This window comes from Ipomoea triloba, chromosome 10 (assembly GCF_003576645.1).
Source record: "Ipomoea triloba cultivar NCNSP0323 chromosome 10, ASM357664v1".
Classification (NCBI taxonomy): Eukaryota; Viridiplantae; Streptophyta; class Magnoliopsida; order Solanales; family Convolvulaceae; genus Ipomoea; species Ipomoea triloba.
This window is the reverse complement of record NC_044925.1, coordinates 22,136,299-22,206,016: the sequence shown is the minus strand read 5'-3', so window position 1 is coordinate 22,206,016 and position 69,718 is coordinate 22,136,299. Positions and strand designations below refer to the sequence as shown.

Genomic DNA, 69,718 nt, shown 5'->3' with positions numbered 1-69,718 from the left:
CCCCCCACCCCCCACCCTCTTCCAATGTTAACAGCGAAGCCTCAAAGCCAATTTTCCTCGTGTCATTCCTGTAGTTCAAAATTGGTATATGAGATTCTCATAAATGTAACAAAAAATGAAATAAAATTAAGTAGTTTAAGAATCATGCATCGTCGAAAGAGGCCTAGCATCTGCTTCTTGAACCACATAAGGATATATAACATTTCAGTGTTTACTATTTTATTGTGTATTACATTATGAGTTAATCAAATAAATACTACGAAGTATTATAACAAATCACATTAAAATTAAGAAAAAGTACATGTTTGACATCTCAATTGTTCCTAGATTATAAATGTAGTTTATGTTTTTTCAATTATTATAAAAATCTACTTTTTAAGTTGTTGGTCAAGTTGCAAATCTAATTCTTTAATTAGTGACCTAGTTACAAATTTAGTATTTTAAATGAAAGACTAGATTTGCAGCTAAGTTAATAATTGAAGGATTGAAAAATATATATAGATCAGGTTTGCAATTAAGTCAACAATTAAAGAACTTAATTTATAACAATTGAAATATATAGACTATAATTATAATTGAGAATAATTAAGAGATCAAAAGTATAATTTATCATAATTAAAAAAATGACAAGTTCCGGTAAGTAATATCATATAAAATAATTATTATTAAATAATATTTTTAATAATGGGAATATGGGATGTTGCATGATTATTGCCAAAATGCAAAGTGAAGCAATGACAATATGGCTACAAGAGAAAGTGACGAGGAATACATTAACATAATGGCCTAATGAGTGCCATTGTCAACATCATTACATCAATGCTTAACCTTATCCAAATCGGACATGAACATTGACCAAGTCCAAATGGGGGATTCCCAGCACTTTTTAATAGGGATCGACACTTCGGTTCGATTTTACCGAACCGAACCAAACCGAATCGAAAGAATTGAACGGTACTTGATATAGAGAAATCGAACGGTTCGGTTTTTTACCGAACCAAACCGAAAACCGTTCGGTTTTTTAAATATATATAATAAATAATAATAATTAATATTGATCCGTGATAAGGGGATGATGGATGAACAAGATATTACTTTACAATTTGGATTGCTATGTTAATTTTGTGTTTGAATTGTTTTGTTTTTATGTAATATTTATATTTTAGACTTTGGATTATGCGAATATGTATTGTTTGGCAGTGTGTTGTTTGGAAAATTAGTAAATGTTGAAAATTGAACATCCTAAACCGAACCGAAATAATTTCGAACCGAAACCGAACCGTTTCATACCGTACCGAAACCGAACCGAACTTTATTGTAAAACCAAATGGTATCATTTTTTGTAATACCGAAATACCGATACCCAAAAAAAACCGAACCGAATCCCGGAGTGTCCACCCCTACTTTTTAAGTTCTATAAAATTACTCTTAGGAAAATTCAAAATATAAAAAATAATTTAAAATATCAACGGGATCACAAGACAAAGGTTACCCAATGCATACCATCAGATAGTTAGTAAATTTTTCTCGTTATTAGAAAAAAATTAACATGTGTAAAATTTAATGTTAAATGATATATCAATTATTAATAATTATTATAATAGAGTGAGTAGTATTCAAAAAGTGAGTAATAATTTATATATCAAGATAGAATAATTAATTAAGTTTGTCGGAGTTATAATATTTGGGTTAAATTCAACGGTCCAAGTAAAAATAATCATTTATATAAGATGAGATGTGTAGATTATGTGGGCAAATTATGCTATGGACCCGGGTCCATATTCGCAATTTTAAAACTCTATGTTCACAATTTTAAAATTTTATGTTCGCAATTTTAAATTTCTATATTCATCTCAATATACAAAATTATATTACTCAATATTCACAATTTTTGAACTCTATATACACAATTTTCTTATATAGATTCAAAAATTGTGTTATACTATTAAATATAGAGTTATGAAATTGTGAATATAGAGTTTTGAAATTGTGAACATAGAGTTTTGGAATTGTGAATATAGAGTTCTGTAATTGTGCATATAGAGTTTTAAATTGTGAACATAGAGTCCAAAAATTATAAACATAGAGATTAACATAAAATTTTAAAATTGTGAACATAAACTTCGTATACAAATAAAATATGTCAATTAAGAGTATGTGTTAAACCACTAGAAAGTTCATGTGGCAGAAATTATGCTCTCAATATTGAAAACTAAAGTAGTGTCCAATCAAATTGTGCATACCAAATCGCTCTATCCTCTTCATTTCTATTGGCTACAAGTCTACAACTAGGATAGTAGACAAAATATTCAATTGTATAAACGTCCAATAGGTTTGCAGTTTTAATACAATAATGATAGTTACTCGTAATCAAATAGTACTAATCTCTAACACCTTTACAGGTCCAAAACTTAAGGGAATGCTTAATCAATTCATGAACATTAACCAAGTCAAAATGCGAGATTCCCAGAACGTAACATTATATTGTAAGCAGCGCATGCAGCTTAGTTCAAATATAATAAAATACGAGTATGGAAGAGATCAGAGTGACAAACTTGAAACATTAACACAAAGCTAGGAAGAGTAGATAACTCATGAGATCAATCCAAACTCTGCCATAAACCCATAATGTGCTTGCAAAAATTTCACCAAGAGAGTGAATGGAAAGAAAAACACAAAAGAATTCTTTTAGCCATAGCAAATATTGTGAATTATGCAAAACTCACAACATCAAATATATATCGACACAACTTTCGTCTAAAAATATGATTACAGACTTAGTAAATAGTAATTTGATCTTGTGAGTCGAGTATAACCAATAATTCTCCTTGAGCGGGTGTCAATGGCTTTGAAGCTGCGTTTTCAAAGGATTGCCTCTCGGTCTTCTCCATGTCTATATGTTGAAGATTTTCGATCATTTTCACAACTTGATGGATTTGAGGCCGTTGATCTGGCACCCTGACCACACAAGACAGAGCAATCTGCAACATCTCCACCATTTCCTCTTGAGCGTCTGGGAACTTCATAAGCTCCGAATCGAACACTTCCGCCGTCCACTCCTCCCGGACCACCGAGTGGACCCACCGGACTAAATGGACGATCTCGTCGCCGCCGCGCGTGGCGTGGAGAGGGGACTTCCCGGTGAGGAGCTCCAGTAAGACGACGCCGAAGCTGTACACGTCGGAGGGCTGCGCTGCTCGCCGGTTATCCATGGCCTCCGGTGCACAGTAGCCTGCTGAACGGGCAACCGGCAGAGTTAACGGGCTCATAATCGTCGAGATTCCCACGTCGGAGACACACCCGTATTGCCGCGAGTTTAGGAAGATGTTCGAGGATTTTATGTTGCCGTGAACCAGCTTCCCGCCGTTCTCTTCGTGGATTCTAGCAATCCCCCTTGCTGCTCCGATGGCTATTCTTAGCCGCGTTTTCCAGTCCAAATGCCTCTTGCTTTCTCCATTCCTGCCTGCAATTAATACTATCAGCTAGTCAAATCAGCTATGACTAGAGCAGTTAGTTATAAGCCATCAGCTAGGGCAAATTATACTTTGGATCATGATCATAACTAATACGGCAATTGTGTTGAAAAGATATTGTAGTTGTGTTGAAATGAAACTCCAATTGCATGGAACAGAAGTCATTCATCCGTTCAACATAACCGCAGTATCTTTTCAATACAACTGCAGTATCCATTCAATACAACTACAGTTCCAGATGGATGACACGATCTCTGTTCTGCGCAACTGCAGTTCCCTTTCAACATAACTGCAGTATCATTTCAACACAACTGTAATATCAGTTCAACACAATTGCAGTATCAACCATTACCCATAGTCCACATATAACGACTGATCAGCTAGACCAACCATCAATTATAAATTAATTGTCAAACACCTCCTTTATATATTAAGGTCATGCAAGTTAACTAGACCTAAAATGTACAGTATATAGCACATAAAGTTTATGGTAATTCAGAATAATGTTGAATATAGCATCTAATTAAAGAGGTAGGCATGCATATATACCGTGTAGCATTGCAGAGACGCTGCCATGAGTGAAATAGTCATAGACAATGAGCTTCTCCTCTTTGGAAAAGTAGTAAGCTCTAAGCTCAATAACATTCTCATGTTTTATACTTCCCACAACCTGCATTTGCTGCTCAAATCCCCTCTTCCCAACCCCCAATTCCTTCAATCTTTTCACCACCACAGTCGTCGTCGCCTCCTCGAGTATGACCTTATAGGCCATACCATATGTTCCTTTCCCCAGTACCTCAGCAGAAGCTCCAAGAAGATCTTCCAAATCAAATGCATAGTTAAAGCCTTCAAAGAACACCAATCTGTTGCTCATTGTCTCTTGGGTCTGCAGCGAAATCGCCTTCTCCTCGGGTGACATTTCTCCCTTCTCCATCTCCCCCTGGAAGGCCTCTTCCTGTTGTTTCCTTCTAAGACAACAGATAAGCAGAAGAACACCAAAACCAAATCCAAGAATCCCAATCACACTCACAGATAATATGATCCCAAGTAAAGCCCTTTCACTCAATTCCCCTGCCCCTGCAGAATTAGAAACAGAATAGTCCAAAAAGGACACATTATTGTTTCCGAAAAACACACTCCTAGGAAACCTTTGAAGTGACACAGGCAAGACACCACTAAGGTTATTGTCTGACAAGTTCAAGAACTGCAAACTAGGGAGATTCATGTCAGGGATTTCACCAGAGAATGAGTTGCTTGAAAGGTCTAAATGAGTGAGCCGAATTAGACCCGAAATCGAATCAGGAATGCTACCATTGAACCCATTGTTAGACAGGTTAACAATGGTGAGATTCTCCCAAACACCCAAATCCAAAGGCAAAGGCCCGGAGAAATGGTTGTTCTGGAAATACAGATAGGATAGGTTTTTCAGATTGCCAAAATCTGAAGGGAACTTCCCGGAAATGCCATTGGATCTGAGGCTCAAGACCTGCAATGCTGATAAACGGCTGAGGGTATTCTCTGGAATTGGGCCATGAAAACCTGCCCCAGGTAATCTCAGACCAATTACCCTGGAGCCATCTTCACTGCAGGTCACCCCACTCCAGTTCTTGCAAACTGAGAGCTTCTCATCCCAGTTTAGAGGCCTTGAATGAGGGACATTCTTTACAAACTCCATTAATGCTTGCTTATCATTCTCAACAAGACTCTTACTGGTTTCTGACAAGACAAAAATTCCCAAAACCATAGCTACCCAGAAACTGCTTACCCTAACCATTTCAAGAATATTCTTTCTTTAATATAAGCTCAGAAACAAAATGCTTCAAACTATCTGAGACACATACATTTATATGTTCTGATTTTAGTAATAGCAGTTCAAGGCAGGAAAACCACACTGACAAGTACCATATTTATATGTGTAATATATGGAGTATGGACCTGCGCGCGTGCCCTTGGGCGTGTGTTTTGACGCAAATTATATCATGGAAATTACTATACAGACTGTCAAGTTGTACTTTTACTTTTAAATTATTTATGTAGATACTTCTTTTGAGACTCATATTATGAAAATAGTTTATTACTACGTATTATTTACTGCATTTAAGAGTAAAAGTGAAGAAGTAGCATTTGGAGACCCATGTAATAGTAGAACTCAATTACTCAGTGCACCAGGTCCAGACCTAATCCAAAATAACATTTTATTTTATTTTAAAAATTCAAAGCTTAAACTTAAAGATTAAAGTTTAGAAAATAAACACTATATGTTCATAAACTCAAAGATTAATGTTCTAAAATTAGACATTATAACATTCATTGTGTTATCCTCAAATAATAATAATAATAATAACATTCATTGTGTTACATGTTTTTAACATGTCTTACATATGTTCAGAAACCCAAAACTTATTATTTAGAAACTAAATGTTATATATTTATAAACTTAAAATTTAATATTCATAAACTAGTCTATTCAAAACACAAAGTTTAAAGTTTTTTTTAGTACTATTGACTCTGTTACAATGTAGTATCTGTTCGACTGTTTATACATACTTTCTCACAAAAAGAGTCAATGTCTCACACTGAGATTCGAACTTGAGACCTCTTATTTGAGAAGCTACAGTTATGCCGCTCAACCCCAAGACCTTTGGATTAGAGTCCACCTTACCTGGTGGTCCTCGGTTCATAATATAACTATTGGTGTTTCACTGTTTTGACTGGAGAGATTGAAACAACTTAGAGTCAAAGTTGAAAAACCTTTTGTGTTTGTTGTTTGTACTGTGTGTTTTTACTCTGTAAGATTTTCACTTTTCAAATCATTGCCAAATCCAAGAACTCATCTTAGGTCAAAAGGTGAGAGAGATCGAAAATGAACTGCTGTCTTTTCTTCCAGGGTAACTGCGCCATGCCAATTTTTTTTACCTTTTTATTCTCTTTCGGACATGTATAGAAACAAGAGGACTATATATATATATATAATATAGGCATGTTATGTTACAAGCTGTTGTCCTCCTCTAGTAATTAAGAATCTTGGGTTAACGTAGTACTGTGTTCTTTTCCTCGTAGTGAAATATTCTGTCATCAAGATTCACACATAACCAAGATCATGCGGATATGCCGTGTCTGGGTTAAGGGCATCAAAGAAATATATGGAATAAGGTACAATCTTCAAGAAAGATGAAGCAGACAATCAGATGAATAAAAAAGTGAAAGGGGGTTTAAAATACAGACAGGCGCAAAGATGAAGAGGAGAAAGCAACAGTAAGAACAACTGATTTGAGAGTGTCATTTCAATGTAGTTATTAACAAATGTTTATTTACTGGATTACAGTGTTGTTATTGCTTTTTTTTTTTAGTAAGATATTAATTGTAATTTGATTTACGAGAAAAGTTGTAGTCATTATCGAATGTGCAGTGTATTTTTGGTGAAACTCATATTATAACTCTAGTTGACAATTAGATCATAAGTAAATCAACATAGATTTTGGCTCCCACTTAGAGTCAAATTCGGAACCTGATTATTAAATCAAGAGTTAATTCCTTTTTTGGTCCTAGAGTTATAGTGCATTGGACAATTTTAGTCCGGATTTATTATTTTGACCACATTTTGCCCTGACTTTGTTAAAGGTGGACAATTTTAGTCCAACGTTAGTCAAACCGTTTGTCAGCCGTGAATTTGAGGGGTGTTTCTGTCCTTTCAAATGCATAACTTAATCAGCCTTCTATTTGTAAAGCTTAGCACGGATGTTTTGCAGACCCACACCTTCAAATTGTTCAATGGGCAAGAAGCAGAGAGAGAAGAGTTTCTGCAATTGTTCTTGCGCTTACAAGAGATTAAGTTGTAGCGGCAGGGGAGTGAGGCCGCCAGTGTGCTGAAAAAGGTACGTGCCGGTGATGGTAGAGCCGTTGGAGGAAGAAGAAACGGAGTGGATAATGACCGCGATGAAGCTGATGATGCATCCTTGTATTGTTAATCTCCTCGAATCTGCGGCAGTCAAGCTCGGTTACGACCAGATCACAGATTCATCGCCGACCGACCAACCGAGCCATACCCGACCCTAGAAATTATGGCACATGCTCTGTTCCTTTCTCTCACTGTTATGTTCAGCTGGTACGACATCGTTTGCTGTCTTGGGTTCTTGTCGAGTAACAATCACGACGACACATTTCTCATCCTCCCACCGTCGCCGCCGCAGCAGAATGGTGGAGGTAATCGCAACGGTAACCAGCGAATCGCGACGACCCCTACCACCCATGATTCTCCTTCTCTTTCCACCCAAGGACTCATCTCCTCTAGCTTTTGATGCGAAGACCCACTCCCGTCGAAACCTCCAGAACAGCTTTCCCAATGCTCGCATAGGTTCCACGACGATCTTCTTTTGAACGGGTAAGAAATTTGCAGTGAAATTCATCTCTAGAACAACTTTCCCAATGTTCATCGCCATGATCCATTTTGGCATTGAATTAAGTTGAATTAAAATTAGCTTATGAAATTGATCCGGATTTTATTAAATTACTCAACATTTAAATTACTTCAAATTCCTTTAAAAAGAGTTTGCAGTGAAATTCAATTAAAATTAGCAGAATTTTCATTTTTTTTTTGAGTAATTGAATTTCACATTTAAATTGTTGTAATTGAGGTTAAATTTTGCGGTCATTTGCAATGAAATTCAATAATTTTGCAGTCAAATTGCAGTAATTTGCAAAGAAATTTAATAATTTTGCCAACTTGGACACATTTAAATTGATCGGGTAAGGAATTTACAGTGAAATTCAATTAAAATTAGCTTATGAATTAATCAGGATTGTTGTCATACAAAGCGGTTCGTAATGTGGGTCTGCAAATGGTGAAGAAGATCGTTGTTGAGCTTTACAATAGTGTTCTGATTAAGTTATAGACTTGAAAGGACGGAAATGCCCCTCAAATTCACGGCTAACAAACGGTTTGACTAACTTTGGACTAAAATTGTCCACTTTTAACAAAGTCATGGCAAAATGTGGTCAAATTAATAACTCCGGACCAAAATTGTCTAGTGCACAATAACTCTAGGACCAAAAAAGGAATTAACTCTTAAATCAACTATCAGATCAACTGAGATACAACATTAGATCACAAGTAAGCAAATCAACATAAGTTTTGACTCCCACACACAATCAAATTCAAAACATAATTATTAAGTCAACTATCAGATTAACAGGATTAGGGTTGTATTAGGAGCTAATTTTACTTGCTGGAGTATATTCTTGTCACGTGATAAATGATATACATCGATGGAGTGGAAAATAAAAAATATGACTTTCTATAATTGTGATTAATCAACACATAAGACTATAAGAGATAGAGAGTACAAATAATAGAAAAATGTGGTACAACGTTTTCACAAAAAAATGGTTTTCAATTTTATTTTTTTCACTATTACTGACTCTGTTATAGTGTAGTATTTGTTCATAATTATTTTATTAACCTACTGAAGCACAAAGAGTCAATACTGCCCTATTTGAACTCAAACACATGACCTCCTTATTTGGGGGAGCCATGTCGTTTATGTTCAATTTTCAACTTTAAAAATCATTTTTAAAAACACACCACTTTACTAGTTTCTTTATATTGGTTATTGGTGTCTAAAATATAGAAAAGGGTACCCACCTAGAGACAATCATTATACCATATGAACCATGATTCATTTTGTAAGACAGACCATTGATATAAAATTATTTTTAATATATTAAAAGTTTATTTTTAATATATTGAACGAAGCAACAACCAAGCTTTATGCCCACCTTACAAAAACACAACGAAGTACTGTTTTCTTGTTCAAATGATGCAAATTAAAAAATGATGGGCACAACTAACGTACGGAGGGGATGTGACAATGTGACAATGTCTGCCAACTTCCAGCTGCAAAGAAAAACAAATACAAGAGACAAGAAATATGGTTGCTACGAGAAAACAGGTTCCATAATTAACTAGTATATATATTATTGTACTTAGATTATACCATTGGATTAGATAGAATGAGTAATTCAAATAAGTCACGCAAAAGCACAAATTCACATTTCATCCATATCACATATATACACATACACCAACATGCATCATCGTATTATGTTCGATTGGAAATCATACTAGAAGAATTAATTTTATTTTTTATTTTAAATTTATATGTCATTTTTTTTCTTTTCCAGAAATTTTTTTGTTAGTTCTAATATTATTGTGATACGATCATTTTTGTATTTTGTCAAAAAACATGTTTAAATGACATTAAATACAAAAGCATATTGGTCTAAAAAAATATTTAGAACTGAATAAACTGAAATGTCCACATATTTAATGCAATTTAAATAGGTTTGTTGGCATAAGACAAAAATGGTTATGACATATGACTAATAGTTTCACTATGAGGTGAGGGAGATTAGCAACAAAACTGCTACTTCATTATGGGATGCTAGATCATGATTATACTAATATTTTCATTTCAAAATGTTAAATTAATTTTAATATGTAAACTAACCTATTTAAATTTTATGAAGATGTTTTTTTTAATCTTTTTACATTTATCAACTTATTAAAAAACTAATTTTATCAAATACTTTTAAGTATAATAACTAGTTTAATAACTCTTCAATTTTCAGCTTCTAACTTATAACTTTTCAACTTTCATCTTTCAAGTTACTTATGCCAAATATAGCCTACATGATACAAGCATATATGTTATACATAATAGTATCAACTATCAAGTATGATTGTCAATTTAGATTCTCAATGTGTAATTTTTTTATGAGTTAATTCCAGTAATAGTCCTCTGACTATAGCGATTTTTCAAATTTAGTCCTCGTCTTTTAATTTGGACAAATTAAACCCTTGACTATCAAAATCGTTCCACCATTAGTCCTTCGTGAACCAAGACGTTAAAAGCAGGGGCAAAAGTGTCCATTCATATGTTGGGTCTCTTCTTCTCAAGCCAAGAGTATCTGCAACACCCCTAGGACTGAGCTAAAGTCACGGATGAATAGAACTGGGATGTGAGACAGCTTCCAACTATTGCCCTGCTCTCCAGTACTCTTGCCTCAACACTGCTCTCAAACCCTCCGGTGAGGGACAAATCGGAGTCGAGAGTAGCAGTGGTCACCGCAGCACCGAGCTCACTAGCTTAGAGAGGTAGGAAATTCAAATGAGGGAAAGCAAAGCTCGTAAACATGTTTGATAAGGAACGCTAAAATTTTCAATGCTAATCATCTTCTTGTTTTAATCTGCTTAGCTCATTTTGCGTTGCCTAACACCCCCAATTTTTTAAATCAGAATATTTAATCATTCCATCATCATTCTTACCTCAACAACACCATCAAGTTCGCCGGAGAATCTACCTTGTTGCCATCTAGTTGGCCGTTGTCGATCTCCTGCTGTAAGCCACCGCCGTCAACTGTGTTGTCGCTGCTGTTCTGCTCAAGTTGTTGCTGTTCGTCGTATGCTGTTTTGCCGGAGTCCATGTAGGTTCCAATTGCCGAAGGTGGAGCAGAAACCGGAGCGGCAGGCGACGAGCATTGTATGGTGCCATCAACAAATTTTATCCTCTTAAAAAATGAACTACCTGGGTTCTCCAAAACAAGTAGGAAGAAGAGAATGCAAATCAATGCATTAGATAAAGCAGATGCAATGTTTTGCATGAGATCCAAATTGAAAGCATTCTGCAGAGAGAAAAATAACAGAGGCCGTATGAACAGGGAAGAAGATTACACCTAGCAATGGAAAAGACCCTTTTACCCCTGCACTTAACGTATGCCATGTTAACGGAAGGACCAATTTTGGAACAATTTTGAAAGTCAAGGATTTAATTCATCCAAATTAAAAGACGAGGACCAAATTTGGAAAATCAACATAGTCGGAGGACCATTACTGGAATTAACTCTTTTTTTATTGCTTTAATTTTTTACTTTAAATTAATTGAGAATAAAGTCAACTAATTCAAAACAAAAATAAGATTTTTAAATCTTATAGATAATGTGATAAGATAACTTTTGGTTTTCTTCTCAACAGGACAACTTGCATTGTGACTTTCTTCAAATTATTATTATGACTGCGTATTATTTTAAATCTGTTTAGCTTCTCAAGGTCTCATCAACCGATGCAAGTATGCAACCCATTTAAATAAATGAAAGAGAATTTATATTGTTGGAAAATGGGCTTTGCTCTAATAATAATAATAATAATAATAATAATAATAATAATAATAATGTTATTATATATATATATATATATATATATATATATATATAAATATAAATATAAATATAAAAGTAAACTCTTTATTAACTTATGATAAAATCAATTAATTTATAAGTAGGTAGTGTTTGGGGGAAGATACTAATGTTCAAAATTTGACAGCAGCAGTGTGATTAAGATTATGTTCAATGTGGGCAAATTCCTTCTGCGCACCGACATTTGACATTGACTGCTGAGCCACTAAATTACTATAATTTACATCCTCTCAAATGCTTTATCAGTCTAATTCCTTCTGCGCACCGACATTTGACATTGACTGCTGAGCCACTAAATTACTATAATTTACATCCTCTCAAATGCTTTATCAGTCTAAGGTGGTGTAGGGGGCCTTGGGATTGGAAATTCAACCTTTTGGAGAAAATTTATAAGTAATCAATAAATATAAAGAGTTTTTCTTTTTTTAATTAATGTCATATATATCAGATAATGATATTATGGAGTGATTTTAGTAAAACAGAATAGCATTTTTCTAAAGAGTGTTGTAGAATAAAGAATGTTGTATCGATAATAAAAAGTTCTTAATTAATAGTACAATTCAAGTATAATAATGGAGTTCTCGAGGCTCTATAATGCTTGGGAAGTAAGTTAAGTTTAATAAATCATATCCCTCTTTACGGTCGACTTTTTTGCTTAAATATGACCAGCTTTTCAATCAGATTACAAGTATATTTAGCATATTAGCCATCAAGTTCTAAAGTTATCTTAGGAAGTGTTTTAACAGTTTCTTGTCTATGTCAAATTGTTTATAATAGTATCAAGAATTGTCGAGTTGTAATTGTAAATTATGCAATAGTTGAGTTTGGTTGTGATTTTAAAGATAAGATTATACGTGTTGAATGTTTGTAAGATATATATAAGTTTCAAAATTACTTATTTTCTTTCTATAACTGCAAATAAAATGTTGTTACAAAGTATTAATGAACTCTAATTAGTTAGTTTACTTCTAGCTGTTACTCATTGGCTTGATGAAACATTGTGATACCACAAAGCATCCCACTCGTACATCTTTCACGTACACTTGCTTTTCACATGCGTGTGCTACTTCTTATTGCGTAATTTTGGATCACCACAATATTTTTTATCATGTTTAAATTGGCCATAACTATATGTATTCTAACCCAAAACTTTTTTCTAATTTTACAATTGAATATAATTAGCACCTGCTTACCAACTGTTCCAAACAATTGGGTTATTCGTGTTTTCTTACATACGACATTTCATATCCCACCATTGTGAAATTAATTCACATTTGTCTCGAGTTACACCCATAAAGCTAGACTACTCTTATGAAAGTCTAATCTAAATCTCTTTAATAGAGTATTATACCACGTAATTTGTACATAAATTATATCGTGGGTTAGGGTTTATTATGTGCATTGTGGATCATATATGGACCATATTATGTACCGCAGTTAACCTATTATGTACCTTAACCTGATCGATTATGTACTTGAATAAATTGAAGGTAGCTAATATGTTACCTACAATCACTGTTGCAAAAATCCACCGCCTAGGCCGCTTAGGCGCTAGGCGCCCCTAGACCGAGGTGAATTGCTCCCTAGGCGTCCGCCTAGCGCCTAACTCGGGCACTTGGCCGATTGGGCCGAGTTGGCGGCCGACTCGGCCGAGTTAACTCGCCCAACTCGACAGAGTTAGCCGAGTTAACTCGAGCGAGTCGACCTTGTTAATTTTTTTTAATTATATTTACATATATTTAAATTTATTTATTTATATAAATAAAGAAGTAAGAGATTTATATATAATATAATATATGACATACACCCACACACATGCATTATTTTTTTTGTTTTTATAGGTTGCCGCCTAGGTACCGCCTAGACCGCTTAGGCGCTAAGCGCTAGTCTACCGCACGCCCGACTAGCGCCTAGCACCTACTGTAAATCTGCAACCATGCCTACAATATGTTTAACTGAAGGTACATACTATGCTAAATTCATATATATAATACGGACATGATCCACAATATGCATAATGAGCTTGGTCCACGATATAATGGTTGTGATTTGTATTAATCCGCTAGAAGGGAACATAGACCAACCAACACATCCCTGGAAGCACGTTTAAGTGGAAACTTAAAAGCAAGCAGATCAAACCATATTAGTAAGGATTGGGGTTTATGGGACCCTTTTAGATCATCATATATAGTAAGTACTTTGAGTAGATAAGAATGTCAAGGTTTGGATTTTAATGAGTGTTACCCTTCATTTGTCCACCATTGACATGCTTCACCTCGATCTCTAGGTTACATGCTTGGATCAAACCATGTGGGATGTAAATCATGTGTCATGTTTTGTTCTATTATGGAATTAAAATCAAGAAAATGATAATCATACTATCAACAAGCAAATTTTTTATTAAAGATTAGTTGAGAGAAAGTACGAAAAATTATAACAGGAGATGCTAGAAGATATAACAGAAATGGATGAATTAATCCAGAGCAAAGAAGTGTCCCAAAAGAAAACAAAATAAAGGTCATCATCTTTATCAACAACTCTACTAGCAACAACATTTCTTTTTTGAGTACTATTGACTCTACTAGCAACAACAGATACCAAGATATTACGAAGATATTATCAACGTAACGCTTCTATCAAAACTAACACATATTAATAATAATGAAAAGAATCATGACAAGCTATTGTACCGCTTTAAAGTTTTGTATAAAAATTTAAATGTAACACTATAGCCTTTATGACTTTGTGAAAATGACACTAAAATGGTATCAAAGCAAGTAAATGAATGAACATAGATAGTTTCTCTCTCTCTCTCTCTCTCTTTTTTTTTTTTTTTTTTTTTTTTAGTTTCTTTATTTATTTGTTTAAATTCTCTTTATTCAACGGAACTCTACCTAGTTTAAATATATAAATTTTTGGATTTTATTTCTTTAATGAATATTTCAATAGTTTTGTTCTATTATGAAATTAAGATCAAGAGAATGATAAGCATATATACTATCAGTGATTAAAATTTTCATTACATATCGAAAATTTTATTGAAGGAAAAAAAATAAACTAAAATAAAAATTATGACCAATTTGTTTTTATAAAATAACAATCATCAGGTTGAATATATATATATATATATATAAAAGAAGAAGTTAGAATACATATAGATAATATAAGATAAGGTTATGTGATGTGATGAGTTTTGCTTCTTATAGTTTGGTAAAGTGCTTCTGAAAAGATCTCTTTCCCCTTCCAGAATGTCCACAAATTGATACGACATAATTGAATGGTCACTTATGGCCTTATGGGCATAATTTTAATTTATTTTTATTATATTTATTTATATTTTTATTTTATTATAAGATGTGTAAAATATCTTACAATAATTTATTTTAATCAGGTAACTATTCTTAATAAAGTAGTATATTTATGATATAAAATATTAGATTTAAGAATTAAAGTATTGGTCTCCTCTCTCATTTTTAATATTTTAATGCGTAAGGCAATAGGGCATAGGGAACGCATGAATTCAGGTCCCCGGAGGTGTTTTGGGTCTTAAAATTATAGAGAGTTTGTATATATATATTATACATTTAGAAACTAAAACAACAAATCAGAGTGGCGCAGCGGAAGCGTGGTGGGCCCATAACCCACAGGTCCCAGGATCGAAACCTGGCTCTGATATTTTTTAAAACCCTGTCCCTGATGCTCTCACCGGAGCCTACCTTCTCACCTCGCAACGGAACCAAGTGTTCATTGCAAACAAGCACCATATCCATCTCATTCCTCTAAGGGGCCGTTTGGTTCACGGAATCTTAGATTACCTCAGGTAATAGGATTACCTTCGGGAAGGTAATGTGAGATTTCGGGAATGTAAGATTACCTGATGTGTTTGGTTAAAGTTCTGGGAATGTAATATTAACTTGTTTGGTTGAAGGTTATATTTTAGGTTATATTATATCAATTACTTAAATGCCCTCATAGAAATTGAAAGGTGTAAACTACAAGTTTTTTTTTTTCCATATTTCAAAATTTAACAATATGCTTCTAATAATAATAATAATAATAATAATAATAATAATAATAAGGAATGTGTATAAGCACTAGAAATAAATCCAATGAAGATATGAATGTATATAAAAGTAGCGTCCGTGTCTGTGTCTATGAATAAAAGAGCTATATAAATGAAATAAAAGAGGCATATAAATGAGGGCAATTTTGGAATATTGAAAAGTAATCTCACATTACCTAAACAAAACTTGGTAATCAGATTACCTCAAATATACCCCCATTTCCTACGTGGCAGTAATGTTATATTACCTTCCATCTCATATTACCTAAACCAAACATAGTAATCTTACATTACCTTTTTCAGATTACCGGGGTAATCTCAGATCCCTTGAACCAAACGCCCCCTAAGTTCCATCTACGACCACTCAATTAACCATCTAGAATTAGGGTTCATTACAGTGACTACAAAAAAGGGGAAAACCAGTAAAGACACTGTGATAGTCATATCCATTCATCACAAGTTAAATTACATTTGCATGAACTCTTCGGTTAAGTTCAGTGTATCACAATTCATTTACAAATGAACCAAGATCAAGTCTTTTCACAAGAACTGGGGCCAAGTTGTTTTTGCAAATCGATGTGCCTCGTCATAGACCAATGCCTGTCCTCTATCAATATTTACGCGATGGGTTTTGTTTGACAATCAAAACTTACCATGAGCTTGTAACCTTCTAAGTTGCATTGTAATGAATGAATTGGAGTAAATTCATATCTTCCTTGACATTTAATATGTAACCTTTGAAGTGTGTAGGCACATTAAATCACACAGCACCACATACAGATCCTGAAATTCCAAGTTCCAAAAACAACAAAATAAAACGTTATTTCGTATGAATAGATCAATGCAGTAGATGAGAATGTGTCTTATGATTGGGTTCTACACAGGCACAACATTAATAAATTAATAATATCGGTTCTATATAGGGAAAGCGGTATCAATATAGCTCTTGCTTTTTAGAGCATAGCAGATAGGTATTTTATATGCATTCACCCTTGCTGGGAGCGGGGGCAGCATTTTTATTTGGATAAGTTTACCTATGAAAATTTGATGTTTAATGAATTTATAACTTCTGAGCAAAGATGGCATAAGGAAAAGCCTATATGTAGGGGAAATTGGTACGGTATTTAGCTAACATGAAAATAGACAAGGCTGACCATTCCAAATACTAAATCATGGGTGAAAAAGCAAGGGGAATATCAAATGTGCATAACGAAAAGAAAAAGACAGACCTGATGACCAGGATGAACAGCAAAATTTCGCTTCATCAACATGTTTAACATTAAGTCCAATGAACCAGGACCCAGCACTCACGTCATCATGGGCGTATATTCGAAGAATTGATCTATAAATCAAGGACGGAGGAATCCATAATTCATCTTCAATTGATACATATGCAAAGGATAAAAGGCATACCGAATGCTATCACCTGTTGATGGAAATAAACTGAGCTAAAGCCTTTGATATGGCAAATATTTCACCTGAAGCATGCCTGATATACCTGTATGTAGAAAGGTTCACAAACATGTAACGAGATGAAAATAAAGAACTATATTTGTCTTCTAGATGAAATTTAGACATCATTCATCTTTTGAACAAAAATAAATAAATAAATAAAATTTACAGTACTCACGATTTTCCATCACCAAATTTCCACCAATCTGGTTCATACCATTTGTGCCCTCTGTAGAATGGGTAAGGTAAAACATTGGTCTCACTAAATACATTAATGCCAAGCCAGATATCAAGACAAAACTCACGGTTTAGAGAAAACTTCCCCAGACTTCATACACCCAATGTAAGCATGAGGCTTATCCATATGACTGGCGAGCACCGCACCAACAGCATCTGCAAAAATATGAGAGACTAATTATTAGAGCATTGCCTATGCAATATCTGACTTATTCAATTCTAGAATCTTTCAAATCATATTCAGTCAAGTATGTCTCATGTTTAGAGCACAAAGTTTTAAAAAGTCTCTGTGAAGATCATTTCCCCATTAAATATCTGACCTTTTCAATTCTAGAATCTTTCATATCATATTCAATCAGATATGCTACAACATGTATAGAGCTGAGAAAAAGTTCAACAACATTCACCTCTTCGAAGTTAAGCAAAACAAACTCTAGGGGAATATGCAATTTCTTTAAGAGGCAATTTTATATTTAAGGCTACCATTCTAAAAAGAATGTTACAATAAAGGGTACAACTTCATCTAGAAGCTTAAATACTATTCCTCCAAAAGTCTAAGTCCTAAGATATCTGAAGTTATAAAAGTTCAATTGTTGAGCAAATTTTCCTATTTGCAGGTTTTGTTTATCCAACTCTTCCTGGTTGAAAGAACATATAAAGACTTTACACAATAAAAACAACTTCGTAAAAATAATGAGCATTTCAAGTGTATAAACAGTAAATACTCTTTGTGATATAGCTTTTCATTTCATTAGAAAACCTTGAGCAGAATTGCAGACTGGAAATAATAATAATGATAGACGATGACTTTTGTTAGTATAGTATATGAACTACAACATACCAAGATTAATAAAGACATCATCATTGACCTTAGCATAGAACTCAGCTTCCCAGTTCTCCACAGCTTGAATGAAGAATAACTTTGTCTTCTTGGCTTGCTCTTCAGGGGACTCCACATGATCATTCTGCTCCGCAACAGTAATATTCAATTATCTATTATTTAGAATATTTTGGTTTCAAAACCCATTAAAGATATCTTGGGGGACTGCTTGGCATAGAATGCAGACACAAAAGCTCACTTGGTCAAAAAAATAAAATAAAATAAAATAAATAATAACAATAATAATAATAGGAGGTTTTGATAGAACTTTTTAGTTTATAAGACCATGGGCAGACAACAAGGCTATACTATGTTAAAATCTAAGATTGACCTTATAAACCCATGACCATGGCCAAATTCCAATCAATTAGCTAGTCTAACACATGACCTTATAAACTCATATGTTTCTCTCTTATTTTTCAATGTGAGACTCTTAAAAATTATTATTATTATTATTTCTAAAATTTCACAACACCACCTAACATTTGTAAACTTGCAAATGTTCACCTTTCCAAATAGCGCCCAATTTATTTATTTTTTATTTTTTAATATTTACATGTTTTTATTATTTTATTGTTACTATATTATGTAAATTTAAAAAAATATTTACTTTAAAATTTATATTTTGCATTTATTTTACATGAATATTTGTATGTGTGTGTGTGTATATATATATTGTTTAATTTTTATATAATTAAAATTAATTCAAAATAATTTTAAATGATATATTAATAAATAATTGCATAACTTTTTCATTGGTTTATAAATTCAATGCAAACAAATTAAGTTCATCGTACAATTAATCACTTAATAATTTCTTCATTTTCTTCTTGTACAATTCTTTGGGATTTCATTCATTGTATCATTTTGATTATTAACTTATTTTCTGATCTTTTTTTTTAGTTGACTACACTTTTATTTATACTTCATTACATCTACCTTTTTCAAGATGTTGGTAATTGTTTCCTTTTTCCCTTGAGTGACACTCCCACACTTCGGTCTTCACTAAATTACGAACATGTATTTGATGATGATGATATGTATTTACCTAGTATTCTTAATTCACTTTGAATCCTTATCCTGCTAAATCAACATCGATGACCCTCCCTTCTTGTTTACAACATTTCTCTTCCTTCTTTAGTGCTTCCCAAGCATGCAAAAATATGAATTTTTCTTACTCAATCACATGATATAGTTCCATGACTATTTTTCTTATCAGTTTCATTTAAATCACTTTCCCTCCCATGTAAAATTTGTTCATAATACCCTAGGAACTTCAAAACTACATGAGATAATTTGCCCCAATGGTCTTGCACTACTTGTTTATTTAATTTTGTTTGTTCACTCGAATCACGGAAATTGTAATAAAATTCTTCAAGGCATCTTTAGAAATTGTTGACGATTTGATCATTTCCAACTACAACATCTTTACTAATGTTGAGTTTACGTAGCAACATATCATCTTTGACTATCTGTCGAGTTTTTAGGATGCTTGTAATTAGTGTTTGCTTATGTGTTGGCATTTCTTGAGTGCAATATTTAGAAAATTCTATGATGAGTATATTACTTATCGAAGTAGGGATAACACTCCCATATTAGTTTGATGATTGTTGACCAACAGTAGTAGAAATTGGACATGATGGATTATAGATTTGGAAAAACAATGGTACATATTAGGTAAATATGAATAATTGGCACGGCTCATTCTAGAAAAAATTGATTGGGGGTCATGGATTTTTATTGACTTCATCATAATCATTAGATGAAAGTTTTAAGAAATCGAAGAATAGATAGAACAGTGGGACATGAAAGATCCATTTTTTTTTTGAGAATGAAAGATCCATTTTTAAGTTAGGAAAGTTAGAAATGTTAATGGATTGAATGTTCTTAGTTGCCAAAATTTGCATTTACTTACCAATATTTATAGACTATATTCATATGCAAAGTTATTCCCTATAGAAGTATAGAACTATCAACTATCTCTGCCAAAATTTACATGCTTGGTATTCTCTACAGTATTATTCTCCACTAATATTCCCTGCCAATATTCATAACCTTTATCTAATGATCATGATGAAGTCAATAGAGCATGCAAATATTAATAGAGAATAGTGACAAGGGATAGTACTTGATAGGGTTGTAGGCCAAGAATAGTGACTAGAGGTGGTCGGGAAAACTGTAGACAAGGTCCTGTCATCATGGCACTAGCAGTAGTCTTTAGTATAAATAAGACCTCTCTCCAGTAACTTAGATCAACTATAACTTGTACTATCTTAACACAGTAAATTTGATGATAATGATAGTTTCTTATCATTAGACCAACTATCATTTCTTTTTGGAATAAGCAATGTCAATTATCCATATTTATCTAGTATGTACCACTATTTGTCCCCAACCTATCATCTATCATATTCAATTTCTACTATTGTTGTTCAACAATAATTGAACCAATATTGGAGTACTCCCCCTACTCCTGTAAGTAATGTACCCGTGCCTGAAATTCCTGAATATTCCACTCAAGAAATGTCAACCAGCAAAAACCATTACAAGCATCCTGAAAACTCAATGGATAACCAAGGATGATATGTTGCTATGTATTGCATGACTCAATATTAATAAAAATGCTATAATTAGAAAAGATCAAACAGATAATACTCTAGTGAAGCATTGAGGAATTTTATAACAATTTCCGTGACTTGAGTGAGCAAGCAAAACAAAATAAACATGCAGTGCAAATCGTTGGGCAAATTATATCATGCAGTTTAATGTTCACAGGGTGTTTTGAACAAATTTTACATCTACGTGAGCAGTTTAAATGAAGTTGATAAAAAAACAGAGCCATAAAACTTTATCATATGATTGTGAAAGAAAATTTCATACTTTTGCATGCTTTTTAGGAAGCGCTAATGAATAAAAAGAAATGATGTAACCAAGAAGGCAAGATCATCGATGATGGCCTAGTCAAAGATAAGGGTCCAAATCAAACTAAAAAGACTGTGTCAGGTAAATATACATCATTATCATCGAACATATATTCGCAAGCCAGTGAAGACCCTAAATGTGGGAGTATCTATCCCTCATCTCATGGAAAGGGATGCTTGTAATGGTAAAAGGAAACAATTACCAACATCTAAAAATTTGGAAGAACAAATTGAAAGGCAATTTACATAGAGATGGAAAATGTAGATGTCATGAAGTAGAAACAAAAAACTTTTTTAAAAAACATATTCAGCAAAAAAAAAAGGGTTAATTATCAAGTTGATTCAACTAGATACATCAACCATGAATGGAACCCAACAAAATTGTACAAGAAGCAAATGAAGAAATTATTAAGTGATTAATTGTATGATGAAATTAATTTGTATGCATTGAATTTATGAATCAATGAAAAAAAATTGCAATTATTTATTAATACATTATTTAAAATTATTTTGAAACAATTTCAACTATATCAAAAATAAAAATATATATACAAATATTTATGTAAAGTAAATGTAAACAAAAATGCAATAGTAAAAAATTTAAAGTAAACAAATATTTTTTTGTAATTAAATAATAATTTATTTTTAATTTACATAATACAATAACAATAAAATAATAACATATTTAAATATAATAAATAGCTAAAGACCTTGTGGTCTAGTGGCATCCGGTGTCCCGGTTAACACTCCCACATTAATGATGGGAGTGGGTTCGAGCCTCAGTGGAGTCAACTGTTGACTCAAAAAAAAAAAAAAAAAAAAATATATATATATATATATATATATATATATATATAATAATAAATAATAGAGCAGCATTTGGCAAGGTGAGGCCAAAAGGGCTAACATTTTCAATTTTGGATTGCAAACGTCAGGTGTTGTTGTATTATTTTATTTTATTTTATTATTTTTTTAAAAATCTTGCCTGGCTTTGCCATACAAGAATGCCATGGTCTAAGAACACTAAGCCACAAAACATAGCAGGTCGAAATTGCACATACAAGAATAATGAAGTCATTGGTGTGCCTATTTTCATCCTCAATGTCCCTATCTGAATGGTCTCCACGATTTTCACTGTATGAAGAACAAAATAAATTAAATACGATACTTCAAGGAAACATCAATTTCCATCTTAAAGATACAGTATTCTTAATTCTGTCTGTTTAGATCATTTCATAATAGATACCTTCTTCCTATGACGAATCGTACAACTATACCATTTTCCTCCTCCAGTTTTTTTAGAGCACTGCCTGCATAAAATAGCATATAATGAGGGGGATACACAATTGATGAACTTAGCCAATAAAACTGGATCTTTTCAAATGTTTGCTTCGATAAATGTCAAGACTGCAACTATCATTCTATCAATGAGATAAATGCCTCAACCTTATTCCTTAACCACATGTTGCAGAGATAGACAACTTTACCACTTAAGATTACACACCAATTAGAGAACAAATATGCTTTATGCATCAAATGCAGTGGCTGGACTTTTATCTGCTAAAGGATTATCAAAGAAATAAAAGGCACAAGGTATAAGTGCTGTACCAGTTGGCATCCAAGCTCTACGAATTGCTTCTCTGTTTTTCCTGCGGTCAAACTTTGTAATGATCCCTAAAACCGCCAGAAGTTTTTTCTTTGAATGATTCCCACTATTATCTGGGACACGATTTGACACAAAACCTTCTTGCTTAGCTTTTTCAAGCTCCATATGAAGTGCACCTAGCCTCTTCTGTTGTTCCCTGGCACAAAAAAATATTATTTCCCCAACTATAATGCTCTATAGTATGAGTCCCAAAGAATCCCCAACAATTTAAAACAGCAATTTACTAAAAATTTTACCTGCAAGCAATGAGTTTCAAAGTATCATCTACAGAAATCGATGAATGGCCCTGAAAAAGAATGACAGCCGCATTGTTTGAATTGCCAAAACAAATTATCAAATTTATACAGTCAATCCCCACAGAAATATTGCCTTATTGGAAATATACTAATCTGAATATCTGATTGGATGCAGAGAAGTAAACATGGTCAACAAAGTAGCTTTATCTACGCAAATAAATGTAAAACACTAGTATTAATAAGTGACAACAACGGATTATCATCATAGAACACAAAATATCTTCACCAAAAAAATAATAATCAGTAAAAGTGATACCTGACCCGTTCTCCTGTCTAGCTCCGTAATAAGATAAACCCTACTCTCCGCGTCCTGCCACAATCTATCCACACCACATTTCCACAAATCAATCGCCTTAGAACTTAGAAGTAAACAAAATCATAGTGTCCATACATGTGAGTACAATGCCTATGTGTGTATAGAACAGAGAGAGGGAGAGGGAGAGGGAGCTGACCGGCCGGCGACATAAAGAGAAGCCATAGCGGCAAACATTGAGAGCATGAGAAATGAAACTCGAGATCCGAAACTGGGGCCGGAATAGACCCGATTAGTGGATCCCCGGCCGGCCATTGCAATCCCCGGCGACGTCGTTTTAGCCTTCAATCTTACTTAACGGCACCAGAATTCGATATTTTCCGATTCGGAATCAGCTTTTAGGTGGGAGACGTGCGGAGAAGGAACAATGAGATTGAGAAGTTGGACCAACAGCAACAAGCGAGTAGTGTAAACTGTACAGTAAACACTGATGTACCTTTCTGCAGCTTGCGGTTTTTATAATTACAGAGTATTTGAATTTGAATAATTTTTTTTAAGACAAAATAACATTTTTAGTCCCTCGAGGCAAATTTTGGTGTGGAACGCCCATCAAAATGACGTCGTTTTGATTAATGAAAACAAACGGGTTTAAACGGCCTCCGTTCCACGTAACTACAGTTTCCATTCAAGACAACTGCAGTTCCCTTTCAACACAACTGCGATTCATTTTCGATATAATGCATTTTCATTCAACATTATACACTCAAATACGTGAAATTGTTATTCAGTTTCCTTTTAACAAAACTACAATTTTTTTTATAAGACACTACAGTTTCCTTTCAACACAACTACAATGTCATTTCGATATAACTACAATTCCATATACACCAAAAAATGTGAAACTATTATTCAATATCAGTTCAACACAACTGCAGTTTCCTTTCAAAACAACTGCAGTTCCATTTTGATATAACTGCAGTACCAAAAAATGTGAAACTGTTATTCAGTATCAACTCAACACAACTGCATTTCCCTTTCAACACAACTGCAGTTCCTTTTCGATATAACTGCAGTACCCAAAAATGTGAAACTGTTATTCAATATCAGTTCAACACAATTGTAGTTTCCTTTCAACACAACGGTAATTTCATTCGATAATAGAAAAACAAATGTGAGACAATATCTTTTGAGATGAACAGTAGGTCTGTAGTATCAGTTACGAAGCTCTGTTCTGTAGTATCAGTTACGAAGCTCTGTTATGACTAACGGCTGCCGTTTCTCCCACTTACTGAAACGACGTTGTTTTGTGACTATGATCCACCGTATATCGACTGCTCGATATTGATCATGTCATAGACTTACTTTTTAAATTAATTGATGATGTAGATTTAATCCTTCAAATTTGGTCTCTTAGTAATTAAAGTCACCACTTAATGAAATAGTAGATGTGGTTCTCAAGTATTGAATCTATCACTTTAATAATAATTGAGAAATACGTAGTAAATATATATCATAGCCATGATAATTGATGGGCCTAAGGTCATGGGCATATTGGGCTTGGGCTTGGGCTTGGGTTGTTAACTTGGAGCTGTGTAATTGAAGGCTTGGGGATCAAATACATGCATGGAGAAGGGATTTGGGGGAACATGAGTGTTGAGCTTGGGTTGCTAATTTGGAGTTGGGTAATTGAAAACTTGGGGGTCAAATTGCAAAGAGAAGGAGTTTGGGCAAATTATTGTGTGAACCATAACAAAAAGTACATTTTTTATATACTAAAAGCACATTATTCGTGTACTAAATATACATTATACAAAATAATGTACTTTCAGTATTCAAATAATATATTTTTCTTAATACAATGCACATTTTTAATATATTAAAAGTACATTATTTGTGTAATAAATGTATATTATTTGATAGTATAATCTACATAGCTGCATAAATCATGATCCACACAATAATATATGGGATTTGGAGGATCAAGAGGTAAAATGGAAGAAGGGTATCTCTGTTCTCTCAGCCCCACTGCTTTGGAATAAATTCTTCTAGAATTTCTAAAGGATGTCTCTATTCTCTCTGCCCCCTCCCCTCCCCTCCACCAGAATATAATGCATTCAAATGGTTTCAATCTCTCTCATGAAGTCCTTTGGAAGGAGGAAAACTCCCATAAGGGAAAACTTGAAGAATACTTTTCAAAAGAATCTCATACGAAAGGAATTTGTGGTTCCAGCTTTGGATACGGTTCATAATCATACTCTTGATAAACTCTAAAATTTGGTTTCTATTTCTTTCCACCAGCATAGGTAGACCCAGATAATTGTCATTCTCTCCCATAATCCCAACTCTTATAACCTGGCTCACTAATATCACGTTTGGTCCACGGAATGAATTTAGAAAGAATATGAATTATATTTCATAGGGAACGAAATAGGTAAGGAATAGAACATGAATTGTATTCTATTATTTGGTTGCTGGAGGAATAGGCTTTAGGAATTGTATTCCAACGTTTGGTTGGTTAAAGGAATAGAAATGGAATATATGTTTAAAAGACATAAACACCCTTATACAAAATATATTATTATTATTATTATTATTACTACTACTACTATATAATATTTTTATATAATATTATTCTATAGCAATTACAATATTAAAAAATGAGAAAAAAAATATTCATATAAATAACAAACAAATTTAAAGAGCATTTAATAATATTCAGAAGTGTCTTTCCTTATTTTACAGGGCGTTTGGTTGGGAGGAGGGAATTAGGGTGGAAAAGAATTGTAATTCGGTGGAATTAATAATTCAATGAATAAAGTAGGAATTGAAATTACAGTGTTTGGTATGCAAAAATAGGAATACAGGGAATTGAAAGGTAAGAAGTGACAAAATGACTAAAATGCCCTTATGTTGTGGTAGATGTTGTAGTAATAGTAGTAGTAATAATAATTCTTTAAAATAATAATAATAATAATAAGTATAATAATAATAATTCATTCAAATAATAATAATAATAATAATAATTTCAAAATAATAATAATAATAATAATTATTATTATTATTATTATTTCAAATTAAAAAAAAAAAAAAAGGACAAAGGGTATGAGAGGAGGGGCAAAATTGTCTTTACACCAACAAATTGCCCCTCATCTCCACCGAATTGCAATTCATGGGGGGTACCCCATGAATTGCAATTCATCATTTGGAAGGAATCGCAAATTCCCTCTAACTAAACACTATAGTTTGGGAATTCACTGAATTGTAATTCCCCCCAAACTACATCCAACCAAACAGGCCATTAAGGAGTCTTCCTGCAACAAATGATTAGATATTCAAGAGTCCTAATATTATTATAAAATGTGATGGGTTTATCCTAAGCAGAATACAAGTTCTACACAATACACACCATTCTTCGTACAAATTAAATTCTAATACTTCGAATGATTAAATATCTTGTATTAAATTCTGCCTTGCACCAAGGTAACGCTTGTTTGTGCGCTCAATGGGCAGTTTATCATAGGCCTTGAATGATTTCATCTCGTCGGAGATCTTCACAAGTTCAACGGATGGCTTCTCCCTGGTAATTGGCAAGTATGGACCCTGGACTTGGGTTGCAGTTGCAAGTTCATCCGCAGATGAATCACCGGCCTTAATGTACTCTTCTATACATTACTAAGTGGTGAATCTTTAAAAGGGAAGAACAATTTACTGTATGGTTAGAAAGGAAATTAATTTATGAGTATTATTTATTGTTGATCAATTTACTTTATGATAATCCTTTGAAAAATGATGTTGTGTGAAATGATTGCTGCAAATTTCATGATACACTGCTTGGTTTTATTTGCCCACGAACATGGATGGATTATTTACTATGTATATACAAAAATTAAATGTCATATACATTCACCACATAAAGTCTACAATAATTATAAAATTAACTAAGTGTTTTTTTTTTTTTTTTACTAAATCCCGTCAATTGTTGATGAACTATAATGAACAACTGAGATCAATTCTCACTTTTTGCAGGAATAGATTGTTCTCATTTAAATCCACCCTATATATAATGCTTGATGAACATTGAACTAACCAAAGGCATGAATCACTTTAGTATGCATTCTTTGGGAGCATCGCAATAAAGGAGTTATTTCACTCTCAACCACCAAATTAATTGGTAGACATGGACAAGGAAGTTATTGATTTGATCATAATAATGATAGTTGATGTGTTGATAAATTGATAAATTGACTATATTTATATTTGAATATTATGTGTTCTTTTTCTTGTAGAATGAGTAGGTTTTGATTTGAGACTTTGTTCTAATATGACTTGAGCTCAAATAAGATAATGGGAAAGTGTCGGTTCACGTCAGGGTCTGAAGGAGGCTGTTACTTTCATCAAGATTGGTCTGGTGTGTAATGATTTAGAAAACATTAAAGAGAAGTTGAGTAAGAAAATTTTCAAAGTAGAAAACTCTTATGTCAAAAACAAAACTTTAGGGGAACTATCTCCGCGTCACCCAAAAAAAAAACGTCCACGTGTTGCTTGGAGCCCATCAAAATATGCTTCAATTAAAAGTATTCAATTATATTTTTACAAGAAGAAAAGTCAATCCCTTTTGCCAAAAGGCTCAAAAGAAAACTGATCTTTAATGAGGATTTAACTTCAAATCATTCCTCAAATTTTTTTTATAGATTTAAAAGTTTACTTTAGTAATGAAACTTTTGCAGATTTATAAGATGCCATTAGTGATGAAAAACTCAAAATGCTCAAACTTTTGATAAATTTTTCACTTAACATTTATCTATTTTGGAATTTAGCTATTTGCCAAACAACGAGCTTCTATTTGTAATATCCAAATTGTGACTAATATTTTTGAACTTTTGACAACATCAAATGTTCCTTAAAAAAAAAAAAAAAGAGGCGATATTGACTCTTTATGCTTTAGTAGGTTGAAAAACTAGTTTTGAACAGATACTGCATTATAACTCAATAGTAGTCAAAAAAAATATTCCTTTAAAAAAATGGTTCAACCTTTAATTTGATGCTTTGTAATTATATCGTTGTTCAAAGTCCTTTTGCTAATGGACTTTGAATTGAAATTACACTATTATTCCGAAAAGACTTTTGAAAATGTAGTCTTTTGAATGACTACAATATCTATCTCACATATTAATGTAAAGGGTAATACTTGTGTGAGACAGTTTCAGGGGTCTCAATTTGTGAGACGGATCGAGACGTTGATTAATGGGTAGATTCGACCCGTCTCACCGGTCGTAATGGATCAAATATTTGATTAATGAGTCAGAACTTTAACCTCATTAATTAAAGATTCGACTCGTCTCAGTGTCTCACACCAGTTTTTGCCTCATAGTAATAATAATAACAACACCTAACAATAAGGGAAAATCACAATTTTGATCAGTCAATTGTTTCCCAATTGTTAATGCAGTTTCTAGTTTCAATTTCAACTAATTTGATCATCGAATTGTTTAAAATTTTGTAAATTAAACTCTTCCGAAGGGATCAAAACGGTAATTTTTCCATTTTTACAATTTCATTAATTTGATCATCGAATAGTTTAATTGATTAAATTTTAAACAATTCGACAATCAAATTAGTTGAAATTAAAAACTAAAGATTACATAGATAATTGAAAAACAATTGAGGGATGAAAATTGTGATTTCCCTTAAGCAAAAAACTTTGTTCTTTTCTCTCCCATTTTCCATTATAGGAAAGCAAAAGTAAGATTTCATATACAAAGGTCTTTTTTGGTTAACACCGTTTTGACAAAATAATAATAATAATAATAATAATAATAATAATAATAATAATAATTTTTTGATCTCATTAGCAAAACGCTAAAAATTAGCCTAAACGGTGCTCTAATTAGAGTTTCAAGTTTGTAGTTTTGAATTTTCTGCAAAATACCAATACTATTGCAAAAGGATTCAACAAGAAAGAAGAAGAACAAGAAAGTCTTTCAGGTATTTTCCCATGTAACAATATTAGTAATTGAGAAAGATAATATGAATGTATTATTCCCTAATCAAAGCCTTTAAATTGCTTTCTAAAAAAAAACCTTTAAATAAGCTAGAACACAATAACAGAAACAAAGTCAGAAACCTGTAAATCTGTTAGAAAATAGGATCACTAAAGAATATGAACTAATCTAGACTAGTTTAGAAAATGAAATAAAAAATACTTTAATAAAGAAAACCAGAAAATTATTCTAACACATTCTTACATTTACATCCCATATGATGTGGGACAATATTGAATGAGAAGTAAAATAAAGAGGAGTGTTGAGGCTCCTCTTTGATTTCCTATCTCTTTAGGAAGAGTTGGTACAACTTTTCTTCATTTCCAGAGTTTTCTTTATCTTTATTATTGATTTCAATAATTTTCAATTAATAGAAAACCTTTTTATTTCTTCCATGTGAGACAAAGAGTACGGAAAGTAAAGATTTTACTAAACTTCAAAACTTCTTTTACATTAGGAATACATTGTGGATTTGCGGTGGTGCAATGTTTAATTATTTAAGGTTGTGTTTGGTTCATGGAATTAGATACAAGGAATGTGAGTGAAAATCATACACATTTGGTCGTAGCATAAATCCACATACAAATACCTGGAGTATTTCGAGGTTATCGAACCACAGGGAAGTGGGGTATCAAGCACTAGTTACTAATTATATTCGCAAGAAGCTATTCCTACGTTAACAATGGATGATTATCTATGAATATGCAAACAAGCTAAATAAAACAAGGCAAACGGGTTTTTGTATTCAAAGAGGTAAAAGCGGGATTTTTGGGAGTTAAAGTGTTTAATCACCTAGTGCCAATCTAAAGTGAAATAATTATTTGAGTTAAACAAGTGTGAAGAATTGCCATCTAAAAGGGAAAGGTTACTCTCGTAACTCAAACCCAAAATACGGTAATTGGAATACTCACTCTCGTGAGCTATTCACAATATATCCCTTAACCAAATTGTCCTCTCTCGAGGTACAATAGTCAAGTGCAATTGCGGGTGCTCTTTGATTCATAGACAAATCTAGCAAGGATACAAGTAATCATATGCATCTAACTACAAGTATCAACAACATAAATCACAATTGCAACACAAGCAATAAACCCAAATAGATATTTCATTAAAACAAATTAAGAACTAGGCACATAGGTTCATAAACATCATAAACACTTTTATACCCAAAAATCCCAAAAGAAAGTTTAGCCTAACATGGCTAAAATAGATCCAACAAATATTCAATAAAGTTCAAAATAGAAAAGAGAAAGGAAGATATTCTCCCAAATGATGCCTCCAAGCTCTTTTCTTTGATCTCCTTTCCAAAAGTTGTGATGATTTCTTCTTTGGCTTTTGGAGATGATGAAGCTTCTATTCTTTGTTCTTTTTCCGTCTTTTTCTGACAAGAACCAGCAGCCAACAGGTAGGGTTTGGGGAGAAATGAAGCCTTAAATAGTGGGATCCAAAACAGGGACAAATATGGAATTTTGTTCGGGGATGAACAGTGTCCTGGGCTGGATTCTCGACGCGTCGAGAATGAAATGGCGAAAAATCAATTGCACACTGGAAGGTCTCGACGCGTCGAGAATCTGCGGTGAACAGTGCACTTCGGTCCCATTTTGACTTCTGAACACTTTTGATTCCTTTGCATTGCCTTTTTGCTCCCAAATGGTTATAATGCAGCACTAAACACATCAAAGACACTCAAACCAAGCATTATACCACTTTAAATAAAATAACAAGGAAAAAGCATTGGAGACAACATTTTAACACACAATTAACTATAAAACCTAAGTAAAAACACAAGTAAAATAGGTACAAATGAGAGTGTATCAACATTGTTTGGTTGACAACTTTCGGAAATACATGTATAGGATTTAATTATGCTTATAATTATAAAATTCGATCATTATCTAACTTAAACCCGATATCATTCCATTAATTCAGTCTTATCCTGTCCATTTCATCGTATTCGCATTTCGTAACACCCTCACTACATAAGGTTAGTACTTTTAGATTTTTGTTTTAATTTTTTGTTCATTTGGATGTTATCATATTAGGACCAATTGCCTTGATTTTTTGTTTTTGTTTTGTTTTGTTTTTTTGTTTTGTTTTTATTTTGTTTTGTTTTGTTTTTTTTGTAAAACTTTATTCCAATTATACTGTTATATATAAAACAATAATATTGGTAACCATTCTAATTCCAGTCTACTACCAAACATGCAAAATATAGTTTCACCAAAACTCAATATTTCAATTGCTAAGTATTTAATTATTACCATGTTGATTCTGATTCTCATGTTTAAATGAAACACGCCCTAAAAGTTCATATTAAACTTTTTCAAGTCGATTTGTACATAGTAAGTTGCTTGAATTTTATGTAAGGTAGTTGAGATAATAAAAATGAATTGAACATTGCTCTACAATATGGCTTTGTACCCTTAATTTTTTTTTTTATTTTGAATATGACCACAGGTTTTCTTGATTAATTTGAACTTTACATCCATAAAATTTTGTTTTTACAATTTGTCAAGATGCATGTCATTTTCCTAAATAATTAGCTTTCGTTGCATGTATTTAGTTCCTTCTATCAAAGGGCTAAAAGATAAAGAAAGTAAATAATGCATATATAGTAGTTCAATTACAATTTACAAATCAAAGGGGCAGCTGGTATGGGCAAGGAAAGTAAAACCTAGGGACTAAGAACTTGCTTGGATTGTAAAATGAAAATAGAAAAATGGCACATTGTTATATCCCACATTGATAGCTAATAAGGATCAAATTTGTGTTTAAACTTTAAACTATATTTAGGGACTCAAATAGATCCATCATTGTGTTGTGATTCAAACCCTCTCCTGGAGAGGCATTGACGTGCAAGGAGGCTTTATCTTAGACAAGAACGAATATATGTAGGACTAGCTAGCCCTCAACGATTGCACCAACCTCATTAGCTCTATTAATTCTTTTTCTTTTAACTTTATCCATAAATTAGCGAACAAACTAGTGTATAAGACACCTTATTCATCAATAAATTTTATGCTCAGTTGTTTTTCAAAAAAAAAAAAAAGATTAACATTTTATTTTTTAAATTAATTTATAATATTCGTCCACACAAACATTTTAGCGTAAACTATTTAATAATTAAATACAATGCTTTTACCAAATTAATATTACTGGGGAACTCTAATTTTTTTTACCACTAAAAATAGTTAAAAATGAGAATTTATAGACATAAACAACATTTTCAATTATTTTTTGAGTACTACCGCCTCTGTTATAATGTAGTATCTGTTCATAACTACTTTCTCAACCTACTGAATCACAAAGAGTCAACAGTTGTCTCCACTGAGACTCGAACCCACTCCCAAAAAAAATAAAATTTCTCCACCTTTAAGATGGTTAAAATACACAAATTTCCAGCAGTTAATAAACTAATAGGTTCTAGTTTGCTTTTCGCTCACGTACCATGCATGTGGTTCCCACTAACCAAATTGAAAGATAGTTGGCAACCAATTCTACTTTATAGATTATATAATAAAAAGTTTCGCAACCTTCCAAATAAATCAAATAGTTAGCTCACTAATCACAATATTTTAAGTTTAATTTTCTATAAGAGTTGCTTATATATTGACTTGAGTCGGTTAACTATAAATAATCTAAATTGATTTAGGTTAGCTAATTTCTCAACCTACTGAAACAGCCTCTACTGAGGGCTCAAACCCACTCCCATCATTCATGTGAGAGTGTAAACCAAGACACCGGGTGTCACTAAACCACAAGGTCAAAATTGATTTACCTATTTTGATTATTTTTCAGTTAGTCACAAGGCAATCTCCGCTTAAAGTGCATATTCAAGTTGAGACCACGCAAGCTTTTTATTCGTAACCAAGAGGTTATATAATGTTAGGTTGAAAATCATTTTCATAGAAAATAAAATAAAATAGATTCAAATCATACTATATATACGTACATGATCAAAACAATTACTAAGGATATTCTAGATTCCTCATAGTACAGTACGTTATAACTTTTTTACTGTATATAATTGTATGATAATGATAGTGGCGTGACTTAACATTAATATTTCATTAATACATTTAGTACATGCAATCATGCATCTTGCAATGTTGCATGAATATATGCACGTTATACAACTTTGATGTTTATATATATTTATTATTCTTAACTTACTCAATGATTTCTATAAAAGAGATCTTAGGTCCGAATCTCATCTTAATTAGAGTTGACATAATTGTTAAACATATATTACAAATATGTTAGAATGTATTAAAAAAATATAATATAAAATTAGATCATTATCTTATGTAGCTACATTTACAACTTATTATTAAAAATGCTAATGTAGGGCAATAGAACATCGTGACACACTTGACGCATCGAAAATATTTCGAGACTACAACAATATTGTAGTTAATCTTGCAAATTCAGAAAATGAAGAAATTTTAAAAATAGCGACGGTTGCAGTATTCATTGATCTTGTATGTAAAATACTTAGGGTATGTTTGGTTCATGTATTTAGCTATCAGGAATGAGAATCAAAGTCATTGTTATTGTTTGGTTGACAGGTTTCTAGAGCACTACTATGTGATTTGATTATCCCCTTAATTAGAGAACTCATTCCCTAATAAAATAAGGGGTTCATTCCATTATTCCCCCTCCTAATTGGTAATTTAATTTTTAAGTTTGGATAGTGCTTTTAGATTTTTGTTTTTATTCTTTTGTTCATATTGGTGCTTTGGATGTCTTTATATTACAATATCTTGATTTTTTAATACATAACCAACCAACAATATTTGTAATCATTCCAATTTCACACTACTACCAAGCATGCAAAATACTTTCACCAAAACTCATTACCATTACCAAGTATTTGATTCTCATTCCAATTTCAATTCCCATATGCGAACCAAACACACCCTTATTGTGCATCATTTAAATGTATTAGAACTAATATAAATTTACAATTCATTCCATATTCTAAACTCAATCTGTATAGATTAATGGGAAAATAGAATTAACCTTAACAATAAAAACACTCGGTTCCTTGCCTGACTTAAAGGTCATGACTAGAGGCGGCATTGTGGATTCGCATAATAGGAATAAAGGTCTTTACAAAAAAAAAAAAAAGGAATAAAGATTTTAAAGCACAAATATGAACAAAAATAAAAAATAAAAACAATATGAACAAAAACACTTGGTTCCTAATATAAACCTTTATTCCTATTATAAAATATTATTGATTAGAGCTGCCCATGCGGTATTAGAACTAATATAAATTTACAATTCATTTCATTTTCTAAACTCAATTTGTCTAGCTTAAGATTGGTTATGTATGAACCTATAATAGGAATAAAGGTTTTAAAAATACAAGAACAAAAAATCAAGACAATTTATTTTAATATAAAGACATCTAAAGCACCAATATGAACAAAAAAAAAAAAATCTAAAAGCACTAATCCAAACTTAAAAATCAAATTACCAATTAGGAGGGGGCATAATGGAATGAAATTCTTATTTTATTAGGGAATGAGTTTTCTAGTTAAGGGGTAATCAAATCTTATAATAATGTTCTAGAAATCTGTCAACCAAATAATAACAATGACTTTAATTTACATTCCCGATAGCTTCATGAACCAAACACACCCTAGAATCAACCTAAAAGATTGAACTAATAGGCTGAATTTACAACAATTATTACATTTTTTTAGGACAGTCGATCACCCACTATGGAAGTAGTCTACGTAATTATATACCAAATTAAAAAAGATTAGTTGTCCTTTTTATGACAATATATCAACCATAACGCTGTTGTTTAATTATAGCGCGGGGGTTAGTCATAAAAAAGACAAAAAGTACAATTACATTATTTCAAAAGTGTATATTATTAAGCGAATATTAAATGAGCTCGTTTGTGAATATTATTAAACGAACACTAAATGAGTTTGTTTATAAACATTATTAAATCAACACTGATAGGAAATATATTCCGAATATACGGCCTTAAGTATTTTGTACGTAGATGAATACGAGTACGGGTACTAACCCTATAAAAGGGACCTTAACCTTGCATGTTAGGGACTTTTTTTTGGCTCCTCTCTCATTCTCTCTAGATGAACCCAAGAAACTACTCTCTCTCCCTATTCTCTCTACATGATTACAGCAAGATGAATAAAAGAGTTTTCTTGGGCTAAATTCTCTCACTGGATCTGTGTTTTACATATATTGTTATGCATCTAAGTATATTGAAAGCATTTTGTACTATCAAACACAAACGAGTTTGTTCACGAGCCGCCTATAAATATTCAAACTTTGTTCGTTTATTAACCGAACTCTAAAATTTGTTTATTTATATTCGTTTACCTTAACAAACGAACATAACAAATGCTTACTGAATACAAACACAAATAGTTTACTGAAAACTCTGTTCGCTAACAACCCTACTTGCCTCTCCCCTCGATGAGGTGGGTTAGGGTCATTTGAAATAGGGATTGCGAAAATGTGAGCTTGACGCGCAACGTGCGGCCCCGACTATTTAAATTAGGGGAAAAAAAAAAGATTTAATACTACACAAACAAGGATCATACTAAAATGAGAACAAACCAAAAAAAGTTGACACAAAATAGAAAACTTTTGAAAATTAGATAAAAAGAGAAAAAACTCATTTGGCAAATGAGTTTCTTGTCAGATTATTTTATTTTTTTCGCGGTCAAACAGACACGCAAGTGAGACTTGTGTGTCTCCACTTGCGTGTATGTGATTGTGATTTAAAAAAAAAAAAATACAAACACGAAAATTCGTGTCTCTTTGACCGCATAAAAGAAATTATCTACAAGAAATTCATTTGTCAAATAAATTTTTCTCTTTTTATCCCGTATTCAAAAGTTTTCTATTTTTGTCAATTTCTTTTGATTTTTTTTTCACTTTAGTCTTTAACCCACACAAGTAGAAGGTTGTGTCTAGTCATCTACTAACCTGGGCATACATATTTGTATACATTTTGCACCTTTAAATTTCCTCACACCTCAAACTGCTCTTTCCGTGCACAGCCTTGCCAACCGTTATTACTGTGTGTGGATCACGGTCCAAAAGCGACATCATTTTATGTATTTTTTTTTATCAAGACCCACTACAACATATATTTTTATAACTCATAATGTACATTATTCTAAAACATGATGTATATTATTTTAACGCATAAAATACATTATCTTATCCTAGAAGTTTCATTATTCTCACATAAGATATGTTATTCTAACACATAAAATATATTATTATAACGCATAAAGTATATTATTCTAATTCATAAAATTCAAAAATATCGTTTTGGATCGTGGTCCATACAGGTACACAATAATTTGCCAACAACCTCGAGGCGCTGATATATATTGGTAGATAAGACCAAGAGTTTCAACGTTGTCATGAGTGTTTTTTTTTTTTTTTTCAACGTTGTCCAAAAAAAAAAAAAAAAACGTTGTCATGAGTTCGTATCAAAGTCACCTGTACAACTCACTGTACTGTCCAAGAAAAGGTGCAAGAATGTTTAATTCCTTCCATTATATACTTTCAATTATTGTACTATCCTAGGTAATTTTGTTTGCTGTAAAACTTATTGCATGAACCATGACAGGAATTATTCTCATTTTCACTAATGATTTTCAAAATATATGCATTATTTATTAATCATAATTGTAATGGGTTGTTCAATTTTTTTTTTTTTAAAAAAAAAAAGCTTCTCAAAAAAAAAAAAAAAAAAAGAATTCCAACCCGCATAGAATGAGTTAGAATCACATGAACTTTAGCCCCTAGGCTTCGCGAGTCAACCCTCAAAACTTTATAAAAAATTAAACTTACAGTGAAACAATTCGACACACGTAGTATGAAACATGTTCCATGGTATAATCAACCCTACATGCACCTGGTGCAATATAGCTATTGGAACAATTGAATACTGCCAAAATAGAAAAAAGTTGTAATTTTGTCCATAATTTTTCCAAAATTTTTCCAAATAGAACAAAATACTTTTTTAAGGGTTTCGATAATAAGAATGTCACTTAATGGGAAAAATTGTAATCATTTTGTCCATAACTTTTCCTGATAAAATAAAATAATTTATTAATCTCTAGTTCATTTGAACAATTTTTTTTAAAGACTCGATCCATAACTTTTCCTGATAGAATAAAATAATTTATTAATCTCTAGTTCATTTGAACAATTTTTTTTAAGACTCGAAATAAAAGATTTTGAAAAGATAGTGTTTGTTTTATACTTTTTTAATATATTTTTAATTTAAAGAATCAATGTTTCACCACTAGAGTTCAATCATGTGACCATTCATTTGGAATGATAATAGATGTGTAATCACACCACATAGTAGTAGGCTTTAAACAAATTATTAAGGAGTAGAGAATAAAATATGTTGGTCTTGTTTGATAACATAGTTAGCTTATCAACCAATTCAATTTTGACTTATTTAACCACTATTAGTTGTTTGGCTTGGTTAAACAATCAATATGAGTGTTTTGATTAATTAGCATTTTGTAACAGCTTATTGCTTCATAATGTTAAAATTCAAAAAACTACTCAAAACAGTTTTTTGAGAAAGTCATTTTGCATGTAATGAGCTATCAGCTAATTTAACAAATATTTTTCTACAATCAATTAGTGTTATCAACTCTAGTCAAACTCATTAACTCAATCAACTAACAGCTATCAACTAACAACTATTTACTAAACACTCCCATTATTAAAAAACTTTTCTATTTTTTTTAACATTTTCCATTTGAACAAATTTTTCTTTATTTCCATCTTTCTTCTTCTTTTTGAAAAAAACAAAAACTTTTTTAACAAAATACATGATAGTAGTTTCCAAATAAGAAAAGAAGAAAGCGGAAAGAAACACACTTCTTTTAGTGGAATCCAACGAATCAAAATGATTACCTACATTTACTAATTAAACATATGATAAAGTGTACGGCCATTATTAATATGATAATATCCAATTAATTAATTATTGCGTGTACAAATTCAACAGCTAACCAACAATGTTCAGCTACCTACTTTGCATGCAGGTTTTATAAACGCCAGTAGTTTCTTCATTTCTTGGTAAGCTTGGATCATAATCTTCTTAAGAAACTCAAAAAAAAAAAAAAAAGATGTTTCTAGCAGAAGATTTGCTTTGCAAACCCCATGTTTTCATGTGATTTATTTAAGGAATTTAAAGAAGTAAGTTATGTAATCTTGTTTTAGTATTTGTATATCTTTCTCTAAATGAATTTTTCATGGTTATTTTGAGCAAAAATTCAGTCTTGAATTGAAGTTGGGTGTTTGAAAAGATTTAGTAATTTCTTTCTTTGTAAGCTCAGCTCAGAAGATATGTAAAAATGGCTCCATGATGACAGTTTTTAAGATCAGAAAACTAATTGTTGTATGTTTAATTTATATTTCTTGGATCTGTAACTAATCATTATACATGGTGGATATTAGTTGGATACTTACTTCATCAGAAATGTTGATAAGCAATATAATCTGCAAACTTCTTTCATCATTGTTTTTCATGTTATTTTTCATTAGAGTTTCAAGAATCTGATATTCTTTTTTTGAGTACTATTGACTCTGTTACAATGCAGTATCTGTTCAAGAATCTGATATTATTAGTTGCATTATTTTGTGTTTGGTTTTGTTACGGGCAGAGAATAGGAAACCATGGATCTGTGGCAAGTTTTCTGCGGAGAAAAGGCGTGTAGTATCTGCATCGGCCACATACTGATCATTTCTGCAAATGTTTTGCTTCTGCTATTTCTTGCATATCTGCACTACTCTCACAAGCTTTCGTCGAGAAAGAATTTGGTGTCTGGAACTGCAAGCAACTCGAGATTGCTGCAGGTGTGTTCCTGCAGTTTGAATGGCGGTTTAGGTGCGGGCTACTTTTGCTTGGCAGTTTGGGAAGTTGTCAAGAATTCGAGTGTTTTACCTCTGCATTCATGGTTAATGTTGGCGTTACAAGGATTCACAATGCTGTTTCTGGGGTTGTCTGTCAGCAAGAAGAAACAGTCCACCTTAATTTCCTCAGTGGTGAAATTGTGCTTTTTGGAGGCCTTAGTGGTTGGATTTCTCTGCTTCTTGTCTATCTGGGAAGTGATTTCGAACAAGGTTGTGTATGTTGAATCAGTTCTCGACATTTTATCGCTTCCCGGGATGGTTCTTCTGCTCATCTCTGCATACAAGGAGGAGCAAAGGATGTCAGAAACAGATGATTGTTACTATGAAGCGCTTGAAGAACAACAGAATGTAACTGCATTTGCAAAAGCCGGGGTTCTAAACAAGATGACGTTTTGCTGGTTAAGCGCGGTGTTGAAGAAAGGCAAGGAGAAAACTCTAGGCGATGGCGACATCCCAGAGCTGAGATCGGATGATCAGGCCGGGACATTGAACTGTTTGTTTAAGGAGCAAATGAACAGACAGAAACAGGCTAATCCTAGTTTTCGGCCTTCTGTTTTCTCGTCGATAGTTGCTAGTCAGCGGAGAGCTCTTATTGTTTCGGGAACATTTGCACTTGTTAAGATCCTGACAGTGTCCACAGGGCCACTGTTTCTTTATGAATTCATAGAAGTTGCAAATGGGAGAGGGGGGTTTGAATATGAAGGCTATGCTCTCACTTTAGGGATTCTTGTTGCAAAATTCATAGAATCACTAGCAGAAAGGCAGTGGTTTTTCAGGACTAGACTGATTGGCCTGCAAATAAGATCACTGTTAACTGCAGCCATCTATGAGAAGCAACTTAGGCTTTCGAACACTGCTAAAACCACTCATTCGCCCGGGGAAATAATGAATTATGCCACGGTTGATGCCTACAAAATCGGGGAGTTCCCGTTTTGGTTCCACCAGATTTGGACAACAGGCATTCAGATTTGTTTTGGACTAGGTACCATGTACTATGCTGTCGGGCTGGCAACGATCCCGGCTGTGCTGTTGGTGGCGCTGAGCGTTTTGGTGAATTCTCCGGTCGCCAAATTACAGCACAAGTATTTGACAAAGCTTATGGTAACACAGGACAGAATGCTGAGGGCTATAACAGAAGCATTAACAAGTATGAAAGTGTTGAAACTCTATGCTTGGGAGATGCATTTCAAGAATGGAATAGAAGGGCTGAGAAAAGAAGAGTTCAGATGGCTAAAATTGGTTCAAGTTCAGAAGGGCTATTACATGGTTCTGTTCTGGTCATCTCCCATCATTGTTTCAGCAGTCACATTCTGGGCTTGCTATGCTCTCCGAATCCCTCTCAACGCTACCAATGTCTTCACATTTCTCGCCACTTTTCGGATCATTCAGGAGCCTATAAGGTCAGTCCCTGATGTCCTCGGAGTATTCATTGAAGCCAAGGTTTCGTTCACCCGGATTCTCAAGTTCCTCGAGGCACCCGAGTTACACAACGAGAAGAAATATCGTGATCAAGAACCAGACTACTCAGTTCTCGTGAAATGCAACCGAATCTCTTGGGATGACTGTTCTGTAACACCAACACTAGAAGGCATAAATCTTTGTGTTAAACCTGGCCAGAAGGTAGCCATCTGTGGAGAGGTTGGCTCGGGTAAATCGACTCTAATTGCAGCAATTCTCGGAGAGGTTCCATTTATCGATGGCACTGTAAGTTCCAAGATCACTTAAATTAAATCAAACAACAAAACTTGGCCAGCTAGCTCTTAACTTTTCTGCAAGATTTCAGGTTCAAGTTCATCATGGGAAGCTCACATATGTGTCTCAAAATGCATGGATCCAAACCGGGACGATTCAAGACAACATTTTATTTGGTTCCATCATGGATCAACTAAAATACGACGAGGTAATCAAGAGGTCTTCTCTGGAGAAGGACCTTCAAATGCTTCCTTTTGGCGACCAAACAGTGATAGGCGAACGAGGAGTTAATCTAAGCGGGGGGCAGAAGCAGAGAGTTCAGCTGGCACGAGCATTATATCAGGATGCAGACATCTATCTACTCGATGATCCATTCAGCGCTGTCGATGCACACACCGCCACAAATTTATTCAACGTAAAACACTCAATCCTTAACGAAAACAAACAAACTGTTCTCATTTTCTGCAAGCTAAAAATGGATTGTTTTTGTCAGGAATATGTAATGGGAGCTCTTTCAAGAAAGACAGTCTTACTAGTAACTCATCAAGTTGACTTCCTTCCAGCGTTCGATTCTATTTTGGTTAGTTCCCCTCTCTTAGTTTCAGCCATTCTTAGAAAGTTTTTGATGAAAATTCACTTTTGTTCACAGTTAATGTCTGAAGGGAAGATCCTAAAAGCAGACACCTATGATCAGTTACTGATCTCTTGTCAAGAATTTCATAGCCTTGTCTGTGCACACAGAGAGACAGCAAATTCTGAGAAGAATGGAGGGTATAGTACACAAAAGAAATCCATAAACCGCGAAGAAGAAAGCATTCAAAACATAATTTCAGAAGATCAGCAAATAGAATCTAAAGGGGAGCAGTTGATCAAGCAAGAAGAAAGAGAAACAGGAAACACTGGTCTAAAGCCTTATAAGCAGTACCTAGGCGAAAGCCACGGCTTCTTTTACCTGTTAGTAGCGATAATCGCCCACTTGGCGTACATGGTTGGGCAGCTGGAGCAGAATCTATGGCTAGCAGCGGATTTGCAGAACCCCGAGATGAGCAAATTGAACCTTATACTCATATACTCAGCCATAGGATTTGGCATGTCATTGACCTTGTTCCTTAGGTCATATGCTATAATTTCCTTAGGCTTAAGGAGATCAATATCTATATTTGCTAAGCTAATGGCCTCTCTTATTCGAGCCCCGATGTCCTTCTATGATTCTACCCCCCTCGGGAGAATACTCAGCCGGGTAAGAATCTATGAACCAGCATAACACTGCCATAATGCTGCAACTTAGAATGGAGCTGATATGATGCAATAAATAATCTTCTGTCACAGGTATCGTTGGATCTGAGTGTCGTGGACCTCGATTTGTCTTTTAGGTTCAGTCAAGCTGTTTCGGCCACCCTGACAACATATTTTAGCCTGGGAGCATTGGCTGCTCTTACCTGGCCAATCTTAATACTCATCATTCCAACAGTTTATGTCACAATCCTCTTACAGGTAGTGTACTAAACACTATGCTTGGCTAAATTAAATCTCGGGTAAAGTTTTAAACCGTTTGTTTTTGTAGAGATTCTACTTTGCAACTGCAAAAGAGCTCATGAGGATCGACGGGACAACAAAGTCTTCGGTGGCTAGCCATCTGGCTGAATCCATTGCAGGAGCAACAACGATTAGAGCATTCGGGGAGGAGGAAAGATTCTGCTCGCAACATATGCACCTTATTGACAAGAATGCAAGTTCGACTTTCCACAGCTTTTCAGCCACTGAATGGCTGATCCAACGCCTCGAAACAATATGCGCGATTGTTCTATCATCCTCGGCTTTAGCCATGACTTTACTCCCTTTCGAAGCCTCTAAATCAGGCAAGTTGCAAACTTTCTCTACACTGATTCAGTAACTTAACTGAAGTAGAATTGCGTTCTCTGATGTTATGAATGGTTGCAGGATACATTGGCATGGCTCTATCGTACGCTCTCTCGTTGAACATAAACCTGGTTTATGCAGTCCAGAATCAGTGCGCGCTAGAAAATTCGATTGTATCAGTGGAACGGCTAGAACAGTACATGAATATTCCCAGTGAGGCCCCTGAAATAATAGAAGGCAATCGACCTGCACCCGAATGGCCTTCCATTGGTAAAGTGGAGATTCATGATCTCAAGGTTAGTCATTCATTAGTATCCACAACAATATGCTGTTTTTGCTCATGATCAGATTGAAAAACAAAATAAAAGATATGATTTCAGGTCAGATATCGAGACAATGCGCCTCTGGTTCTCCAAGGCATTAGCTGCACATTTGAAGGAGGCTACAAAGTTGGGATTGTAGGCAGGACAGGAAGTGGGAAAACAACTCTCATCAGTGCCCTCTTTCGCCTCGTGGAGCCTACCGAGGGCAAGATCATCATAGATGGCCTAAACATCTCTGCAGTCGGGGTCCACGACCTCCGCTCATCCCTGGCAATCATCCCACAAGACCCCACGCTCTTCAGCGGGACAATCAGACACAACCTAGACCCCTTGTCAGACCACACCGATGACCAAATTTGGGAGGTTCTTGCAAAATGTCAGCTCAGAGATGCAGTTCAACAGAAGGATGCTGGACTCGACTCCCCAGGTAAGACTAATTAAGGTTCATTCATACATAATAAACTCTTTAAACCAAGAATCTCAGAATCCTCAGACTTAGGAAATAGGAATGAATTAAACTAACAGTGCTACAAGACGGATCAAACTGGAGCATGGGACAACGACAACTATTCTGCCTAGGACGGGCGCTGCTAAAACGAAGGAAGATCCTAGTCCTAGACGAAGCTACTGCATCAATAGACAACACAACTGATTCAATAATCCAGAAAACAATAAGAACAGAGTTTGCAGATTGCACTGTGATCACAGTAGCTCATAGAATACCTACTGTCATGGACTGCACAATGGTTCTTGCTATAAGTGATGGTAAGCCTTATTTCTTTTGTTAACATTTGTTTTTTGTCCCAACAAAATATTTTAAGGTTTGTGTGACATTTTCAGGGAAGCTGGTAGAGTATGACAGACCAATGAAGCTTATAAATGAAGAAGGGTCATTGTTTGGGCAGCTTGTTAAGGAGTACTGGTCCCGTTCTGGAAACATGTAGGCCAAAACAGCAAAAAAATTAAAAATGCAGTACAAACAACAAATGGTGTGCCTAAATATTTGAGTTTTGTTTTTGAAAGGGTATTCAATATACAATATATTCTTTGGTTATAATAGAATCTTGTATGGGTTTTTGACATTCAACAATAATAATGTGGTCCACCAAAACCACATTTTCAAACAAATCATATCCTACTTTTTGGATCACGCGCTTACCATTCACGCCAAAAGCTATAACTAGTTGAAATTGTTATTGTTGGGAACTAGTAGCGAACGCAACTTATTTCCTTACTTATAGACTGTCGAAACAGGCTGGCTGCTGGGTTCGGCCCTTAAGGACTTTACCGGCCTTCGTCCACAATCCTCCACCCATCAGGTACTAGACTTGACCATTTATTGGCCACTTTGAACTCGTTTTGTCTCAACTAAAAGCTTAAATCAATAGTTGGGCTTAGCATTTTATATACTATATGCAAGTTGCAACCAACATGACAATATGTCTTAAGGGTAATCCCAATCCCAACCAAATTAGTCAAGCTGTTTGATTTGAGCCGATCAGCTATGGACAACTGACTATGAAAAACACACTATGATATCTTTAAATATATTTTTACAGGGCAATATGCAGGAATAGAAATGAAGTACAGGTTGTTGAAAGCTAGATGAGAGTATATCTAATGAAGACTTGAATTATCCATCACTGCAGCAGGATGAGTCCTTGTGACCATAGCTCGAGGCATTTTGGTGCTATTGTAGATCCAAATGCTCTCCATCAACTCACCATCCTCTGCTTCTTTCTCCATTTCACAATTCTTCTTCGCCTTAACAATCCCACGCAACAAATTCCCAGCCACCCCTACAGCACCCAACCCAAAAACCCCAACACCAAACCCAATCAGCCAAAACCCCCACGCGCCCACCTTCCTCTTATTCCCCACCACCACACAAAATTGGCCTTGCTTTCTCGTATAACAAACATTAGGAAATTCCATACCACTTAGAACCACTTCCCCTTTACCATCAAATATCGCACATTTTGTCTTTCCCCGGGCCCCACTTGACACGTTCTTGAACTCAACGGATATAGGTATTCCCGTGGTGATGTTAAGGTCGAGGCGCGTGAGGTTTTTAATGTTGGGATGTTTGGACGAGGAGTCGTAGATTGTGAAACCTACGATGGATGTGAGAAGGGAGTAGCCTGAGACTGAGAGATTGAAGTACTGAGAGGAGGACCAGTTGCCTAGATCGTGGGAAACTATGAGCACCCGTTTAACATAGGGGACTGGGAGGGTCTTTGGGGGGATATGAAAGTTGCTAAAATTCGCGCCTTTTCGCCATAGCGTCTTGCTTCGTAGCCGCACCACTGAGAGCTTCATCCCTGCAAGTAAGGGTGTTCATTCGGTTAACTGAATTAATAAAATTTTAAAATCTTTAACCGTTAATCGAATTGAAATTTGTGTTACCGAATTAATAGAACCAAATTTTTTTTTTTTCGGTTAATCAGTCTAACCGAACTTTTTAAACCTAAAATATAAAATTCTAAAAATAACACCTAAAATAATAATTATATATATATATATAAATTCGGTTAACCAACCTTTCGAACCGAATTAATAGTTAACCGAAGTTTCAAGATTCCTTTAACCATTAATTGAGCCGAATTTTTTGATTCGGTTAATGGTTAACTGAAATTTTTCGGTGGTTCGGTTGGCTAACCGAAAAATTTCATAAATTGCACACCCCTACCTGCGAGGTTGGCCGGGAGGGTGGCGTTGTAGAGCGCGCCCGTGCGGGGCCGCCGCTGGTTGACTAGCGCGTTCAGGGCGTGGCGGTGGATTAGAATGTCCAGAGAATCGATGGGGTTGGAGCTTTGGGAGAAGTGTCGGCAGCAGGCAGCAGCAAAGGTAGCAGTGAAGTTTGGCAGCAGACCATACAGCCACAAAGCATAGTTAGGCAGCTGCAAATTTTGAACATACTATTTATTGTTGGGTCCCTACATTTTAGGCTAACTACAAAATGACCCCAATTTCTCAACTATAAATAGGGAGGTCATTTTGCCATTCTAGCCATCCCAAATCATTCTATTCTTCCCTCATATACTAGAGATATTAGAGAGTTTGTTGAGTGTATTTCTCCTTCCTAGCAAGAGAGAATTATCCTTGTTTTCTCCTTGTTAGTTAGAGAGTGGTTGTAACTCCTATTTTCTCATAGTGAAATTCTTCTACCCTTGCCCGTGGTTTTTACCCTAATTTGTTTAGGGGTTTTCCACGTAAAATCTGTGCCTCATTTATTTTTCTTTCTCAAATTATTGTTGCAATCTGATCTATCCCACTTCCGCGGGCGCAACAAGAAGGAAGAGAAATATTGCAGAGAGAGAAAGAGATAGCAGAGTGCATTGGATCCCATTGGAGAAACACCGAGCTAAGATGACTTTCACTGAAGTCAAGAATGGATGGTGAAGTTTTGTAGTGGGACTTTGGCTTTTGAAGGGCAGGGTAATTAAGATTCCAGTTTGGGAGCATTGAGAAGTGGGAAAGGGAGTGGATAAAGCGAAATGGCGGGGGAGGTTGTAAGGCTTTTATATAAGGTGGTTATTGCAGATTTGCAGAGTAGAACAAGCTAAGTGAGGTGTGTTCTTTAGGAGTTGAAAGCTGGTTTTCTCATACAAAGTCGTGCTTTTGTGTTGCTGTTGGCCCCAGACTCCCTTTAGCTTCACCTAATTTTATATTAAAGGCAACAACTATGGTATATTCATCCATTTTTTTTATGACCAAAACACTCGTAGTTACCAAGAAAATAAACTTGTAATTTTATAATTACTAAGTCTGACTAACTTTTTTTTTTTCTCATCTACACTATCACGCGTCACCACACAATAATAACAATGCATGTCATCAAATGTTTATGTATTCATAGGCATCATCACAATGTTTTGATTCCACTATACATATAAAACCTTAACTGCATGCAATCACAAAATCTTAGTTTCGATTTCTTAATTTTTTGGAACCCCACTCACATATATAAGGTTTCCTTTGAGAAATAAGGAATAAATTCCGTTCTTCTATTGCAAAACGAGATAAATGATATTTATGCTTATATCAATAAAAAATTATGACATTTATATATATATATATATATATATATATATATATATGAAAAAAATCAGTATAGCTAGTCGTTTTGAAAAATCCGCAAGAGTTTAAATAAAACTCATCATTTCATTTGTTATGTATTATTTCTTATTAAAGTAAGTTAATTCTAGTATTGAATAATATTATTATTAGGGTTATTAAATGGAACAACAAATAATCGAAATGTATGAATAGTATGAGAATTGACAGATAGTGATAATGATTGATTTAGGTTAGTCCTCACAGTAGTAAAGTAGAGGCCAGGTGAAGCTATTATGTAGTCTGTCGGTTGATGAAGAGGAGACTATCATCAATCCTCTTCAATTCCTTGGACTGCGGGGAGATCCAATTAAAGCATGCTTTGCAGGCTTTGGTTACTCAGCAAATCTTTAATGGAAACATATAAAAGAAGAGAGATAATGATTCTCCATCATAACAGTCAATCCCCATACAATCAAATGTTTAATTTGCTGCGTAGATACACTCATTTTGGTATTGATGTAGCACTAGCAGCATATAATTCAGTTTGCTTGCACAAGCTTAACTCACTTGTTCAATAAGTAGTATTTAAAAGCAGAGATCAAAGTTCGAGCTTCGGCAGCGACAAGATCAAAGTTTGAGCTTCGACAGCGACATTGTAATTTACAACAATGACAACCTTTTAATGGTTAATTTGGTTGGAATTAATCATGTGAGCCAATTCATCCATTTATATTCTAATTGAGTTAAATATTATCTCATCATTTTCTTTGATAAATTTTATAACAATAAATATTTTATTTAAAATTATAAATTTAGACCATTAAATTGACCCTATACTTGTGCATAACTATTAGGACTCTCTGAGTTTGAGTCACGTTAGGACTAGCTATCCTATTCTACCTGAGACTCCCCTAGTATATATATCTCCTATTCCTCATCATTGTAATTGTTTAATTGAATCAATACAATATTCAGTTCTCATCATAACCAATCAAATGAATGTGTTTTACTTCTTCTATGCCAATTCTCATGCGCCAAAAGTTTTAGTGGACTGAATAATTAGTTTTGGTGCATTATTATGAGGCCAATTAATAAGATGTTGAGTGGTGCATTTAGCATAGATTTAGGGTTGAATTGGCAAATCTCAGTATGATTAACACTATCTTTCTTTTATTCTTTGGGGCCTATTCCTACAAATTCAGTGTCAAACACTCATTTCATCTTTCTTTGATGCTTAATTAACCAAACATCACATCTATCTAAGCAACCAATTAAAGAGAACAATTTTTTTTTTTTGGCTTTGAGAAAAGTCAACCACCCTGCCTCATATTTGTATAGGCTTTCAATCCTTGTCTATATAGGCAAAACCACAAAGGAATAAGCCAATTTATTTTGAAATGAAAAAAAAAAATAAAGAACATTATAGTTATCTACAATGTTAAATAGTAAAACAAATGACTACTATGAATACAAAATAAAATAATCATTTTATTGCACGCATGGGCAACTCAGTTGGTCACAGTGTGAAGTTTGAAAAAAATGACCAAGGATTGAGTGTTACCCGCGGTAGTGTGAGAGGTATAACCTATGTATTCAACTGAATTACCATAATTTACATCATCTCATTTGCTCCAAGTGACAATTTCAAGTTTCTAGCCACCAACCCTCAAATAGAAGAATCGTATAAAATAGGGAGATCATACACGTGGTGGAATATTCTGGACAGAATCAAGTCTCACTAGCAACATGGCAGAATATTATGGACATGTCAACTGGTCACAAATGTGAAATTTGTCACAAGATACCAAGAATTAAGTCTCACCAGCAACGTGGCGAAATATTCTGAACAGGTCAACTGGTTACAAATGTCAAATTTGTCACAAGATACCGAGAATCAAGTCTCACCAATAGCAACGGTAAAATTTGTCACAAGATATCAAGAATCAAGTCCCACCACGGTAAAATTTATCACAAGATACCAAGAATTAAGTCTCATCAAAGGCATCACAAATTGTCGGGCAGGGCAAAAATTGTCGGGCAGAGTAATCATGCCGCAAATACACTTTGTATTTTGTAAAATTGCACTCATTTCCCCTGTGTACGTATTGCTGACAAAGCATATGACAATTTTCCTTAAAGAAACATACCACACTATCATATATAATATTGTGACATTCCATTCTACCATACAGGAAACAGGACCCGTTTTCTTCAAATCAAAAGACACAAATGGGAGACGCACGTGACTTGCATTTGTCTTTTTGTATTTACAAGGTAAAACCTTAACCTTTGGAAATTCAGGAAGATAAGGAGCTATCACCTTAAACTACCCAAACTCCATAACTCCATTCACCACACAACACAAAACAGATTCTTTAAAAGGATGGGGAGTATGAATATGGAAGGAAAGAATCTAGAGATATTTGAAGTTGGCCCCTGTGAAAACTACCAGCTTGGGTTCTTGATTGGTCAGAGGTTCTCCAAACTCATAAGAAGCAGATTGTCCACTGACCTCATTCTTCAAAACCAACTCCTCCCCTTTGCTCAGTCCCCGATTTCGACCCCTCTCATCCATTCCTTGAGTGAAACCAACCGCAAGGCGTTTCCCGGCTACTGGGATGAGCTCCGGGGAACTTCTGATGGGAGCGGCGTGCCTTTTCTTCAAGTAAAGCTTCATTCTGCAGATATATATAAATATATGTAAAATGTCAGGATACATGTCACATAACTAATACAGTTCTTTTGAATTTCAAGATTTTACTACTCAACTTCAGAAAGGAAATACTTCCATTTATTCGGAACGAGGAAACACAGCCAGAGGATAATAATAATAATGATGATTGTTCGGACATTCTTGTTGTGAATGACTCCATGGCCATTGCAGCTCACAACGAGGATGCAAATGTCGCGCTTGTTGGTCACACGTATGTTTAGAATTAGAGCAATACTTTATATGGTAAGACTATGATTATTTAGAGAAAAAGGGAGACCGATTGAGTTTATTGCTGCAGATATTTGATAAAGGCAACCTTATTCGATGGAACAACATTCACTGCATACACCTATGCAGGAGAGCTGCCAAGCTGTGCTTTTGGGTTCAATAGCCACGGAGTGGTGAGTAAAAAATCGAACAGTATTTGCATTGCATAGTCAAGCGGAGAAGGTAAAAAAATGAGATTGTTATGTACCAGGCATTTACCCTGAATTCGGTGCCCCCAACCGAGGAGGAGATCGTGGCTGGTAGCATTGGAAGGAACTTCATCTCCCGAGACTTGCTTGAATCGAAAAGCATTGATGATGCCCTGACTGTAAGTCCTTTTTTGCACTCTCTAAGACACAGCCTAAATCAAGAAAACGAACCCGGGATTGATAGATATTATGGCTTTTGTGCACTTCAGAGGATTTCCTCATCCGAAGCATCTGTAGGGCACAGCTATAACTTGGTAGATACAAGGACTAGGAGGATTCTGAATGTGGAGACAGCATCAAGATACAGAGTATCGGTTCTTGAGGTGGGAGAAACACCATTCTTCCATGCTAATATGTACCTTCATCTTCATGTTAACCAGGCAAGTAACCTTTTCGACCTGGACCATAAAAAGAAAAATACGGAGTAATAATAAAATCAAGCAGAGTTAAAAACGTAATCACTGAAGCCCATAACTTGTCGACGTTTTGGCTTATTGAAGGCACATGATGAGAACTCACTAAGCAGGCAGAAAAGAGCAGCGTCATTGCCAAAAGGATCAAAAAGCGATTATCTAGAACTCCTGGGAGACATGCATGATAACAAGTACCCCATTTACATGACAGGTATGCCAAGGAATTATGAGAACTCTACCCTCATGATAGCATCACCGTATTAATGATGCTTCTTCTGTGGTACTTTCCAGGTCCATTACTTCACACACTTTGCACAGCTGTGATCGACATGGATGAAAGAACCCTGTCAATTATTCAAGGGAACCCAAAGAAGAACGGTGCATCCTATGTCTTTTCAATGTCCTAAGTGCAGCAGCTATAGCTAAGTAAGAGTTCAAACAAATTATTCACCTTGGTGTCGATTCAAAATCTTTATTCCCCAACAAATTGTGGCCTTATTTCTAAATATCAGGAGAGAATCAAATAGGCAAGTAAAGGATCTGTGAGGTTAATATTGTGAACGTGAAATGCTTAAGGAAATTTTATGATATATTTCATATGTGAACAGGCAAACCTAACTCTCCATGTCAGCATGTGTTACATGATTTACACATTTAACTTAAGAATAACACACTGAACTGCAGAGAGTACCTTATCTAATATTCACACAACTCCAGCCTCTGAGCTGGATGCAGATTTATATATTGCTCAATCTACAAAACATTCAACCCTAAGATGAAATTTTTGAACCTTTTGGACGGGAACGTGATTGTTGACCCCGTTGCTTCGCATCCAATAGCTTTGCCTTCAAAGTATGCTCTTTCGAATCTGGAGGAAATTTTGAAGAGGACTCGAATTCATTATCACATGACGGGAGTTTCTCTGTCCATTGCCGTACTGGACTAGCACGACTGCTCCAGTTGGAATTACCAAAAGAAGCCGCACCGTACTCATTTTCAGGAGGCATTATTCCACATTCTGACAAGAAATAGTGGCTTCGTATTAAGTCATCGATGCTATAGTTTGAGTTTAGTCCAGGAGTTGCATGGGGTTTACTCTTTTTTTCAGAACTACCTTCTTCTGTTTTCTTGCATCTATCAGGTTTCTTTGAACTGCTTATTTCAGCTAAACTCTCTCGAATTGTTTTCCCTTGTTCCAAATCTTGAACATGGTCCCCGCCTTTACTTACTAGTGTCGCTTGTGCCATCTTTTCTTGAAACTTCACCTGCATATTGGATGGACTGCGACCCTTGGCCCTTTCATGAGATCCAAATTTTTGCATTGTATAGTCTGCCTTCACAATCTCTTCGGTGTCATGGCCCTTGGCTTCATTTTCCGGGGATTTTGAGTCAACAGCACTTGCTTTGCGTAACTCAAAACAATGTGAATCACTACCTACAGAAATATCTTCATCACCCTCGTCTTGAGGAGCACTAACAGCAACATTCAGAGGGATGGATTCTAGAGAACTTCTACGGTAGGTGGGATCCTCCAAGTGGGGATTGCTCTTGATTCCAGCCCTTTTAATTTGAAGAAATTCCTCTATTTCGGAGCTTAGTTTTTCCACTGTAGGATTTTCTTCTCCTCCACCACGCTGTAGTTGTAGTTTCATCTGCATCCTTTCGTCAAGCCATGATTCTGATATATGAAGAATCAGCCTATCATCATTGGTCCTTCCCGTCCATTCCTTGTCAGATTTCTGTCTCAGAGAATGCAATTCTTGTTCATAGTCGCTAATTCCCCACGCAAACTCATCGCAAAGGTCTTCCAAAAGTTTACGAGATTTTCTCTCCCTTTCCAACTCTTTCACAGCATTAGCAAAAGATGTTTTGACTTCCAAAAGTTCACGAGCTAATTTGCGATGCAAGCTCTCCGAGCGTTTCCTTAGCTTCCTTTCGTCATCCAGCTCATCCCTGGCAGACTGCACAGCAGCATTTATTCGGTCTTGTTCCTTGCCTTTCCTAACCAGTTTGTCTTCAGTAATCTGCTTCATTAATTCATCCACTCCCCGTCGATCAGCTTGCTGCTCTTGCAACAACTCTTTGATACGCATATGAGCATGGCCGAGCTCTTTCTTTAATTTCCTCACAAGTGTCATGTTGGATACGTGTTGCTCTTCCAGGCTCCAGATTCGATTCAACACCTTAAGCAGTTCCGTTGATGTTCTGAGGCTATAACCACCCTCCCCAATTCTCCCCTTGAAATCTACAGAACTCGAAGGAGTAATTGCGGGGTTGTAAGGGGCTACCTGCAGCATAGAAGCGTGTAAAGATGCCTTTGATATGGCAAAAGATGCCAAGTCTTTCTAATAGTAAATTTCATGTATTTATACCTTTGATATTATACACCATCTTCTTCCTATACAATGTTCTTTTAAGATAATTATGGTTTTAATTGGTATGTAAACTATATAATTACGTTTCCATATTTTTAACTTTTCTACGTGATCATGTTTAGATTGATCACTAATTGCAATTGTGATTATGATGGTTTGAGGGCACACTGGCTATGCTTTAACCTACAATTAAGAATTAAAGAAATCATCCAGACTAGATAAACTGGAAAATTGAAATATAAATTTATACCTCCATTGAGCTGTTGTAACTTGCAGGAGATACGGGTTGTATGGCATGGCTACTCCTTTCAACGGGCCGATGATGCTGCATTAGTGACGCAACAAGATGCCTCCTCAAACTGCCCGCGCTTTCTGGCTGCCATCAGAAACAGATGTTATTAGCAAATTGTCAGAAACCTTGCTGGGTTTGCAAATCGCGGGAAATATATATATCCTCAAATCATCGAATAAGGATATCAATCATATTAGGTAGATTATCAACCATGAACAGATGCAAACATTAAATCTAACCAGCAAACACCAAACAAATTCTTGAGTGCAATTCAGTCGGATTCTCGCCCACTCGGAACCCCCTCAGGTTCATAAAAAACGAAGCTACAACATTATGGACACCAGGAAACCTAGAACCATTAGATAACATTCATAACTATTCTGAAATTATGCTAAACATTCAGACAACCCAAGGGACAAGCAGAATGGGCATGTATAGCATTATTTCACATGTGGCCATCATTGTTAAGAAGCTGTCCTTTTGCCCTTTTGGATGAATTGAGGTCCAAATACTGATATATGATCAACAAAAGAACAAAAAAACAGATGGGGACAGCAAAAAAAAATAAGTCCAATTATAAAACACCTCTAACATAGTACCAAAAAACAGAAGCAGAAAATCAAACCATAGAGAAGTTTCACCACCAATAATGAAGCAAATTCAGTAAATTCCATCTTAATGACAAAACCATAATGAAAACAAACACCATAAACATAGAGAAAAAGAAGGGTGATAATAGAAAAATTTAGAACCATATAAAGAGCATAAAGATTCAATCTTTACCAGTTCAGGCAAAATTGGAGAAGGATCAGGGGGAGGATCAAGCTCTGTGTTCTCCTCCTCATGGCGGTGGCGGTGGCGGTGGCGAAGCCTTGCAAGGGGAACACCCACACCCACACCCTGTTGCATTTTAGAAAGAGGCAGCTTATAGTGATGGAGCTCCCAAAGGGTGGCACCAAGTTTTCTTGAAGATACAAAAGTAGTATGAGGTTCTTGATCTTGATGTTTGTAGAGCCTCCAAAAGGGTATGATTGGAGTGGAGTGACCCCCTCTTTTCCCAACTTTCTTCAACTTTTCCCCCAAATTTCCTTGCTTTTCTGCTGGCCCTTCCCCACACTGCTCTCCCCTTTTTTGAGCTTTCACCCTTTTTCTCATCATCATCATCATCCTCTGCCTAGATTACAAAATTGTTTTTTTTTTCTTCTTCTTCTTCTCTCTCCATCCCATCTCATCATTTGAGGCTAACTTGCAGCTGCTTCTTTATTGTTTATGGCAGTACTGATAGTGGACCGTATTGCATCTTTTCCGTGATTCTCGAAATTCATGGCACAGAATAAACACAGGAAAAGATTAATACGGAAGTTGTAGGAGTATATAATAAGGGGTATTTATCCAAGAAAATGATTCTCCTTTCGAGGGCCTGGCATGGCATAGAAAGTCTATATTCCATTTCACAAGTCACAGGTGGGGGTCTAATTTTGAGTAAGCGCTACATGGGCCCTTTGGACAGCCGTAGACGCCATAGTTTACTTTGCCAGTTCTCATCCCTGTAGATTTTCGAAATTTATCCACCCACATTGATGATCGTGCATTTATCATCATATCCTTCAACAATGTTATTATTGGATTTTGATTTTTTTTTTTTAAATATTTACATAAAAGTTTTCGAGTAAGGGAATAATGTTATTCTGAGAATTGCATTTCAATCTTACAACACCTTTGATGTCAAGAATTAAATTATATTCTTGAGGATATGTTTATTTCATTATGTAGTAATTTATTTTATTTATGGGTATGAGTCTATACTCCTTTCAAGGAAAATAGTTATTTTGAGGGGGTCTTGGTATCAGGTTATTCTTGAGTTTTCAAGAATATATATATATATATATATATATATATATATATTATAGAAAATTCTAAGATGTCGATCGACACTCATTACTCTTATACACAATACTATCTTAAAGTCATTGGTGAAGATTTTGAGTAGACATGGCAATTCATGCAAATGGGTTCATTAATGGGTGGGACACAATAACAATAAGAACACGATAAGGCTAAACATGAATACGACTTGTTAAAGTCAGTCTAAGCTATATGATAAAGTCAGGTTCTATCTATGTTTATGGGTGCACGTAACCGTAGCATTGCGTCAACCTTGCGGAGCAATACTAATTTATACGACTGCATCGTTCCCGAGAAATTGCTCTTAAGGCAGAACACAGCACAGTAAATCATTTCCTACTCCTTCATACGCTATGTTTCTAAACACTTAGTCAATATTTATAATATCTGCGCGACACTATTTTTCTAACATTAACAGGTTAACCCGTTAAGACATAAATTTTAGCAGGTTCTTAACGGATCAACCCGTTAATAACCTAGGACATGTTTAGATTAAACATTACTCCTTAATATGTTGTTTTTGTATCTGATTTCGTATTGTGTTAATGGTTGTATGATAAATTGCCAAGTCTAGCTTTGAATTTGTATGGAATGTAGAGTCAACAGTGTTCTCACACTATTTGACTTTGTACAAAGAGGTATGGTGCCTATAGGCACTACAATCTTTCACACTATTTGACTTTGTGTGTGTGTTTTTTTTTGTGTGGAGGTAATTTTGTGTTTTTAATGTTTATTGCATTTCTATTCCTTAATCCAATTAATTTCTAGAATACAATTGCTAACGTCTATTTTAATTTTCAATGAATCAAACAATGAATGAAATGTAATTCTTATTTTATTCCTTGCTTATCCCATTCTCTATGGAATATGATTCTTATTACCTCAAAATTCATTACGTGAACTAGACATGCTAATAATGTCTTTTGAAAGTAAATTGTGAGATTTGGTGTTCACAACAAAGTCAACTTTATACTTTTTTCTTAGTAGGAGTCCAACTCTACACCTTACAGCACTTAGTAAAATAGAGTTATTATTATTATTATTATTTTTTTATTGTTCAATTGTGCTTTAGAGCAAGCGAATGTTACTCCAATTTAGGAGAAGGGTAATGGGTAATTATTAGAATTTAACATAGATTTTACAAATCATTCATTATGAAAAATGAACAAGCTAAGGGTCAAATTAATCACTAAATTACATATAAAAATACAATTAAGCTTTTTTTTTTTTTTTTTTTTTGAATACTATTGAAAATTAAGCTATTCAACCTAAAGATAACGTAATTAACTTGATAAACCAAATTCGTTCAATCTACCAATTATCTAGTGAACTTGGTTTTCAACTACTCACATGCCATCAGCCATTATGGAGTATAATATGACATTATTTTACTTTTTGTTTTCCTCATTTATATAGGATTAGAAAAGCGATTCTCAATTCAACAAAAGTAAAGATATTTAGAAAATATGAAAACTCTAGCGATCAACTCCATTAACTCTAGCTACCTAGCTATTCATATGAGATGGAGGCTCTAATGCTCTATCATATTAAGACAATCTTATTAAGTTATTTTCACCTCATTATATTTGGTTTGTATACGGTGTTGCTTTTTTTTTTTTTTAATAGAAATGTTGAAAATACATATTTTCATTTTCTTCATTGATCTACTACATCTTTTTATCGTGTTACATACATTATTGTTAATATAAGAAATAAATTATATTAAATTTAATAAAATTGAATAAGCATTATATGATTCTTTTTTTGTTTTCTTTTAACATTACTCAATAATTACATTAAAAGGATGCAAATGAGTTGATACCGAAAAAAAAAATCTTATAATAAAATTGTATATATCCGAGCCTTAATTAAATTCCAACCACCATCCATCTCTGAATCGTTGGACCAAAAGATGGCTTTAATTCCTTGTACCAAGGTGGCAAGCGGCACAAAAAGGTAAGGATAAAAGACCACAAACATTATTATTGAGAAAGTCAATGGTATGGGATCACAAATCATAATGCATGCCATTAACGCCCACTCATGAAAAGTAGGCAAACCATCACATAAGTAAATTATAATTCTCATATTTAAAGCAAGAATGTGTATTTAATAATTAGTGAATTTTTGTATTTTTTAGAGAAATACAAATAAATAATACATTTACTTATACATTTTTACAGTTAAAAAAAAAGAATGAATAATAAAAACTAGATAGTTAGAGTAGACGCAACCTAAAATCTTAGATATACTTTTTTTTCTAAAGGGAGGGGGAAACGCTTCTAACTTAACCTACTAACACCATTGCACACAACGCACCTTCCTAGGAGGAGAGAGCCTAGCCACGTCTTGTTGGAATTTTTATCATAAAAATGACATTTAAGTGGATATTTGTGGTGCACATATATGTAGGCTCCACTTATGATTTGAGTCAGATTAAAGTTGATTCGCACTCTTCGTAGTGCGACGAAGAAATTGATGCATTGTACGCTCAAAATGGATAATGACTGAATGAGAAATTGATTCTCAAAGTAGATTCATTTGAGTTGAAAAATGAAGGTGGATAAGCTTTAGAAAAACACTTGCCCCACATTGGTTTGGAAAGTGGATTTACACCATTATATATACAAGAGCCGTTTAGAAAGAAGTTGAATTGTATAGCATAGAGGCTCTCTCTTGTGTAGGGGTGCAAATCAAATCCCAAGTGGGTACCAGTGTCTTCTAGTTCGCTAGACTTGCTCAGACTTAAAGTCATGATCCATCTTATCTTTAGAGACTAACGCTCCTAGCACCCTCAAGAGGTAACGAATCGATTTTAAGGAAAGTGTGTGTTATACACGATTTGGACCTTTCCTTGTTCTTTCTTCTCGTTGGGTTTATATTCTAAAGGGAAAATGACACTTTTTCCCCCTATGTTATGTGCTTATAACACTTTTTTCCCCTGTATTATTAAAGTGGTAGTTTTTCCCCCTCAGTTATTTTAAAAGTGGTAGTTTTCTCCCTTGTAATATTAAATTGACATTTTTGCCCTTAAAAATAACCATTTCATTTATTTTTATTCTCCAACCAATTATTACTAATATGGGTATGATTGCTACAATGTTTGGTTAGGTTCGAACCGAATCGTGATCATCCATACATATAAGTAATAATTTGTTGGAAAAGAAAAATAAATAAAATAATTATTTTTAAGGGTAACAATGTCAATTTAACATTTCAGGGGGAAAAACTGACACTTTAATAACACAAGGAGGAAAAGTGCTATAAGCACATAACATAGGGGAAAAAGTGTCATTTTCCCTATTCTAAATTATAAAACCCTTATTTTCATTATTTATTTCTTTTATCAAGATTTGGTTAAAATTAATTTTTTAAAATTAAATTTCATTTTTCGTGTTATATATATATATATATATATATATATTCGGTAAATTGACTTATTCACCACCTATACATCTCAAGGCACTGAAGCCTACACTCAAGGTCTGATTGCGCGTCTGAAGCAAGTGCATCAACTATTCTATTTTGTGCTCAATACACATGTGCAACTTGCATGTCCCATTGCTTATTTAACAGGCGCCTGCATATTTCCCTTTAGAACATATTGACCAGAGTCCCAATAGAATCATACTCTAGCACCAATTCTGCTACCCCAGGCAATCTGGATTTAGGGGAATCACATTTGTGATTTTTAATTTGCTAGCAAAAAATACCCATAGAGTAGTTTTATAACAAATGAAAAACACGTTTTTGTTAAATTTTTCTTCCTACGATTTTAGTTTTTTGTGAGCCCCATTTATTAAGGAAGAAGAGGGAAAGACTTTGCACAAAATGCGCGTGGGCAACAACCACGTGCTAGCTGGGCTCGTAAATTAACCTTTTTTTATATTTAATTTCTTGTCAAAATTTTTTCCCTCCTTTTCTATCTTCTTTTTCTACATTACCTGCAAAATCTAATAAAAAAAATCCAACATATGAGGTAGCTCTTATTTTAGTACTGCCCAAGTCTTGACTTTCACTGCACTACAATTTTTGATATTATATACATATCCCAACAACTAGTCTCCTCTCAAGTTTCAAGTTTATAGCATTCATATGTGTTCAGCTTGATCCAGCCCTCCAAAGGCTTTTTCCAGGATAAAAGGACAGTATTGACACCCACAACAGTCAACAGAGGCTTTAGCAAAAGCCCTTTCTACCTGTGGGTCTCAATCCACTCTACTTTGCTTTAGATATATTTCAATATAAATGAATTAATTCAATCATTAACTATAAACTTCGCACAATGTACCATAGTTATGTCATGGATCCGGATTGACATTACAAGGTGGACCCCGATCAAAATACACAATTTATATACTAAATATTCATTACATACTGAATGTTCACAATTTAAACTGTGGACATTCAATATGTAAATTGTGAACATTTAGTACATAAAATTGTAAATATCCAATAGGTAAATTATGAACATTTAGTATGTAAATTGTAAACGTACAGTATATAAATTATAAATTGTGTACACAACAGATGCGTCTAGGGGTGGGCATTTCGGTTCGGTTTATCTGAACTGAACCGAACCTAATCAATCCAATCCGATCCGAACTAGTAATACAAAACTGAACGGTTCGAGATTCTTGTAACCGAACCGAACGGTTTAATAGAAACCGAACATAACTTTGTTAGGTTTTAATAATAATAATAATAATAATAATAATAATAATAATAATAATAATAATAACAACAACAACAACAATAGTAAAAATAATAATAATGAAGCAAATCTAAATCCCTTGATGCCTGCTTCGTTGTTTCATTCATATTCTCACTGATATCTCTCTTAAATTTTTTATTTGATTTTTTTTATAGCTTGTTCTCTACTTTGCGCTTTTGTTGTTTGTTGCAATTGTTCTTTACCTCACAATTATTACTTAGGGTCCGTTTGAAAAGCAGGAAAATGACTTCTGGAAAATGTTTTCTGAAAAATGAGTAATTTTTCGGAAAACAATTTCATTTCTAGTTTTTGGATGTATTATGGAAAACTGTCTTTGTGTGTTTGGTTCATATTCTGGAAAATGGATAGAATTGTATAATTAAACATTGTAATTGTTTTATTTAAAATATAAAAATTATAATAGTTATTAAAATAATGGTATTTAATAAAAATAGAATTTATAAAAAAAAAAACAAAATATTAAAAAAGAAAACTGTAGCAAAGGTTTTCAGCGGTTTTCCCACCTCCTTGGTCCATGGTCATGGGTGATATGGCTTGGTTTTGGTCGAAAACATGTGAAACAGCTATTCTGGCGATTCCGTAAGTCATTTTCCAGAAAAATGAACTGATTTTCCTTGGTCAACGGAAAACATTTTCCGTTGACCACATTTTTCGGACGTTGCCAAACACAAAAAACTCGGAAAATATTTTCCGGAAGTCATTTTACGGGTTACCAAACACACCCTTAGTATGTTTGGACTTTTAATTGCTATTTTGTTATATAATGTTTAGATTTTGGATATAGATAATGTGATAGTATGTGTATTATGAACATGAATTTTATACATTATGAAATCAAATTCTGTGTATTGAACCAGGGTCCACAGTCAATACAATGTGAACCTTGGTCCACGATGTAAATTGCCCTAACAAAAACGATTCTATCTCAGACCCAACATTTTGAGTGATGAATCCATATTTGTGGGGCTCTGGCTGTTGGGTATATAAATTGGGCCCAAGTTCAGAAAGAAACAATCAAAAGCCTACAATTCTTTTTAAAAATATTAGAAGCCCAGAACTTTCTTTTTGATTTCACTCTCATTCTCACTCTTCAGTGCAGCATTGCAGGGTACTTTTCTTTATGGCAGGATAATTTATTAGTGAGTTTTTTTTTAGCATAATATTAGTGAGTTAATACCTAATTTAGTCTTTGACTATATTGATTTTTCTCAATTTAGTTCTAAACGACTTTTTGTGCTTAATTAGGTTCTCAATTTTGATGGTTTTACCCAATTAAGTCATCATCTGTTATAATCAATGACTAAATTGACAAAAATCACTATAGTTGAGGATTGAATTGGATAAAACTACTATACTCGAAAACTAATTTAGGTAAAATTATTATGGTTGAAGACTAAATTGGATATTAATAGAGGTAAAATTACCAAGCTATCTTAACATAAGACTCAATTGAGTAAAATCATTGAAGTCGATGACCTAATTAAGCACAAAAAGCGATTTAGGACTAAATTGACAAAAATCACTATAGTTAAGGACTGAATTGGATAAAATTACTATACTCGAAGATTAATTTGGGTAAAATTACTATGTTGAAGACTAAATTGAGTACTAATAGAGGTAAAATTGCCAAGCTATCTTAACATAAGACTCAATTGGATAAAACCATTGAAGTCGATGACCAAATTAAGCACAAAAAGCGATTTAAGACTAAATTAAAAAAAAAATAACTATAGTTGATGACTAAATTTGGTATTAACTCGTTTATTAGCTTTCAGTTTTCAAATGGACGGCATCAGACATCCTTTCATTCTTGGCCACACACGTATCTCCCATTACTTTGATTTCAGTGCATTCCCATGCATAAGTGGGGCTTCCTGCCATTTATTATATAAGATCTTGAGTAGCTTGGTGGTCTAAAACTTGTGTTGTTATATTTGAAGTTGTGGGTTTGATCTCCATTGCAACATCTCTTACAATATTTTGCTCTAATCATCCTTCTTTCTTTAGTTCAACACCTTGCTTGAACAGTTGAGCCAAGACTTTACCAATAAAATGGGTCTGGGATCCCATGTCTTCCTCAATTGTCATGTAAAGCAAATACTAAAATAGAAATTCATAATAATTCTATCCACCAACTAAATAATGAAATTTAAATTCTTATATTACATTCCACATTATTTTTCCTCTATAGAATTACAATTATTTTTTTTCTAATTCTTTAATTGCAACTAAACGCCTTATTGTTCTATTGATGACATAGTGGCTTTTTCAAAAAAATTTCAGGTGACAAAATAAGACATCAACCCGACATCTTAATTAAACTTCTATGCCAAGTAATATTCTATTTTTTTAGTGAAATAATTACTGTTTATTAAATCAATTATTAGCAACTGTGCTTATCAAACGCTCATATTATCAAATCAAATAATCAAAATTGATGAAATGTCAAACAAATTATTCGTCATTCCAAAGTCTCATACGCAAAAATATAGTATACCAAGTCTTAGGAATCCATTGTTTTCTAAGATTCCAAGCCGTCCACTTTGCACCTGCCTAGGAATCAAGGCAACATTCACTTCCTCTATACTTCAACTTGTTTTTATTTTTATTTTTTAATAAATATTTTGAAAGTCATGTTGCATATTAACACTGTGGATGATAATCTCACATATGAAGTTGGCGGAAAATTTCTCAAGTGGATAAAATAAAAAAACACATAAAAAAATTAAGGTCAACTATTTATCCAAACGGTCGTACTAATTAATTAAATGCATTATTGTACATGAGTACATCACTCAAATCTTTATCCAAATAGACACAACTTGTATAACTGATACGGACTACTGCGTTAAATACTCGTCGTCACAACTCTTTGATTGGGTTGTACCGTTGTAACTATCTTTTTGGTAATAATTTCAGCAGGAAAATAAAAAGATATTTTTTTGTCAGGACAACGACATGCCCTAACAGAAGACACCTTTAAGTCCGTACATATTCAGACTGCAAATTATACTGTGGACCGCAGCATCAAAACAACATCGTTTTGATTAATGAAAACAGACGGATGAAACGGTATCCATTGCGCGCAACTACAACTCCCTTTCATCACAACTACAGTATCAGTTCAACACAACTGCAGTTCCAGACGGATGAAACGGTCTCTGTTCCCTGCAACTGCAGTTCCCTTTTAACACAACTGCAGTATCAGCCATGACCATGGTCCACGGTATAACAACTGCATTCAGACTAATCTCGTTTGCACCGGGCTGGCCCAATTAAAGGACAAAGTGTACTGTTGGCCAGATTGATTTTTCTATACAAAAAGGGTTTAAACTTCCAACCTCTCTTAAGGGACAAAAGTGCACAGCCGTTCACATTAACCAACTTGATTTTTATATTTTTAGTTTAAGATATCATGCACTAGTATGCATCATCATTTATATTTTATATTCATGTATTTAATGACACACTATGTTTTAATTATATTCTTTAATTTTTTGTAAGTTAGTCAATTCCAACACAAATTATTATCAAATTTGTATTTTTTTATTTAAGAAAATGGTCAAATAAGTTCTCTAATTATATACCAAAATGTAATTATACTCCGAAACTAAAAAAAAAAATTACCAATTGAACTCTTAAATTTATTAAAACAATGCAATTAACACCGTTTGGCCAACAATAGTTTGTTAATATCAAGTTACTAGCCACACGATGTCACCTCATATATCTATCCTATTCATCGTCCGCATATAATAAGCCAATTCATCATAATTGAACCGTTAGATTGCACATTTATGTCATTTATGTTTATATATTATATGTTCAACACGTCTCTTCCGTTGAACTTCGCATTTATGTTTATATATTATATGCTCAACACACCCCTCACGTAAGCCTAAGCTAACACGCCCCTCACGTGTGCGGCTCCATCTCAAGTAAAAGTCTAAGCTGATAGTTGGATTGCACATTTATGTTTATATATTATATATATGCTCAACATCATTACATTTTTAAGTTAAGAATGTAATGGGAAAAATTGAAAAGAATTTAACTAAATGTGATAATGTCATAATGATCGATGATTAAAAGTGTATGATTAAAAGTGAGTTTCCTTTCTGAAATTCTATACAGAAAAAATTAAAGTTACACTTTTTCCTACTAAAATCATTCTTTGATGTTTGTTCCTTCCCATGGCATTATTTATACGACAAAAAGAAAAACAATCTTTATTTTCATTGGTTGATCCTATTATGAGTTAATAAAATTTCTACAAAATATAGTTAAATACAAATATAAAAAGAATGTCAAATAATACTACACGCGTAGATTTTATTTGGCAAACATAGCTAAAAAATTAGTAGTTGAAGTTGAAACATAAAAATCAATAAGCTATACCCGCTAGCTTATTAGAATTAGAAGCATTCAGTAAAATTAGTTGTTAAACAAGTTGATGAAGGTAAAAAACACACACAAAAATATATTACAACAATCGTAATAGTATAATTGTTGTAATATAATATATTTCTGAGTACATAATAAAATAGATATAAAAATGTGTTAGGTAAGTTGTTTAATTTTAATATTCTAATTATCTAATAATGTTATAAGAATATCTACAGAAATAATTACAAAAACATACTAAATCATTCTATATATTTAGTTTGAAATTAAATAGATCAGAGAACAGCCAAAGACCTTGTGGTCAAGCGGCACCCGGTGTACACTCCCATGTGGAAGGGAGTGGGTTCGAGCCTCAATGGAGGCATCTGTTGACTCTTTGTGCTTCAGTAGGTCAATACTACATTGTAACCGAGTCAGTAGAACTCAAAAAAAAATAGATCAGAGAACATTATAAGATAATATGGACTTCAAATGTTCATTGTTTCTATTTTTAAAAACAATTAGGGTTTGGTTTAGTAATATATTGCTAACAATAATTTTTTAGTTTTAAAAAAATTATTATCTATATTTGATTTCAATGAATTACATTTGCAAAATATTTTTGAAATATATTTCATAAAATCTATATTATTATAGGTAAATTATATGTGTATAATTAATATAATAATATATGTACACTAATAAACTCTTTTAAATAATAATAACAATAATAATTTTAAAATAATAACTATGATAATAAAATTATTCCACTTATAATTTAATATCTCATAATAAATATATTATTATAATGAATATACTTTATTTATTTAGAGATCGAATGGAGAGGAGTTTAGATTTTAATGTGGAAGGGTATAGAGTGTCATTTTTGTAAAGTAATAAGAGTATATGTGGAAAAAAAATGGTCACACTTGTTTGAGACTGTCTCATGATCCTTATTCGTGAGACGGATCAATGCGGGTCGGGTTGATATGAAAATGTAATACTTATATTGACAAGTGTAATTCTAATTAGAAATAAAATGTATGTTACTTATAAGGAAAAATGTAATATTTTTTATGACAAAGTATTACAATTTCATAAGTAATGTTGGCAAGTGTTTGTTACTTATAAGGAAAAATGTAATATTTTTAAAGAAAAATATAATACTTTTAAATTAAAATGTAAATGGAGAAAAAGCCAAAAGAAGTTTTACGGACGACATTGGTTGCTCATGGTGTTGTGATGCGGCTGATGATATTGAAAATGTTCTTAAATGGTGTCGCTTTGCATGAGAGCTCTACAAAAGCTTATTGCCAAACAGAGGTATGGATGACTACAGATCAATTGGAACCGAATCGGACATTGTAGTAGCCGAATCGAAATCAAATTCGAAGGAATGATTTTGATTAAAGTTCAGAATCGGAATCTAAAAAATTCTAGTTTCGATTTATTAAAATAAAAAATCAGAATCGTCAGTTTCGATTCGAAATCGCCAGTTCCGATTTGAAACCAGAAAAGAATAAAATAAAAATTATTTAGTAAAATTAAGTGAAAAATCAAAATTATTTTAATTTTTAAGTTTAAATATTTGATATAACTAATTTTTTTAGAAAGATATAACTATTTTTTTGTTAAAATTTTATAATAAAAAAATTATAAAAAAATTAATTGTTGAATTTAAACTATAAAAATAGAAAATAGAATTAAAAAAATATCCAAACGGGCTGTTCAATGCAGAACAGCCAATTCCAAAACTGAAATCTTCCTAAAAAATTTTGATTTTGATTTTGAATGGATAATTTGAAATTAAAATTGAACCGTGATTATGGTTCTGTTTGGTAAATAAGCAGCCTATCAACCAATTTTGGCTTATTTGACCACTATTAGTTGTTTGATTTGGTTAAAAAATCAAAGTGTTTGGTTAATAAGTTTTTTGTAACTCCAAAATACTAAAATTGAAAAGGCTCAATTAATTTTTTGAGAAAAGAAATTATACCAAATAGCTATCAGCTAACAGCTAATTTACCAAACACCTTCCTACAATCAACTAATGTCATCAACTAATCATACCTTTTAACCCAATCAACTAATGTTGTCAACTAATTATACATTCTAATCCAATCAACTAACAGCTATCAGTTAACAACTATTTACCAAACAAGGCTTATATCTAAATAGAGGTTGTAAGTTATAACCACACCAACTTGGCAACTTTAGCAAATGGTTGGACGATAATATGGCTGACTCTCAAAAGTCAAATGGAGTTGGCCTTTGGGATACAACCAGGATCCAATGATTCGAAATCAAGCTCATTAGGTTAACAGTAAAAAACTGAGAAAAAAACCCACTTGTCCATCCACTTCTAAATAAGAAACAATAACATGATTCGAATACACAATCTTATCGATCTCATTTATGTATATTAAGTTATTAACAAAGCAAAGTTCTATAAGTCATCCTTTTTTTTTTTTAATTAAATTTTAGTGATGAGAGAAACTCGCATTTACTATTCGAGAGTATGCACTGAGTAAATTAAATATTATTTTGTGACCCTAGTTAAGAAAGGACCACAAATAGATAAACCAACCTAGGTTACACATAGTTGATCGCCTTAAACCAAAAACACTAATAGACCTCTCACCCGCTAAGAGTCTAAGAGTTGAACTTGTAAGTTATAACCTTGTGATTAATTACCACGTTAACAGTTTGACAACTTTATTTATAGGTGTGAGTAATTGTAAAATATGAGTTATGGTAGAAAATATCTCCAAGCTTATGTAAACTTATTTTATTTTATTTTATTTTATGCAGTTAATGAAAAACACCTCAACGAACTAGGTCAAACCCTTATCTACTAGACATGTAATTGAGAGTTACATTAAGCAAAAGAATGCATCATATCCAATTACATCTAATTTGGTCCGATATTTGACTTACTAACCACAATGTTTAAAATTTAATTCTGGGTAAGAGCTATCTATTAGACTTATTCATTTGATCCGATCAATTATAGACAACCTAAATTAGTTTACTTCTTTGTGATCTTTTATCAGTGTCACAAAATAGGCCTTACCTAAAATATACATCCAAGCAATAGAAACTTTTTCGTAAATAAAAAATGTATGAAGCACAATAAAGCATAATAACTAATAAATAATTGTATAAAGTGATTGTGGGGACTTAATCAATTAAGTTAGTTGAAGATGAAGCTCTATAATTGTAGAAGGTCAATCATGTGTTCAATTTACACTATAATCGAGTTAGTTGAAGAAGAAGCCAGATAACTGTAGAAGGTCAATCACGTGTTCATCAATTTACACTAGTAACATTGCCAACATTGAATTTTAACAGAATATACAAAAGTTGTTTCTGAGTCCGATTTCCATTATGAGCACTTATTTTGTACGAAAATTTGGTGAGGGTAGCATTTTCTTGTTCTTTTTAATTGTTTTGTTTATGAAATTTAGTGAAACTTGGGGGGTGTTTGGTAACCTGTAAAATGGCTTCCGAAAAATGTTTTTCGAGTTTTCAGTGTTTGGTAACGTCCGGAAAATGTGGTCAACGGAAAATGTTTTCCGTTGACCAAGGAGAATCAGTTCATTTTTTCGAAAAATGACTTACGGAAAAATTTTCCGTAAGTCATTTTCCGGAATCGCCAAAATGACCGTTTCGCATGTTCTCGGTCAAAACCAAGCCATATAACCCATGACCGTGGACCTCCTAGGGAAACCGCCGGAAACCTGTGTTACGTTTTTTTTAATTCTATTTTTTAATAAATAATATTATTTTAACATTATTATAATTTTTTATATTTTAAATAAAATAATTGCAATGTTTAATTATACAATTCTACTCATTTTCCAGAAAATGAACCAAACACACAAAACAGTTTTTCATAATACATCCAAACACTGGAAATGAAATTGTTTTCAGAAATGACTCATTTTTCAGAAGTCATTTTACTGCTTTCCAAACGGACCTTGGTTGAAAATGTTTTCATGTTGTTCCCCAATGACCATTTTGCCCTTATAAATAAATAATTTAAAAACTTTTACATTTTTCCGGCGACATTTGGCCGGTGATTTGGCCGGGTGGACTAAATGTGTTAAAATTTTCATAGTTACGGGACTAAACTGTTAGTTTTTAAAATCGTGTATTGAAATTAATAAGACCCCAATAGTTACAGGACCAAAAGTGTAATTAATTCTTATATAAATATACTTATTGATCATTTAATCTTTCTATCAAACCGTCATTATTGTTTTATGAAGTAAATACTTTTTTCAACTTATAACTCTTAACTCTTCTAGACTATGTTTGACAAACCTAACTGAAAAGTTATAAGTTGAAAACTGAATTGTTGTTAAGCTAGCTGATTATGCTTAAAAACACGTGTCTGGAAGAAAGAAGTATAAGCTAAAAATGACGCACCTTAAGTGATAAAAACACACACCTTAAGTGTTAAAATGGCGCACATTAAGTATTAACATCGTGCACCTTTAGTTTATAACAATGGAGCACCTTAAGTGATACAAAGACACACATTAAGTGTTAAAACAATGCACTTTAAGTGTTAAAGTGTTGCATCTTAAGTTTTGTTCTTGAGTGTCTGAGCTAGGGGTCTGGGAAACCCATGACCCAGACCCCCGTAGTTCAAAAGGGATAAGGATGGCGAGCAAGGAGTGCATTTTGAAGAAGAAACATGACGCACCTTAAGCACAAAACCTACGCACATTAAATTTATCCAATGAAAAATGACCAAATTACAACCACGTTTTTTTTAAAACGTTGTTAATCCTGGACGTTGATCTTGACAAGATCAATGATTCTCTTCTCACCGCACAACCACGCTTGAGAAGATCAACCGCATAATTACATACATACATATATATATATATGCTATGGATCCTGATCCTGTGAGAACACTTCCATAGGAGATAAATAATAACAAATCTCAGCTTTTCATCTGTAAAAATTTGATAGATCTGATCAGATTTAAAAAAAAAAAAAAAAAAAAA

The 69,718-nt window shown here is 33.7% G+C and overlaps 6 protein-coding genes and 1 non-coding gene across 11 annotated transcripts; 3 read left to right on the top strand and 4 right to left on the bottom strand.

Moving 5' to 3' along the window:
- Positions 1–2,595: 2,595 nt before the first annotated feature.
- Positions 2,596–5,267, bottom strand: LOC116032911 (probable inactive receptor kinase At4g23740). Its single transcript, XM_031275649.1, has 2 exons — positions 4,023–5,267; positions 2,596–3,463 (listed from the first exon to the last, which is right to left on the bottom strand). Exons 1-2 carry the CDS (start codon positions 5,245–5,247, stop codon positions 2,778–2,780), a joined length of 1,911 nt encoding a protein of 636 aa, XP_031131509.1. The 5' UTR covers positions 5,248–5,267; the 3' UTR covers positions 2,596–2,777.
- Positions 5,268–15,326: 10,059 nt separating this feature from the next.
- TRNAM-CAU lies at positions 15,327–15,398 on the top strand. Its single transcript has one exon. It is a non-coding gene; the product is annotated as a tRNA-Met (tRNA).
- A 799-nt stretch (positions 15,399–16,197) lies between these two features.
- LOC116033690 (hydroxyproline O-galactosyltransferase HPGT1-like) lies at positions 16,198–23,979 on the bottom strand. The gene is made up of 12 exons (XM_031276448.1): positions 23,691–23,979; positions 23,495–23,558; positions 23,179–23,228; positions 22,885–23,078; positions 22,523–22,586; positions 22,338–22,410; positions 18,317–18,440; positions 17,544–17,631; positions 17,417–17,467; positions 17,213–17,284; positions 17,016–17,128; positions 16,198–16,569 (listed from the first exon to the last, which is right to left on the bottom strand). The coding sequence occupies exons 1-12, from the start codon at positions 23,804–23,806 to the stop codon at positions 16,547–16,549; spliced, it is 1,032 nt and encodes a 343-aa protein (XP_031132308.1). The 5' UTR covers positions 23,807–23,979; the 3' UTR covers positions 16,198–16,546.
- A 14,621-nt stretch (positions 23,980–38,600) lies between these two features.
- LOC116032134 (ABC transporter C family member 10-like) lies at positions 38,601–44,480 on the top strand. Of its 4 annotated transcripts, XM_031274555.1 has the most exons (11): positions 38,601–38,757; positions 39,225–41,178; positions 41,258–41,581; positions 41,660–41,746; positions 41,816–42,406; positions 42,496–42,660; positions 42,731–43,025; positions 43,108–43,322; positions 43,407–43,776; positions 43,875–44,114; positions 44,190–44,480. In XM_031274555.1, the coding sequence occupies exons 2-11, from the start codon at positions 39,238–39,240 to the stop codon at positions 44,291–44,293; spliced, it is 4,332 nt and encodes a 1,443-aa protein (XP_031130415.1). In that variant the 5' UTR covers positions 38,601–38,757; positions 39,225–39,237; the 3' UTR covers positions 44,294–44,480. The 4 variants fall into 4 exon arrangements, with proteins under 4 accessions (XP_031130415.1, XP_031130414.1, XP_031130416.1 ...); XM_031274554.1 differs by having other exon boundaries at positions 41,258–41,746; XM_031274556.1 differs by lacking the exon at positions 44,190–44,480 and having other exon boundaries at positions 43,843–44,018.
- Positions 44,481–44,872: 392 nt separating this feature from the next.
- On the bottom strand, positions 44,873–47,051 carry LOC116033310. Its single transcript, XM_031276063.1, has 3 exons — positions 46,959–47,051; positions 46,039–46,249; positions 44,873–45,670 (listed from the first exon to the last, which is right to left on the bottom strand). The coding sequence occupies exons 1-3, from the start codon at positions 47,049–47,051 to the stop codon at positions 44,967–44,969; spliced, it is 1,008 nt and encodes a 335-aa protein (XP_031131923.1). The 3' UTR covers positions 44,873–44,966.
- A 2,628-nt stretch (positions 47,052–49,679) lies between these two features.
- LOC116032109 lies at positions 49,680–51,623 on the top strand. 2 transcript variants are annotated; one of them, XM_031274512.1, is made up of 7 exons: positions 49,680–50,073; positions 50,163–50,332; positions 50,420–50,522; positions 50,600–50,716; positions 50,807–50,977; positions 51,098–51,221; positions 51,302–51,623. In XM_031274512.1, exons 1-7 carry the CDS (start codon positions 49,792–49,794, stop codon positions 51,415–51,417), a joined length of 1,083 nt encoding a protein of 360 aa, XP_031130372.1. In that variant the 5' UTR covers positions 49,680–49,791; the 3' UTR covers positions 51,418–51,623. The 2 variants fall into 2 exon arrangements, with proteins under 2 accessions (XP_031130372.1, XP_031130371.1); XM_031274511.1 differs by having other exon boundaries at positions 50,600–50,977.
- LOC116032108 (uncharacterized protein At5g41620-like) lies at positions 51,582–55,093 on the bottom strand. The gene is made up of 3 exons (XM_031274510.1): positions 54,461–55,093; positions 53,636–53,761; positions 51,582–53,298 (listed from the first exon to the last, which is right to left on the bottom strand). The coding sequence occupies exons 1-3, from the start codon at positions 54,842–54,844 to the stop codon at positions 51,781–51,783; spliced, it is 2,028 nt and encodes a 675-aa protein (XP_031130370.1). The 5' UTR covers positions 54,845–55,093; the 3' UTR covers positions 51,582–51,780.
- Between the last annotated feature and the right edge of the window lie 14,625 nt (positions 55,094–69,718).

What these genes read in the sequence shown, in the direction of transcription:
- LOC116032911 (XM_031275649.1), bottom strand. Translation starts at nt 5,247, where the DNA reads ATGGTTAGGGTAAGCAGTTTCTGGGTAGCTATGGTTTTGGGAATTTTT. An exon ending in CGTCTCTGCAATGCTACACG is followed by an intron (nt 3,464 to 4,022) that starts GTATATATGCAT and finishes TATTAATTGCAG; the next exon opens with GCAGGAATGGAGAAAGCAAG.
- LOC116033690 (XM_031276448.1), bottom strand. Translation starts at nt 23,806, where the DNA reads ATGGCCGGCCGGGGATCCACTAATCGGGTCTATTCCGGCCCCAGTTTC. An exon ending in CGATTCGTCATAGGAAGAAG is followed by an intron (nt 22,411 to 22,522) that starts GTATCTATTATG and finishes TTCTTCATACAG; the next exon opens with TGAAAATCGTGGAGACCATT. An exon ending in CTGTTCATCCTGGTCATCAG is followed by an intron (nt 16,570 to 17,015) that starts GTCTGTCTTTTT and finishes TTGGAATTTCAG; the next exon opens with GATCTGTATGTGGTGCTGTG.
- LOC116032108 (XM_031274510.1), bottom strand. Translation starts at nt 54,844, where the DNA reads ATGATGATGATGATGAGAAAAAGGGTGAAAGCTCAAAAAAGGGGAGAG. An exon ending in CTCCAATTTTGCCTGAACTG is followed by an intron (nt 53,762 to 54,460) that starts GTAAAGATTGAA and finishes TTCTGATGGCAG; the next exon opens with CCAGAAAGCGCGGGCAGTTT. An exon ending in GTTACAACAGCTCAATGGAG is followed by an intron (nt 53,299 to 53,635) that starts GTATAAATTTAT and finishes TCTATGCTGCAG; the next exon opens with GTAGCCCCTTACAACCCCGC.
- LOC116032109 (XM_031274511.1), top strand. Translation starts at nt 49,792, where the DNA reads ATGGGGAGTATGAATATGGAAGGAAAGAATCTAGAGATATTTGAAGTT. An exon ending in GCGGCGTGCCTTTTCTTCAA is followed by an intron (nt 50,074 to 50,162) that starts GTAAAGCTTCAT and finishes TTGAATTTCAAG; the next exon opens with ATTTTACTACTCAACTTCAG. An exon ending in TTCATCTTCATGTTAACCAG is followed by an intron (nt 50,978 to 51,097) that starts GCAAGTAACCTT and finishes GGCTTATTGAAG; the next exon opens with GCACATGATGAGAACTCACT.
- LOC116033310 (XM_031276063.1), bottom strand. Translation starts at nt 47,051, where the DNA reads ATGGATGAATATACCATAGTTGTTGCCTTTAATATAAAATTAGGTGAA. An exon ending in CAACACAAAAGCACGACTTT is followed by an intron (nt 46,250 to 46,958) that starts GTATGAGAAAAC and finishes CAAAATTTGCAG; the next exon opens with CTGCCTAACTATGCTTTGTG. An exon ending in CCTCCCGGCCAACCTCGCAG is followed by an intron (nt 45,671 to 46,038) that starts GTAGGGGTGTGC and finishes CCTTACTTGCAG; the next exon opens with GGATGAAGCTCTCAGTGGTG.
- LOC116032134 (XM_031274554.1), top strand. Translation starts at nt 39,238, where the DNA reads ATGGATCTGTGGCAAGTTTTCTGCGGAGAAAAGGCGTGTAGTATCTGC. An exon ending in TCGGGAGAATACTCAGCCGG is followed by an intron (nt 42,407 to 42,495) that starts GTAAGAATCTAT and finishes CTTCTGTCACAG; the next exon opens with GTATCGTTGGATCTGAGTGT. An exon ending in TGCTGGACTCGACTCCCCAG is followed by an intron (nt 43,777 to 43,874) that starts GTAAGACTAATT and finishes TTAAACTAACAG; the next exon opens with TGCTACAAGACGGATCAAAC.